Here is a 66,051-nt window from a genome sequence, read left to right as displayed (position 1 = left end):
TGTCGACCCCCGTGCACGTTCGGCAAGTCGGGAAATGGTCGAGCCGGCGCTCACTACCAGCCATGAGCGCCGGCCATTCCGGAAACCTGCTATTCATCGCGGACCAAGCGTCGGGGGTGGCGTTTTCTCTGCGACACCGGCGCTCAGCTGAGTGTCATTCCCGCTTCGGCAGAGGACAGGCGGGCCGCCATTTGCGGCCCCTCCTTAATCGCGGCCAACGGCTCCGCCATCCGCACCTTCGGCCCACGCACCGTCGCCCTCCGCTTCAGCAGCCAGCTCTTTCGCTGGGAGTTCGTGACGGCGGACGTCCCCATGGCTTTGCTCGGGGCTGATTTCCTTTGCGCCCATGGGCTGCTGGTCGACGTTAAACGTCGGCGTCTTGCCAACGCCGAAACTTTCAGCTCGCTGGCGTGTGCCTTGAGCCGTTCCGCGCCCACCGAGCTTTCCTGCGTCCTCCCGTTGGCAGACGACTTCGCGCATCTCCTCGCGGTGTTCCCGGCCCTCACAGCGACCGACGTTTTCGGCCGTTGCGGTGCGTCACGGCATCGAGCATCACATTCCCACTACGGGCCCGCCGGTGTACGCCCGAGCTCGCCGTCTCGACCCAGCCAAACTCGCCGTCGCCAAGGCCGAGTTCGCCGCGCTGGAGCGCCTCGGCATCGTGCGGCGCTCCGACAGTGCCTGGGCCTCGCCGCTGCACATCGTCCCGTAGCCGGGGGCGGATGGCGGCCATGCGGCGACTACCGCCGCCTCAACGACGCCACTACCCCCGACAGGTACACCGTCCCGCACATCCAGGATTTTTCCGTCCAGTTGGCGGGGCGGACCATTTTTTCAAAAGTGGACCTGATTCGGGGGTACCACCAGGTGCCCGTCCGCCCGGCCGACTTCCCGAAGACGGCCGTTATTACACCTTTCGGCCTCTTCGAATTCCTCCGGATGCCCTTCGGCCTCAAAAACGCGGCACAGGCGTTCCAGCGCCTGATGGACGGCGTGCTGCGCGACTTGCCGTTCCTCTTTACCTACCTGGACGACATCCTCATCGCCAGCACGTCCAGAGCCGAGCACCTCCTCCACCTACGGACGCTGTTCGGCCGCCTCAGCGAGCACGGCTTGATCGTCAACCGGCCAAATGTCACTTTGGTGCAGCGACGATCGACTTTTTGGGCCACCACATCACCTGGAACGGCGCCGTACCGCTACCGGCCAAAGTCGAGGCCATCGCCGCTTTCCCCGCGCCCCCGCTCCGTCAAGGCGCTGCAGGAGTTCCTCGGGATGGTGAACTTTTACCACCGCTTCGTGCCCCGAGCTGCGCAACTCATGCGGCCCTTGTACACCGCCCTCCGCGGCCAGCCGGCGAAGCGCGATGTTGTCTGGTCCACGGACATGGACGCTGCTTTCACCGGCACGAAGCTGGCCCTCGCCAACGCCACGCTGCTGGCCCACCCGGTACCCCATTCTCCCATCGCCCTCACCACGGACGCCTCCGACTACGCCATGGGCGCGGTTCATGAGCAATGGGTAAACGGGGCCTGGCAGCCGCTCGCGTTCTTCAGCCGGCAACTCCTGCCCAACGAGTTGAAGTACAGCACTTTCGACCACGAGCTCCTCGGGCTGTACCTGGCCGTCCGCCATTTTCGCCACCTCCTGGACGGCCGCCCCGTTCACGGCCTTTGTCGACCACAAGCCATTGATTTTCGCCATGGCCAAGGTCACGGAGCCGTGGTCGGCCCGCCAGCAGCGCCACCTCTCCGCCGTGTAGGAATACACCACGGACATCCGGCACGTCGCCGGAAAGGACAACGCCGTGGCCGACTGCCTTTCTCGAGCCGGCGCCAACGCCGTCCACCTCGGCGTCGATTTCGCCCTGATGGCGATGGACCAGGCCACCGACGGCACGGTGCAGGTGCTCCGGGTGGCGGACACGGGCCTCCGCTTGGCTGACGTCCCCTTCGCGGACACGGTCCTGCTTTGTTACGTCTCCCAAGGCCGACCTCGCCCCGTTGTGCCGGTCACCTGGCGGCGTCGCATTTTTGCTTCGCTCCACGGCCTCTCACACACCCGGGCCGGAAGGCGTCCCAGAGGCTGGTGTCGGCACGTTTCGTCTGGCACGGGTTTGCGACGGGACATCCGTGACTGGGCCAACGCCTGCACACCCTGCCCAGCGGGCCAAGGTCCACCGTCACACCCAGGCTCCGCTGGCTCCTTTCACCGTGCCCGAGCGACGTTTCGACCACGTCCACGTGGACCTGGTGGGTCCCCTGCCCCCCATCGCAGGGGTTCACCCACCTGCTTACCATGGTGGACAGGACCACCAGGTGGCCGGAGGCCGTGCCCCTCGCCTCCACCACCACCGCCGACGTGGCCCAGGCGTTCATCGCCACCTGGGTCGCGCGTTTCGGCGCACCGGCGGACATCTCGTCGGACCGTGGCCCACAGTTCACATCCGAACTGTGGGGCGCGGTCGCCCCGCACGTTGGGCGTTACCCTGCACCGCACCACGGCCTACCACCCCCCAGGCCAATGGGTTGTGCGAGCGGTTCCACCACTCCATGAAGGCCGCACTCATGGCCGGCCTCCAGGACGACGGCTGGGCCGACCGGCTCCCGTGGGTCCTTTTGGGCCTCCGCACGGCTCCAAAGGAGGACCTCCAGGCGTCCACTGCCGAGCTGGTGTACGGCCAGGCCCTCCGCGTCCCGGGCGAGTTCGTGCCCGACGCCACCAGCCCCTGGTCCGCCGCGCGCCAGCGCATGGACTTCCAGGAGGCCGCCCAACGTTTCGCCCCGGTGCCCACGTCCCGCCACGGCGACCCTCAATCCTACGTCCCCCCCAGCACTCCGCATGGCGGAGTATGTCTTTGTGTGCCACGACGCGCACCGGGGGCCGCTCCGGCCACCATACGACGGACCCTTCCGGGTCCTACGACGGGACAACAAGTCCTTCGTCGTCAGCATCGGCGGCCGGGCGGACCGGATTTCGGTGGACCGCCTCAAGCTGGCCCACATGGGCGTCGGCCAGCCGCCACCCGCTGGCTCTCCCACCGTGGCGCGGCCGCCCCCCGTCCACTGCACCCCCCGTCCGGCCACCCGCCACCACACCGGACCCCCCCCCCCCCAGCGACCAGCCAGGGGTCGTTTCGGTCGGGTCATCCGGACCCCCCTCAGGTTGACCTTCCTGCACCAAGTCGATTCTGGGGGGGGGGGGGCATGTGTAGCGACCCATGGGTCCCCCAAAGCTCGAGACCAGCAACAGAATCTCCTGGCCCAAGCCGGTGACGTAACCGGCGGCCAAACCGCGGCGCCGAGGTTATAATCCTTTGCACCTGTCGGTCACATGACCACCAAAGCGTGCCTCGCCTGAGAGGCGTGGCTTTGGTTAGGATGTATGCTTTTTGGCTTGGATATATATATGCGAACCCGATAAACGGGCTTGCAGAGTTCCCGAGATGATTATACAATAAACATCTTCTCGGACGAGTTTGTGTCTTGTCCGTCACTTCGTCCGTCTCAAGCAGGAGCGCTGCTCCTTCACTAGCATATTAAACACACATTCGCACATAAAGCACAGCAAACTTAAACAGACACATAAAACATGATAAAGGGAGGGGGAGACAAGATGGGGAGAGAGAGGGAAGCACACAAGCACAACAGAAGAGAACAGCGACATCGCGAGATCTGTGGCAGGGAGAGGGCTGGGGAGTGGGGGGGGCGGGGGGGGGGGGGGAGGAAGGTAAGCGGTACATGGTATAAAACAAATTGACACAACGAGGAATTTCAGGAATGAAGTCGGAGATTGAAAGAGGTGAATTTGGGGTGTATTAACAGGGGTAGAAAAGATCAAGGTTTTGGATAGGGGAAGATAAGAGATGGTGGTGAACAGATGTTTTAAAGACCTGGAGGGAGGAGTGGGATTGACGAGAGTGAGGGAGTTTGTTCCAGAAGCTTTTTTTCTGTTCTTTTTTTTTTCCTGATTTTGGGCCTTGTGCTTTTTCTGGTCTTCATCAATGATCTCTCCGACCCTGGAAAATCCTCTCTGTCTCTCTGCTGATGACTCCACTCTCTGCCGCTCCATTCCTCATCCCTCAGATCGGCAGTCTGCAGCCTCCTCACTCTCTGCAGACCTGGACAAAATCACAGACTGGGCAAACAAGTGGAACATGTCTTTCAATCCTGACAAATCTTACACTCTTACTATGTCTCTCCGAAAAGATCGACTGGACAACCCTCCCATCTACTTTCTCAACAATCCTCTCCAATAAGTTCTGCTACACAAGCTTTTGCGTCTCACTATGTGTCATGATCTTTCCTGGGAAAACCATATTTCCAATCTGGCCTCCAAAGCCAGTCACCGACTGGGCATCCTCCGTCGTGCGAAGTCCTTCCTTGGCACACCTGAGCTCCTCACCACATACAAGGCTTTCATCCACAGCTCAATGGAATACTGCTCTCCCCTATGGGCCGGTGCTCCTGCCTCACACCTAGCTCGTCTTCACGCTGTTGAAACCAAAGCTTTCAGAATCATCGGAATCTCCCGCGATGAAGCTAACTCTGAGGGCCTTTCACTCACTCACCGCAGGCAGGTTGGTGGTCTTTCTGTCTTAGACAGTCTCCCCCCCCCCCCTCTCTCTCTCTCTCTCTTTCTTTCTTTCTCTCTCTCTCTCTCTCTCTCTCTCTCTCTCTCTCCCTCTCTCTCTCCCTCTTTCTCTCTCTCCCCCCCTCTCTCTCCCTCTCTCCCTCCCTCTCTCCCTCTCTCCCTCCCTCTCTCCCTCTCTCTCTCCCTCTTTCTCTCTATCTCTCTCTCTCCCTCTCTCTCTCTCTCTCTCCCTGCAACACAGTGCCCTGCAAAGGTATTCACCCCCCACTAATAATGGCACGTTTACATGAATTACAAATTATGTAGAAACAATTTTTCCAAATGAACTTTTTATTCATAACTGGTTGAAGAGATCAGACTATATACTGTTATAAATGAAGGTGGTTATACAGTATATCAGGAATACCCCCAAAAAAACATGTACAATTCAAATTTCACTATTACTTGGTGGAAGCACCTTTTGCAGCAATGACTGCTGAGTCTTTTTGGGTCGGTCTCTACCAGCTTTGCAGTGAGATGGTGAAATCTTTGTGCATTCTTCAGGTGAAAATTGCTCTAGTTCTGCCAAGTTTGACGGGGATCGTCGATGGACTGAAATCTTCAAGTGTCGCCTTAGTAAAGGCGGGAGTAAAGAGGAATGAAGGAGTGAACGTGAGCAGAGAGTCTTGATTTTGGCGGTTTAACCATAAGAGGGTTGCAGGCAGATCTTGTGCGACCTGTGGGAATATTTGGGGGACAGAGCCCAGAGAGAGCAGGGGAAGCAAGGCCGGAGAGGAGTCGGTAGAAGAGAGAAAGACCACCAACCTGCCTGCCGTGAGTAAGTGGCAGGCCCTCGGAGATAGCGTCATCGCGGGAGATTCCAATGATTCTGCAAGGTGTGAGGCAGGAGCACCAGCCCAGAGGGGAGAGTGGTATTCCATCAAGCTGCGGATCAAAGACTTGTATGTGGTGAGGAGCTCAGGTGTGCCGAGGAAGGACTTCGCACGACGGAGGATGCCCAGTCGGTGACTGGCTTTGGAGCTCAGCTTGGAAATGTGGTTTTCCCAGGAAAGATCATGGCAGATAGTGAGACCCAAAAGTTTGAGCGACAGAACTTCTTTGAGAGGATTGTTCAGAAAGTAGATGGGAGGGTTTTCCAGACAGTCTTTTCGGAGACATAGTGAGAGTGTGCGATTTGTCTGCATTGAAAGACATGCTCCACTTGTCTGTGATTTTGTCCAGGTCTGCAGAGAGTGAAGAGGCTGCTGCCCGCCAATCTGAGGGTTGAGATATGGATGTGTTGTGTTGTGGCGTGGATGTAGTTTGTCGTTTGGTGGTGGTTAAACTGTGGTTGAGGTGCTGTTGTGGTGGTAGTAATAGTTTTGTCTGATGCGCGGATTAGAATGAGGTTTTGGCACACATATGCAAATGAAGGCACTGCACACAAAGTCCATAGATTATCAAGAGAGAAGGAAAGCACCTCCACAAAATGCAGATATAATATGAGGAAAATAAAGGGAAGAGACGGGGAAGAACTTAACTAATGCCTCACAATGCATATTCCCTTTGAAACCCACCAGACACAAGGGAGGACTATGTGGAACTTTGAATAAATAACTAACTAACTGGGGAGCCTTATGTTGTCTGCCATTGCAGGGGGTGTCGGTTCACAGAACCATAACACTATACACACACGCACACATACATGAATTGTGATGATTGCACACAGGAGAGGGGGGAGAAGGGAGACAGTGGTGAGAGAGTGACACTTCTACCTTGACTTGAGAGAAGGGAGGGTGGAGAACCTATCTTGACTGACTTACTTCTGTTGTTCATTTTTAAACTTGAAAGCATCAAATACACTTCACTTAACAAATTAATAATTGATTAAAACCACACGCTATTTTAAATAAATATTGCATTCCACAGTTCGTCCACATGTACACATACAAGGTTTTTTGAAGTATTGTTTAATTACACAACTGGAAAAGAATTATATAAACTTTTCGAGACCAAGTAATGCTCTATAAAAGTTCGTATAAAGGAGTAAATAAAATATATTTACTTCTTCAGGCAGGTGTATGAATAAAATTGGCGTCAGTTTACATGAACTTTTCTAGAGCATTACTTGGTTTCTCCTAAGAACACAAGGGTAGTCCAGCATGCACACGAGAATATTTTGAATGTCCCTTCTTTTCTATAGTTTGCCACATGGCACATGCAATATAAAGGGGCCTTTTCTCTGCCCCTGGCATTTTCCCAAAGAATTACTACCAGGGTCGAAATTTTCTATGTCCAACTTCTTGGGGATCGTCCCTATATGAGCCAAGCAAAAATAGGACCACAGGTCCTGAAGCTCACCAGGATCAGGTGCAACAGTCACTTACCCCCCCCCTCCCCCCCTACAGACCCTCTCAAACCCAGATATTTTAATACTGTGAACAAACTTTGGTACATCACGGGTGATGAAGATTGTGTGTGTAGTTTCGGAAAGGAGAGCAAATACCTATTTTGGGGGGTCAACCTCCCCTCCCCCGTAAACCCCTTCAATGTGCTCAGAGTTTGATGCGGTCAATACACCTTCGTTAGGCATCAGATATGAAGCATTTGGCCAAGTTTCATCAAAAGTGTGTGTAGTTTCGGAAAAGAGATCAAATACCTGTTTTGGGGGGTCAAACCATCACCCTCCCCCATTCAACCCTCAGTAATGAGCGCAGATTTTGAATTTGTTTTGAAAGCCATTAATTAGACCTGTTGGCCGATGTATATTCCAAGTTCCAGCTAGTTTCAATGTGTAGTCTTTGAGATATGAGCACCAACACATTTTGGGCGGACGGACGGAGGGACGGACAGACACCAACGTGATTTCGAGGGTTTTCTAAATATAACTCACGAATGCATAAACGGGCGTTGCTGAAATTTGGAACATATTACCTCAACGTACAAAGTTTTTACTTCTGAAACTTGCAGCCGATTTCGACCAGTAGAAGCCGAGAAACGAATTTTCAGTCGCCATGTTAAAGCTGCATGCAGAGAAAGGATCCCACCTAAAGGGATGTATGGGGTGTATGGGGTGCTTTGGTGTGTGGGTCTAGTATGGGGTGTATGGGGAGCTTTGCGACCTCCCTTCATTGGTATGTGTGCGAATCGCTTGGAGTTTGGAATCTCGTTCGTGAAATGGTGACGTATTGACGAATGAGTATTCGTCATTAACATCTGCAACCTAAATGAGGCCACATAGGTGCCTGTATATTTACTGGTTATATTATAGGCAACTTATTATTGCCCTCATTCATCTAACACGTGCAAACTCGATTGTTTATTGAGACTTTGGCCTATTCGCTGCCACCTCGTCACACGTCTGTCGTGACGTGTTACATGTATGACTTATGACCTTAGGTTCAAATCCCACACATATATTGCCTACTCTTTGTGTTTCTCCTTTGTTTTAAAAAATGGCCTTACAATTAGTCGCTGCATATTGTATTTGGATGTTTCCTAATCAGCGGAGATTATATTGGGCGGTGTATAGGTCCAATCTCTTGTCGTTGTCCTCGCGTTTTGACTGTGATGATCAGTGCTTCTTGAGAAATTAATAATTTTGCAGCTGTGCATTACTTACACTATATTTCAGCGTATGAGAGAAAGATTTCGAAGATACAGTATTATTGACAGTAATAAAATCCTTCAAGGTCCGTTTTAATGATTAAATATCGTAAAACTCTGCGAACAAATAATAGACAATTCCATTTTGGTTTTTAAATTCATCTTGACAAAAAACACCAAATAACCAACGATAACCGCAGCGCAGGGTGACGCTACCTCCTCTGAATACGTTACACCCTTCTCGGGTTCTCATTGGTTCGTTCCGTAACCACGTGCTCCTGCAGGAAGGCGCCATTTTAAGGCATCCTTAAGATTTCTAAAGGAGACTCCTGGAGTTTGATTCTTCATCTCGGCTTCATCAGGAAAAAGTTCCGACTCCAACCTTCGCTTTGTCTCTGTGCTTGTGAGGTCCTTTTGTTGAGTTTTTATTCCTTTGTATCTTTTCCTATTTTTCCTCATCGTGTCTGGGCGCTGGTTGCGTCGTTATTATTGAACCACGACTACCTTATTTTATTCCCATGTTTTGTGTAATTGTTTGCAATGATAACCTTGTGCACCACATTGTCATCGCTGCTACCTATCTCGTTAGTGATATGCAGGTTGTACATATTTTAGGCTTTATTATTTTGAGTCTTGTAATGGATGCAAAGTCTGGTTGCTCCGCGATACGTCATCCTTGGGAGGATCAAGGAGGTTGTCTTGATGGTGATGCTTGAAATGGACATGCAGGTTGTCTTGGTGCTGATGCTTGACATGGACATGCAGGTTGTCTTGATGCTCTGGTTGAGATGGACAGGCAGGTTGTCTTGGTGCTGATGCTTGACATGGACATGTAGGTTTTCTTGGTGCTTATGCTTGAAATGGACATGCAGGTTGTCTTGGTGCTGATGCTTGACATGGACATGCAGGTTGTCTTGATGCTCTGGTTGAGATGGACAGGCAGGTTGTCTTGGTGCTGATGCTTGACATGGACATGTAGGTTTTCTTGGTGCTGATGCTTGAAATGGACATGCAGGTTGTCTTGATGCTCTGGTTGAGATGGACAGGCAGGTTGTCTTGGTGCTGATGCTTGACATGGACATGTAGGTTTTCTTGGTGCTTATGCTTGAAATGGACATGCAGTTGTCTTGGTGCTTATGCTTGACATGGACATGTAGGTTTTCTTGGTGCTGATGCTTGACATGGACATGCAGGTTGTCTTTATGCTCTGGTTGAGATGGACAGGCAGGTTGTCTTGGTGCTGATGCTTGACATGGACATGTAGGTTTTCTTGGTGCTTATGCTTGAAATGGACATGCAGGTTGTCTTGGTGCTGATGCTTGACATGGACATGCAGGTTGTCTTGATGCTCTGGTTGAGATGGACAGGCAGGTTGTCTTGGTGCTGATGCTTGACATGGACAGGCAAGTTTTATTGGTCTCGATGCTTGAGATGGACAGGCAGGTTGGTCTCAGTGCTGATGTTTGAGATGGATAGGTGGGTTGTCTTGGTGCTCTGGTTGAGATGGACATGCCTTTTCTTCTATTGATGTTGAGAGCTCTGATGGACAGGCTGTTTGATGCCGATACCTGGGATTATGGACAGGCAGGTTGTCCAGGTGATCAATGCTGGTGCCCTTGATATAAAGGCTGGTGGTCCTGCTGGTTGGTGCTGTTACCTCGGATGGATGGTCGCTGGTCGGGTTATCCTTACTTTGAATTTGAGATGTTTAATACTGTCATTCCTTCATTTTGTTCCAATATACAATGAAATAAATAATTTGTGTTCAATTTTATCAACCTTTCCAGGTTGATGAATGGAGTTGAAGTTTTACTTTGTGGCTCACATCATACCTGCATCTTGGAATTTGGCGAACCTTTTTTTTGGGTTGCATCCCTCGTGGTGTACGATTTATAGCTCCTGGAGCCCAGTATGATGCAAGATGAATGGTCAAGGTAGTATTATGTGCCCTCAAAATGTTGATGTTTAGGAAACTGATAAATCTCACTGGTCGTGAGGAAAGAGGACTCCTTGATACGTCTATCTTTGTTGCTTGGGTCTAGCTTGGGGCGTGGTTCACCGCTGCTCGTGCCATTTCTCCTCATAATGACATTCCACAGCATCTTGTGTATGAGAAGGTGCAAACTTTGCAAACTCCCATTTCAATATCTGCATATTCTAAATTTTCTGGACATCTCTGGTATGTTAATGAGGAGCTCATTGGATTAGGCTGATTCAGCTGTGTTCAGAGTCGAAACGAGCAATGGAAAATGAGCATGTGGATAAAGCTCCAAAGTCTAAACGGCGAAATATCAGGAAGTCTGAGGAGTGAGGGGCGGGGGGGATGTTAGAGATTACCTTAGAAGAGGTAGAATTGTATAGAATAGTATGGACCGTGTACAAGTACGAAGCAAATCTTGATGTAAGGATGTAGCAGCCTGTTTGCTTAAGGATTGTGTCTGAATGTGCACTATATGGAGGGTCGTGTTTGTGATAAGTTGGAGAGGGTTTAAAGCTGAACGTTTGTAAAATCTCTTGTAAACAACCAATGGGCCTGCCGGGTTACATCTCTGAAGAACAGATTTCGCACCGGCCCAGAGGAACGAAGCAAGAAAGCCATGGGATTCTGCCAGGCCAGGAGAGAGGTGGGCGGAGCTATGATCATAAGCGAGAAGGGGGCGGAAGCCCAATGCCTGGAGGGCCAGAAGAGGGAGGAGCCTGGAGGAGTGGGAAGAGAGTGCTAAGGAGGAGAATTGACAGTGCTTTGAGGAGCTCGCATGTTATTGCATGTTATTTCGTTAGTCTTGATTGATTGATAAATTTTTGGGTAAATATACATTTTTAATAACTTTGTCTTTCCCACCATTTTCAGTACACCTGTGGTGTGTAGTAGAATCTATGGATTGTGTCAGAGGTGTTGATGTGGAGAGGATTTTTGCTTCCTGATATCCCTGATCTGCATCGCACTGTTTTCCTTACCTCGTGTTACAGGCTGGGGTGTTGTGAGAAGACCTGCTGACGATGTCTGTGCATCGATATTTTGATCCTGAAGACCACGAACTGGACAAGAGCTTCCGGCTGACCAAATTCTCCGATCTGAAAGGATGAGGGTGTAAGGTCCCCCAGGAGTCTCTGCTCAAGCTCCTGGAGGGACTGGAGCAGGACAGTCCGTTCCAAGATGAACACCAACAATTCATGGGAGCGGTTATGCCTCGTCTCGGTAAGAACTGTTGTGGTGTGCGAGTGTTCTCACGATCGTGTGATTTGCAAATCGGAATATGTTTTGTATCCCAGTGCTTGAGAGTTGCACCTCTTTTGCTTTGAACTTTCAACAATGTTACTTGGCCCGTGACTCCACTCTGGCCCCACATTGATCCACACTCTGCCTGGGCCCCATATTGATCCACACCCTCCCTGGACCCCACACTGATCCACACCCTCCCTGGGCCCCACACTGATCCACACTCTCACTGGACCCCACATTGATCCACACTCTCCCTGGACTCCACATTGATCCACACTCTCCCTGGACCCCACATTGATCCACACTCTCCCTGGACCCCACATTGATCCACACTCTCCCTGGACCCCACATTGATCCACACTCTCCCTGGACCCCACATTGATCCACACTCTCCCTGGACCCCACATTGATCCACACTCTCCCTGGACCCCACATTGATCCACACAATCCCTGGACCCCACATTGATCCACACAATCTCTGGACCCCACACTGATCCACACAATCTCTGGACCCCACACTGATCCACACTCTCCCTGGACCCCACATTGAGCCACACAATCTCTGGACCCCACATTGATCCACACTCTCCCTGGACCCCACATTGATCCACACAATCTCTGGACCCCACATTGATCCACACAATCTCTGGACCCCACATTGATGCACACAATCTCTGGACCCCACATTGATCCACACTCTCCCTGGACCCCACATTGATCCACACAATCTCTGGACCCCACATTGATCCACACAATCTCTGGACCCCACATTGATGCACACAATCTCTGGACCCCACATTGATCCACACTCTCCCTGGACTCCACATTGATCCACACAATCTCTGGACCCCACATTGATCCACACAATCCCTGGACCCCACATTGATCCACACAATCTCTGGACCCCACATTGATCCACACAATCTCTGGACCCCACATTGATCCACACAATCTCTGGACCCCACATTGATCCACACAATCTCTGGACCCCACATTGATCCACACAATCTCTGGACCCCACATTGATCCACACAATCTCTGGACCCCACATTGATCCACACTCTCCCTGGACCCCACATTGATCCACACAATCTCTGGACCCCACATTGATCCACACTCTCCCTGGACTCCACATTGATCCACACAATCTCTGGACCCCACATTGATCCACACTCTCCCTGGACTCCACATTGATCCACACTCTCCCTGGACCCCACATTGATCCACACTCTCCCTGGACCCCACATTGAACCACACAATCTCTGGACCCCACATTGAACCACACTCTCCCTGGACCCCACATTGATCCACACTCTCCCTGGACCCCACATTGATCCACACAATCTCTGGACCCCACATTGATCCACACAATCCCTGGACCCCACATTGATCCACACAATCCCTGGACCCCACATTGATCCACACAATCTCTGGACCCCACATTTATCCACACTCTCCCTGGACTCCACATTGATCCACACTCTCCCTGGACCCCACATTGATCCACACTCTCCCTGGACCCCACATTGATCCACACTCTCCCTGGACCCCACATTGATCCACACAATCTCTGGACCCCACATTGATCCACACTCTCCCTGGACCCCACATTGATCCACACTCTCCCTGGACCCCACATTGATCCACACTCTCCCTGGACCCCACATTGATCCACACTCTCCCTGGACTCCACATTGATCCACACTCTCCCTGGACCCCACATTGATCCACACTCTCCCTGGACTCCACATTGATCCACACAATCTCTGGACCCCACATTGATCCACACAATCTCTGGACCCCACATTGATCCACACTCCCTGGACCCCACATTGATCCACACAATCTCTGGACCCCACATTGATCCACACTCCCTGGACCCCACATTGATCCACACTCTCCCTGGACCCCACATTGATCCACACTCTCCCTGGACCCCACATTGATCCACACTCTCCCTGGACCCCACATTGATCCACACTCTCCCTGGACTCCACATTGATCCACACTCTCCCTGGACCCCACATTGATCCACACTCTCCCTGGACTCCACATTGATCCACACTCTCCCTGGACCCCACATTGATCCACACAATCTCTGGACTCCACATTGATCCACACAATCTCTGGACCCCACATTGATCCACACAATCTCTGGACCCCACATTGATCCACACTCTCCCTGGACCCCACATTGATCCACACAATCTCTGGACCCCACATTGATCCACACAATCCCTGGCCTCCACATTGATCCACACAATCTCTGGACTCCACATTGATCCACACAATCTCTGGACCCCACATTGATCCACACAATCTCTGGACCCCACATTGATCCACACAATCTCTGGACTCCACATTGATCCACACAATCTCTGGACCCCACATTGATCCACACAATCTCTGGACCCCACATTGATCCACACAATCTCTGGACCCCACATTGATCCACACAATCTCTGGACCCCACATTGATCCACACTCTCCCTGGACCCCACATTGATCCACACTCTCCCTGGACCCCACATTGATCCACACTCTCCCTGGACACCACATTGACCCACACTCTCCCTGGACCCCACATTGATCCACACTCTCCCTGGACCCCACATTGATCCACACTCTCCCTGGACCCCACATTGATCCACACTCTCCCTGGACCCCACATTGATCCACACAATCTCTGGACCCCACATTGATCCACACAATCACTGGACCCCACACTGATCCACACAATCTCTGGACCCCACACTGATCCACACTCTCCCTGGACCCCACATTGATCCACACAATCTCTGGACCCCACATTGATCCACACTCTCCCTGGACCCCACATTGATCCACACAATCTCTGGACCCCACATTGATCCACACAATCCCTGGACCCCACATTGATCCACACAATCTCTGGACCCCACATTGATCCACACAATCTCTGGACCCCACATTGATCCACACAATCTCTGGACACCACATTGATCCACACTCTCCCTGGACCCCACATTGATCCACACAATCTCTGGACCCCACATTGATCCACACAATCTCTGGACCCCACATTGATCCACACTCTCCCTGGACCCCACATTGATCCACACTTTCCCTGGACCCCACATTGATCCACACTCTCCCTGGACCCCACATTGATCCACACTCTCCCTGGACCCCACATTGATCCACACAATCTCTGGACCCCACATTGATCCACACAATCTCTGGACCCCACATTGATCCACACAATCTCTGGACCCCACATTGATCCACACAATCTCTGGACACCACATTGATCCACACTCTCCCTGGACCCCACATTGATCCACACTCTCCCTGGACTCCACATTGATCCACACAATCTCTGGACCCCACATTGATCCACACAATCTCTGGACACCACATTGATCCACACTCTCCCTGGACCCCACATTGATCCACACTCTCCCTGGACTCCACATTGATCCACACTCTCCCTGGACTCCACTGAGCCACACTCTCCCTGGACCCCACATTGATCCACACAATCTCTGGACCCCACATTGATCCACACTCCTTGGACCCCACATTGATCCACACAATCTCTGGACCCCACATTGATCCACACTCTACCTGGACCCCACATTGATCCACACTCTCCCTGGACCCCACATTGATCCACACTCTCCCTGGACCCCACATTGATCCACACTCTCCCTGGACCCCACATTGATCCACACAATCTCTGGACCCCACATTGATCCACACTCTCCCTGGACCCCACATTGATCCACACTCTCCCTGGACCCCACATTGATCCACACTCTCCCTGGACCCCACATTGATCCACACTCTCCCTGGACCCCACATTGATCCACACTCTCCCTGGACCCCACATTGATCCACACTCCCTGGACCCCACATTGATCCACACTCTCCCTGGACCCCACATTGAGCCACACTCTCCCTGGACCCCACATTGATCCACACTCTCCCTGGACCCCACATTGATCCACACTCTCCCTGGACCCCACATTGATCCACACAATCTCTGGACCCCACATTGATCCACACAATCTCTGGACCCCACATTGATCCACACTCCCTGGACCCCACATTGATCCACACAATCTCTGGACCCCACATTGATCCACACAATCCCTGGACTCCACATTGATCCACACAATCCCTGGACCCCACATTGATCCACACAATCTCTGGACTCCACATTGATCCACACAATCTCTGGACTCCACATTGATCCACACTCTCCCTGGACCCCACATTGATCCACACAATCTCTGGACCCCACATTGATCCACACTCTCCCTGGACCCCACATTGATCCACACTCTCCCTGGACCCCACATTGATCCACACAATCTCTGGACCCCACATTGATCCACACAATCTCTGGACTCCACATTGATCCACACTCTCCCTGGACCCCACATTGATCCACACTCTCCCTGGACCCCACATTGATCCACACAATCTCTGGACCCCACATTGATCCACACTCTCCCTGGACCCCACATTGATCCACACTCTCCCTGGACCCCACATTGATCCACACTCTCCCTGGACCCCACATTGATCCACACTCTCCCTTGACCCCACATTGATCCACACAATCTCTGGACTGCACATTGATCCACACAATCTCGACCCCACATTGATCCACACTCTCCCTGGACCCCACATTGATCCACACAATCTCTGGACTGCACATTGATCCACACAATCTCGACCCCACATTGATCCACACTCTCCCTGGACCCCACATTGATCCACACTCTCCCTGGACCCCACATTGGTCCACACAATCTCTGGACCCCACACTGATCCACACAATCTCTGGACCCCACATTGATCCACACTCTCCCTGGACCTCACATTGATCCACACTCTCCCTGGACCCCACATTGATCCACACAATCTCTGGACCCCACTGATCCACACAATCTCTGGACCCCACACTGATCCACACAATCTCTGGACCCCACACTGAGCCACACTCTCCCTGGACCCCACATTGATCCACACAATCTCTGGACCCCACACTGATCCACACTCTCCCTGGACCCCACATTGATCCACACAATCTCTGGACCCCACATTGATCCACACTCTCCCTGGACCCCGCATTGATCCACACTCTCCCTCGACCCCACATTGATCCACACTCTCCCTGGACCCCACATTGATCCACACTCTCCCTGGACCCCACATTGATCTACACTCTCCCTGGACCCCACATTGATCCACACTCTCCCTGGACCCCACATTGATCCACACTCTCCCTGGACCCCACATTGATCCACACTCTCCCTGGACCCCACATTGATCCACACTCTCCCTGGACCCCACATTGATCCACACTCTCCCTGGACTCCACATTGATCCACACTCTCCCTGGACCCCACATTGATCCACACTCTCCCTGGACCCCACATTGATCCACACTCTCCCTGGACCCCACATTGATCCACACTCTCCCTTGACACCACATTGATCCACACTCTCCCTGGACTCCACATTGATCCACACTCTACCTGGACTCCACATTGATCCACACAATCTCTGGACCCCACATTGATCCACTCTCCCTGGACCCCACATTGATCCACACTCTCCCTGGACCCCACATTGATCCACACTCTCCCTGGACCCCACATTGATCCACACAATCTCTGGACCCCACATTGATCCACACTCTCCCTGGACTCCACATTGATCCACACAATCTCTGGACCCCACATTGATCCACACTCTCCCTGGACTCCACATTGATCCACACAATCTCTGGACCCCACATTGATCCACACTCTCCCTGGACCCCACATTGATCCACACTCTCCCTGGACCCCACATAGATCCACACAATCTCTGGACTCCACATTGATCCACACAATCTCTGGATACACATTGATCCACACAATCTCTGGACACCACATTGATCCACACAATCTCTGGACCCCACATTGATCCACACTCTCCCTGGACCCCACATTGATCCACACAATCTCTGGACTCCACATTGATCCACACAATCTCTGGACCCCACATTGATCCACACTCTCCCTGGACACCGCATTGATCCACACAATCTCTGGACCCCACATTGATCCACACTCTCCCTGGACCCCACATTGAACCACACAATCTCGACCCCACATTGATCCACACTCTCCCTGGACTCCACATTGATCCACACTCTTCCTGGATGCCACATTGATCCACACTCTCCCTGGACCCCACATTGATCCACACAATCTCTGGACCCCACATTGATCCACACAATCTCTGGACCCCACGTTGATCCACACTCTCCCTGGACCCCACATTGATCCACACAATCTCTGGACTCCACATTGATCCACACTCTCCCTGGACACCACATTGATCCACACTCTCCCTGGACACCACATTGATCCACACTCTCCCTGGACCCCACATTGATCCACACAATCTCTGGACTCCACATTGATCCCCACTCTCCCTGGACCCCACATTGATCCACACTCTCCCTGGACCCCACATTGATCCACACTCTCCCTGGACCCCACATTGATCCACACAATCTCTGGACCCCACATTGATCCACACTCTCCCTGGACCCCACATTGATCCACACTCTCCCTGGACTCCACATTGATCCACACTCTCCCTGGACCCCACATTGATCCACACAATCTCTGGACTCCACATTGATCCACACTCTCCCTGGACCCCACATTGATCCACACTCTCCCTGGACCCCACATTGATCCACACTCTCCCTGGACCCCACATTGATCCACACTCTCCCTGGACCCCACATTGATCCACACTCTCCCTGGACCCCACATTGATCCACACAATCTCTGGACCCCACATTGATCCACACAATCTCTGGACCCCACATTGATCCACACTCTCCCTGGACCCCACATTGATCCACACAATCTCTGGACCCCACATTGATCTACACAATCCCTGGACCCCACATTGATCCACACAATCCCTGGACTCCACATTGATCCACACAATCTCTGGACCCCACATTGATCCACACAATCTCTGGACCCCACATTGATCCACACAATCTCTGGACCCCACATTGATCCACACAATCTCTGGACCCCACATTGATCCACACTCTCCCTGGACTCCACATTGATCCACACAATCTCTGGATCCCACATTGATCCACACTCTCCCTGGACCCCACATTGATCCACACTCTCCCTGGACCCACATTGATCCACACAATCTCTGGACCCCACATTGATCCACACAATCTCTGGACCCCACATTGATCCACACTCTCCCTGGACCCCACATTGATCCACACTCTCCCTGGACCCCACATTGATCCACACAATCTCTGGACCCCACATTGATCCACACTCCCTGGACCCCACATTGATCCACACTCTCCCTGGACCCCACATTGATCCACACTCTCCCTGGACCCCACATTGATCCACACTCTCCCTGGACCCCACATTGATCCACACTCTCCCTGGACCCCACATTGATCCACACTCTCCCTGGACCCCACATTGATCCACACAATCTCTGGACCCCACATTGATCCACACAATCTCTGGACCCCACATTGATCCACACAATCTCTGGACCCCACATTGATCCACACTCTCCCTGGACCCCACATTGATCCACAATATCCCTGGACCCCACATTGATCCACACTCTCCCTGGACCCCACATTGATCCACACTCTCCCTGGACCCCACATTGATCCACACAATCTCTGGACTCCACATTGATCCACACTCTCCCTGGACCCCACATTGATCCACACAATCTCTGGACCCCACATTGATCCACACAATCTCTGGACCCCACATTGATGCACACAATCTCTGGACCCCACACTGATCCACACAATCTCTGGACCCCACACTGATCCACACAATCTCTGGACCCCACACTGATCCACACAATCTCTGGACCCCACACTGATCCACACAATCTCTGGACCCCACACTGATCCACACAATCTCTGGACTCCACATTGATCCACACAATCTCTGGACCCCACACTGATCCACACAATCTCTGGACCCCACACTGATCCACACAATCTCTGGACCCCACACTGATCCACACTCTCCCTGGACCCCACATTGATCCACACAATCTCTGGACTCCACATTGATCCACACAATCTCTGGACCCCACATTGATCCACACTCTCCCTGGACCCCACATTGATCCACACTCTCCCTGGACCCCACATTGATCCACACTCTCCCTGGACCCCACATTGATCCACACTCTCCCTGGACCCCACATTGATCCACACTCTCCCTGGACCCCACATTGATCCACACTCTCCCTGGACCCCACATTGATCCACACTCTCCCTGGACCCCACATTGATCCACACTCTCCCTGGACCCCACATTGATCCACACTCTCCCTGGACCCCACATTGATCCACACTCTCCCTGGACCCCACATTGATCCACACTCTCCCTGGACCCCACATTGATCCACACTCTCCCTGGACCCCACATTGAGCCACACTCTCCCTGGACCCCACATTGATCCACACTCTCCCTGGACCCCACATTGATCCACACTCTCCCTGGACCCCACATTGATCCACACTCTCCCTGGACCCCACATTGATCCACACTCTCCCTGGACCCCACATTGATCCACACTCTCCCTGGACCCCACATTGATCCACACTCTCCCTGGACCCCACATTGATCCACACTCTCCCTGGACCCCACATTGATCCACACTCTCCCTGGACTTCACATTGATCCACACTCTCCCTGGACCCCACATTGATCCACACTCTCCCTGGACTCCACATTGATCCACACAATCTCTGGACCCCACATTGATCCACACTCTCCCTGGACCCCACATTGATCCACACTCTCCCTGGACCCCACATTGATCCACACAATCTCTGGACCCCACATTGATCCACACTCTCCCTGGACCCCACATTGATCCACACAATCTCTGGACCCCACATAGATCCACACTCTCCCTGGACCCCACATTGATCCACACAATCTCTGGACCCCACATTGATCCACACTCTCCCTGGACCCCACATTGATCCACACAATCTCTGGACCCCACATTGATCCACACAATCTCTGGACCCCACATTAATCCACACAATCTCTGGACCCCACATTGATCCACACAATCTCTGGACCCCACACTGATCCACACAATCTCTGGACCCCACATTGATCCACACTCTCCCTGGACCCCACATTGATCCACACAATCTCTGTACTCCACATTGATCCACACAATCTCTGGACCCCGCATTGATCCACTCTCCCTGGTCCCCGCATTGATCCACACAATCTCTGGACCCCACATTGATCCACACTCTCCCTGGACCCCCACATTGATCCACACAATCTCGACCCCACATTGATCCACACTCTCCCTGGACCCCACATTGATCCACACTCTCCCTGGACCCCACATTGATCCACACTCTCCCTGGACCCCACATTGATCCACACAATCTCTGGACCCCACATTGATCCACACTCTCCCTGGACCCCACATTGATCCACACAATCTCTGGACTCCACACTGATCCACACAATCTCTGGACCCCACACTGATCCACACAATCTCTGGACCCCACACTGATCCACACAATCTCTGGACCCCACACTGATCCACACTCTCCCTGGACCCCACATTGATCCACACAATCTCTGGACCCCACATTGATCCACACAATCTCTAGACCCCACATTGATCCACACTCTCCCTGGACTCCACATTGATCCACACTCTCCCTGGACCCCACATTGATCCACACTCTCGCTGGACCCCACATTGATCCACACTCTCCCTGGACCCCACATTGATCCACACTCTCCCTGGACCCCACATTGATCCACACTCTCCCTGGACCCCACATTGATCCACACTCTCCCTGGACCCCACATTGATCCACACTCTCCCTGGACCCCACATTGATCCACACTCTCCCTGGACCCCACATTGATCCACACTCTCCCTGGACCCCACATTGATCCACACAATCTCTGGACCCCACATTGATCCACACTCTCCCTGGGCCCCACATTGATCCACACTCTCCCTGGACCCCACATTGATCCACACAATCTCTGGACCCCACATTGATCCACACAATCTCTGGACCCCACATTGATCCACACAATCTCTGGACCCCACATTGATCCACACAATCTCTGGACCCCACATTGATCCACACAATCTCTGGACCCCACATTGATCCACACTCTCCCTGGACCCCACATTGATCCACACTCTCCCTGGACCCCACATTGATCCACACAATCTCTGGACTCCACATTGATCCACACAATCTCTGGACCCCACATTGATCCACACTCTCCCTGGACCCCACATTGATCCACACAATCTCTGGACCCACATTGATCCACACTCTCCCTGGACCCCACATTGATCCATACAATCTCTGGACCCCACATTGATCCACACTCTCCCTGGACTCCACATTGATCCACACAATCTCTGGACCCCACATTGATCCACACTCTCCCTGGACCCCACATTGATCCACACTCTCCCTGGACCCCACATTGATCCACACAATCTCTGGACCCCACATTGATCCACACTCTCCCTGGACCCCACATTGATCCACACAATCTCTGGACCCCACATTGATCCACACTCTCCCTGGACCCCACATTGATCCACACAATCTCTGGACCCCACATTGATCCACACTCTCCCTGGACCCCACATTGATCCACACAATCTCTGGACCCCACATTGATCCACACAATCTCTGGACCCCACATTGATCCACACTCTCCCTGGACCCCACATTGATCCACACTCTCCCTGGACCCCACATTGATCCACACAATCTCTGGACCCCACATTGATCCACACTCTCCCTGGACCCCACATTGATCCACACAATCTCTGGACCCCACATTGATCCACACTCTCCCTGGACCCCACATTGATCCACACTCTCCCTGGACCCCACATTGATCCACACAATCTCGACCCCACATTGATCCACACAATCTCGACCCCACATTGATCCACACAATCTCTGGACCCCACACTGATCCACACAATCTCTGGACCCCACACTGATCCACACAATCTCTGGACCCCACACTGATCCACACAATCTCTGGACCCCACACTGATCCACACAATCTCTGGACCCCACACTGATCCACACAATCTCTGGACCCCACACTGATCCACACAATCTCTGGACCCCACACTGATCCACACAATCTCTGGACCCCACACTGATCCACACAATCTCTGGACCCCACACTGATCCACACTCTCCCTGGACCCCACATTGATCCACACAATCTCTGGACCCCACATTGATCCACACTCTCCCTGGACCCCACATTGATCCACACAATCTCTGGACCCCACATTGATCCACACTCTCCCTGGACCCCACATTGATCCACACAATCTCTGGACCCCACATTGATCCACACTCTCCCTGGACCCCACATTGATCCACACAATCTCTGGACCCCACACTGATCCACACAATCTCTGGACCCCACACTGACCCACACAATCTCTGGACCCCACACTGATCCACACTCTGTCCCACACTGATCCACACTCTGTCCCACACTGATCCACACTCTGTCCCACACTGATCCGCACACTGTCCCACACTGATCCGCACACTGTCCCACACTGATCCGCACACTGTCCCACACTGATCCGCACACTGTCCCACACTGATATGCACACTGTCCCACACTGATCCGCACACTGTCCCACACTGATCCGCACACTGTCCCACACTGATCCGCACACTGTCCCACACTGATCCGCACACTGTCCCACACTGATCCGCACACTGTCCCACACTGATCCGCACACTGTCCCACACTGATCCGCACACTGTCCCACACTGATCCGCACACTGTCCCACACTGATCCGCACTCTGTCCCACACTGATCCGCACTCTGTCCCACACTGATCCACACTCTGTCCCACACTGATCCACACTCTGTCCCACACTGATCCACACTCTGTCCCACACTGATCCACACTCTGTCCCACACTGATCCACACTCTGTCCCACACTGATCCACACTCTGTCCCACACTGATCCACACTCTGTCCCACACTGATCCACACTCTGTTCCACTCTCTTGGTCTCATTGATGTCGCCAGTTTTCATCCGCATTCACTTTGAACCATGACCACCATCGTAGTGTATAACGTCATGCGATTCTTCTTGTGATCAAGATGAATTGACCACCACTGTTTTTCAGACCTGTTGAATCCCCGCTGTTTCTGATATTTTGTTTAAAAACTGATTTGCTGCACTTGTGCAAATGGAGGTTCTTCTCTTTAAATGGGCACCAATGCTTTGATATGGCAAGTTCTGAGTTATTATTGTGCTGGTTTTGAAAGAATGCGAAAAAAAAAAACATTGGGGTTTAAAAAAAACTGATATTCATTAATTGTTTTGATAACGATTGAATGATTTCAAACACGTTGCATGATTTTGGGATTTTTTCCCCCCTGTTTGCATCTGCTGTCTGGCTATTTTTATTTATTTATTTATTTTCCTTCAAGTGTGATTATTGGGACGATTCCCTGTGTTAATAATATCGTACAGCTTGCTCCAACAATTATATAAAGAAAAACTCAATTAAACACCACTGATTTGACAATGAAAGGCTTTATTTGCAGTTTTTATTTTTATTTTTTATAAACGTTTTTCTCTTTAGCTGTAGCATCGATACACTCGCCCCTCCATAATATGTGACTTTTACCCTTTAAAATCAATAAAACTGCATTGGAGCCTTTATGGTGTGCAACATCCTGGGTGTATTGGCATGACTGCACTACATGAATACCGTCGAATGACCCATTAAGGGAGTGCATGCTATGTAGCTTAATCTATCTATAATTCCAGTAATCTCTGTACGTCTGTACGTCTGTACGTTTGTCTGTGACCGCTGTTTCTCGACAACCACGGGTCCGATATACTTTTAACTTGCCAGGTATATTGCTGGGGACCCGAGGATGTGCCTTTTCAAGGTTTCATATTAATCGGACAATTACTTACCGAGCTATGTCCAAAAAACGATTCAACCAATCAGAGAGCAGCGAACGATCGCGGGTGCCGAACGTGGCGGACACACTCTGCCTCGGATGGCACATTTGAGAGCGTATTCATTTATTTCACGTTTGCAAACTATGTTGGCGCTATGTTGGCGTTAAACGATGTTTTAAAACTAATAAAAACGAATTTGCGATTCATTCGCTTTCCTGCGCGTTTGTGTACGCGATGGCGATTTCTTTACCAAACTCCGGAAGCCGTTCGCTTTGGACCGAACCATTTCATGTAAATAGAGGGGGGGGATTGTCACCACTCGCAAGCCGTTCGCTTTGGACCAAACCATTTCATGTAAATAGAGGGGGGGGATATAATTTTAGATATATATATATATAGTACGGGCATGCCCTAGTAATAATAATTATTATTATTTTTTGCTTCACGGCCAGATATTCCAATAACTGCAAACATCAAATGTGATATTTTGATTTTTCATATATGACGTATGTGCCGGAACTTGCTGCAGGAATTGGCATGGACTCATGCGTCATCCCCTTGCGACACGGTGGCCTGTCCCTTGTACAAACCACAGATTTTTTCTACCCTCTGGTTGATGACCCCTACATGATGGTGAGATATTTGATGATGTACCTTATATAGAATTTTTTTTTTTTGACCCTTTGCCTTTCCTCTTTTGGTCAATCTGTTTCTATGTAGTTTATGTTGCATTTATAAGCATCACTAGTCTTTGTGGCAAGCTCTTGAACTAATATAATTACGTTTATTTTAAAAATGCTGACTACTTCAGATTAAATGTACTGGCTGACCCCGGCATTCACGGGGGATACGTTCCTGAAAAGTTCCGTGAATTTTGGGGCATTGTTTCAATAGGAAAAGGGCGGATAGGTTCCCGGCAGTTCATGATTCACAAGGGAAAAATCAAACATCCCGTGAAAAACTGTAAATACGTAAAGTACAAGGCCGCAAATGTTGAAGCAGGTCAGAAAAACTGCGAATGTGCCCGCGAAAGGAATGTCAAATCGCGTGGTTGCACATGTACAGCGGCTTTGTGTGACGTGTGGAAGATGCTTTTAGAACTAATGTGCATAGCTTGTGGGAAATGGTTTATGTGTGCCTCGAAGTGGTTTGTTTTATTCATCGCTTGGAAGATATGCTTTTAAAAGTGTCGTGTGTACGGCTGGTGGGAGATTTTTATTTATTATATATACTAGGACGTGCCCGTACGTGGGTGCCCGTTCCGTGGCCAAAAAAAAAAAAAAAAAAAATTTCCAAATTTAAATCAAGTGTACCTCCCTGTCTTTGCTAGCCATGACATTCGATGCCATTGACCATTGCCACTCCTACGCCACGGTGAGGCGACAGGGTAGGATTTGTAGGAGACCTGAAAGTGCAGTGTCAGTATGTATTCCATGTTCGAATTGTTTTAGTTTTAAAATAGTTAAAAAAAAAAAAGGTTTGCAAAGCATATCACCAAATTGAAACAGAATTGAAACAGAGCAGAATTCGTTATTATTATTATATTACTACAAATTATTACAAATTATTACATTACAAATTTTATTCGTTAATGTTAATTCCCTGCCATCACCCACTGCCATCACCCTCTGCCATCACCCTCCCATCACCCTCCCATCACCCTGCCATCACCCTGCCCCATCACCCTGCCCCATCACCCTGCCCCATCACCCTGCCCCATCACCCTCCCATCTCCCCCCCATCACCCTCACATCACCCTCCCATCACCCTGCCATCTCCCTCCCACCACCCTCTGCCATCACCCTCTGCCATAACCCTCTGCCATCACCCTCCCATCACCCTGCCATCACCCTCTGCCATCACCCTCTGCCATCACCCTCTGCAATCACCCTCTGCCATCACCCTCTGCCATCACCCTTCCATCACCCTGCCATCACCCTCCCATCACCCTGCCATCACCCTGCCCCATCACCCTGCCCCATCACCCTCCCATCTCCCCCCCCATCACCCTCCCATCACCCTCCCATCACCCTCCCATCACCCTGCCATCACCCTGCCATCACCCTCTGCCATCACCCTGACATCACCCTGCCATCACCCTGCCATCACCCTGCCATCACCCTCTGCCATCACCCTGCCATCACCCTCTGCCATCACCCTCCCATCACCCTCTGCCATCACCCTGCCATCACCCTGCCATCACCCTCTGCCATCACCCTCTGCCATCACCCTCCCATCACCCTCTGCCATCACCCTTCCATCACCCTGCCATCACCCTGCCATCACCCTGCCCCATCACCCTGCCCCATCACCCTCCCATCTCCCCCCCATCACCCTCCCATCACCCTGCCATCTCCCTCCCACCACCCTCTGCCATCACCCTCTGCCATCACCCTGCCATCACCCTGCCATCACCCTGCCATCACCCTCTGCCATCACCCTCTGCCATCACCCTCTGCCATCACCCTCTGCCATCACCCTGCCATCACCCTCTGCCATCACCCTGCCATCACCCTCTGCCATCACCCTCTGCCATCACCCTCCCATCACCCTCTGCCATCACCCTCCCATCACCCTCTGCCATCACCCTCCCATCACCCTGCCATCACCCTCCCATCACCCTGCCCCATCACCCTGCCCCATCACCCTCCCATCTCCCTCCCAAACAAAGAATAATAAAAATTGTCTACATGTACATTGTACACACCTTTATGTCGTTAGCACCACTTCATAAACAACATTGCAGAGGAAACGGCGCTTCTTCTTTGTTTCCTCGTCCTGGGCAAGAATGCGGAGGCTGCTGGATCTGCCAACCCTACAGGTTGCCACGTAGAACTGGCAATGGCTGAAGAAGTCTCTTGGGCAGAAGATCCCAACATGGTGTAGCGACTGCCAAAAGAAGTTGTGCACTTATTTTGATGAAATCTTTTCGTAACAATTTTTCTTCAATCAATAAATAAATAATAAGAATTGTCCACATGTACACACCTGTATGTCGTTAGCACTCTATAGATAAGATAGAAAAGATAGATCTAACAATAAGACAGTGGGAAGATACAATCGAGACAGTAAGTCGGCACTTTCGTAAGGCCGGAAGTGACGTCTTCACTGTCCGGAAGTTCGCATATCGCATATCTATCTATCTATCTATTAATGCCCAATTATTCAATTTTCGCCAACGTATTTTGGCTTTTTGCAATTTAATCGCAAGGAAAAGGAGAAAGAGAAGAGGGAAAAAAATGAAAAGGAAAAACATTCCAAACCGCGAGGGAAAACAACACGGCACGTCGACACAACAACGTGTCCTGTGATTGGCCGTACGTGGCTGCCAGTAGCTGCCCCCAAAAAAAAGCTTTCACCGTCCGGCGACTGAATTTTAGGGGAAAAATAAAACGCTCTTCGCTTAAAACAACGCCCTTCGCTCTGACTGAATTGGGACAATGTTTTTATGTTTTTAATTGAATTACTATCCGTAATGGCGCACGCTCTCACGGGAGCTCCGGAAGGTCGTATATCGCAGTTACGATGAATCGCAAATTAGTTTTTATTAGTTTTAAAACATAGTTTAACGCCAACATAGCGCCAACATAGTTTGCCGACGGGAAATAAATGAATACGCTCTCAAATGTGCCATCCGAGGCAGAGTCTGTTCGCCACGTTCGGCACACGTGATAGCTCGCTGCTCTCTGATTGGTTGAATCGTTTTTTGGACATAGCTCGGTAACTGCTTCTCCGATTAATATGAAACCTTGAAAAGGCACATCCTCGGGTCCCCAGCAATATACCTGGCAAGTTAAAAGTATATCGGACCCGTGGTTGTCGAGAAACAGCGGTCACAGACAAACAGACACACAGACACACACACACACACACAGAGATTGCTGGAATTATAGATAGATATATATACATATATATATATATATTTTTTTTTTTCACCCGCCAAAAACTGCAAATGCATTCGGCACAGGAACGTGAATGCAGATGCAGGTCACATTTTATCAACCGTGAATAAGCAGGGTCCGTGAATGTTGGGACTGTGAATGTCGAGGTCCGACAGTATTTAATGGTGGGATGAAGTTTAACCCCAGAGAAGAAGCGGGAGCTTTTACCTGTCGGTCCCGGGTGCAGTCTTCAACCCTGCAAATGGATAAATCAAACCGAATAAAAGAACCGCTCCGTGTCTGTGCGTGCTGCGGCTTATCGCTGTCTGCAGTGTGTCAGGGATCGTCAGGCTCTGAGCGCAGTCGTCCGACGCGGCTCTGGTTGGTGGGGAGTAGGCCTCGACGCGCCCTTGTTCACTAGGCCTCGATAAGGCCTCCCGCGCGAAGCGAGCAAGCGGGCGTGCAACCCGCCTCCTCAGCCGTGCAATGTCCTCCCGGATTCGGCACGGAACTGCGATGCACCCAATGTTCGGATCACAAAGGATGTAGGGCCGCGGGTGAAGGAAGGCGTGAGGGCAAGAAGTCGGAGCAGAGGAAATGTGAGGGCAAGAGCGAATGAGGTCCAGGCACCACTGTCGATTGCAACGAGCAGGGACGAGAGAGAGAACATGTCTCTCTCCCGAGAGACGAGAGAGATCTGGTCACATGACTTTATCAACCCCTCTTGACGTCGTCTCTCTCTGCCAATCCCTGCCAGCCAACATCACAGGCTCAATTCCCCACCAATGGCCGTGTCACTTCTCTCTCATCCCATCGGTCCGTGGCTAATCAGTGTCGCTTCTTTTCACCTTCCTTCCACCAATCTCAGGGAAGCTTCTTGCCCCGCCCCTGGCCAATCACAAGTCCTTCCCTACTCTGCCAATCGGCGGCCTTTGTCCTGCCTTTGCGTCTTTCTTCCACCCATCAGTGGCCAGCTTCTTGCCCCTCCCCCAACCAATCGCAAGTCATTCTGGGCGTGGCTCTTGCCTGGCTTGCTCGATGTGTGTTGTTGGGCCAGCTGTTGATGTGGCTGGCTGTGGCTCCATCGGCAGTCCCCTGAACTGGCTTCCGGTGAGTTTTATTGTTATTGTGGTGGAGAGGAATTTAAGTAGTGTGTGTGTGGTGTAACTAATGAGCCTAACTAATGTCTATGGTGCGTTGCCATACGGGACAAAGGAATGATCACCAGGTCTGACACACTGGGGAATTAGCGTAATCCCTATTCTACTTATAAAGCCATCCTTGTATGACCACAAATATACACTTAATCCGACATCCGGGCTACAAAACTTATTACATCGAGATTCCCTATCATGACAACCGGAGCATGATACCGACACAGATCTACCTGGATCGATATATATCACTACCCCATCGACATAACATTATGTATGTACGTCCCCTCAAACGTATACCAATCAGAGCTGAGGATCTGGTCACATGACAGGGTGATGTGATTACGACTGATGTCATTACGGCAGTATGGCGGCTGACTTTCCACACACTGACATTTTGCTTCAAATTTCGTTCAGGCCGAACGTATTGTTGCGGATCTCAAACGTCGGCCTTCCCCTTACCAAGGGGGGATTAATCCCCTTGTCTGTTATCTAGCCAACGCGATCCGGGGCTATGACGTTCCTTCCTGACGACGTTAGGTAGGGTCGTAAGCCGAATTCTTATTACCTAATTACTAACGCCGGCCATGAAGCAAGGAAATAAACCTGCCCGAACCACGGTTTTAGTGGACACGCCGAGCGATAGCGAGCCTCGATTCGGGCCGTTAACAGGTACTAAACCCGATTTGAGCGGTTGTGATCGTGCCATGCTTACCCAATTGAGAAATCGCTAAAACGGTCAAATTAAGAGGAAACAAGAATAACAAGGAATTTATTACACTTTGTACAATGAAGAGGAAGAAGCAATGTACAGTGAAGAAGAAGAAGCAGATACACAGGGCAGCCTTACACGGTCTTAACTTATCCCTGGACACGGGCCCGTTCACACAGACTCACACGGGGTTTGTAGATGGTCAGGCGATGGTCCAAAGGATTGCGTCCACAGCTCGCTCCGGTCCCCGACTCGTACCACGAAGAAGATGGTAGACGGCAGGCAAGCTCTCCGCGTGTCGTTGGCGTGGATCGGACAATTATATGGGGGGGATCGGTGAGCTGGGCTAGCGGTTACTTCGTGGCTCACGGCCGCGTACGTAACAGAAATATCGGCGCTTTATATGCGCTCCCCGCAAGCCCACAGCCAAATCCTCGATGAGTCCTTGCAATCAATCAGGATAACAGCACCTCTGTCATAATAATAACAATAATAATTCATTTATTTTGTATAGCGCTTTTCCAGAAGCCCAAAGGCGCTTTGACAGAGTGGCAAACATAATGCATAACAATACATGAAAACAACAATTGCAAAAAGACAAGAATCAATAGGGAAATATTTAAAGCAAAAGGAGGGAGAAGGAGAAGAGATAGTCAGGGGTTAAATGCTGTGGGTTGAATGTTGAATGCAGTGTTGAACAGGTGGGTCTTTAGTGATGTTTTGAATGTGGTGAGTGAGGAGGAGTCTCTGATGGTGTGAGGTAGTGAGTTCCAGAGGGTGGGAGCAGCGATGGAGAAGGCCCTGTCCCCCCAGGATCTGAATTTGGTCCGGATGGAGGGGGTCAGGAGGTTGGTACCAGCAGAGCGGAGGTTGCGGGTGGGAGTGTGTCTGGAGAGGAGGTCAGCCAGGTAGGATGGGGCCAGGTTATGGAGGGCTTTGTATGTCAAGAGGAGGATTTTGTACTGGATTCTCTGGGGGATGGGGAGCCAGTGAAGCTTGTAAAGGACGGGGGTGATGTGGTCACGGGTCCGGGAATGGGTGAGTAGACGGGCAGCGGAGTTCTGAATGTATTGGAGTTTATTGGTGATTTTTGAGGGTGAACCATAGAGGAGGCTATTGCAGTAGTCCAGACGGGAGGTGATGAAGGCGTGGATGAGGGTTTCTGCAGCCGTGGAGGAGAGGGATGGAAGGAGACGGGCAATGTTTTTCAGGTGAAAGAGGGCTGACTTTGTGATCTGTTTAGTGTATTTGTCGAAGGAAAGGGTTTGGTCAAAGATGACGCCAAGATTCCGGATGTGAGGGGAGGTGGATACTGGGATACCGTCGATGTTGAGGGCAAAGTTATGGGTGGATTTTGTGAGCGTTTTTGGGCCAATGATGATTATTTCAGATTTATCACAGTTAAGCTTGAGGAAGTTGATTTGAAGCCAGGATTTTATTTCAGTGATGCAGTTTGTCAGGATAGAGTGGGTGTCGGTGGAGACGGACTCGGTGGAGATGAAAAGCTGGATGTCATCGGCGAAGCAGTGGAATTGGAGACCATGACGGCGGATTAAGTGACCGAGGGGGGACAGGTAAAGGATGAAGAGGAGGGGGCCAAGAACTGAACCTTGGGGGACACCTTGGGGGAGGGGAGCAGTGGGGGATTTGCAGTTATTGATGGAGATGAACTGGCATCTGTCAGAGAGGTATGATTTAATCCAAGAGAGGGCAGTGCCGGTAACGTTAAAGGTGGATTCAAGTCGGGTGAGGAGGATAGTGTGATCGATGGTGTCAAAGGCAGCGCTGAGGTCGAGGAGGACGAGAATGTTGAGGTTGCCAGCGTCAGAGGAGAGGAGAAGGTCGTTGGTGATTTTGAGGAGAGCAGTTTCAGTACTGTGGTTGGAGCGGAATCCGGATTGGAATGTTTCATACAGGTTATTGGCAGAGAGATGATGTTTGAGTTGAGTGGCTACAGCGCGTTCCAAAACTTTTGACAGAAAGGGTAGGTTGGAGATGGGTCTGAAGTTGTTTAGGGTGTCAGGGTTTAGACCAGGTTTTTTTAGAATGGGGGTAACAGCAGCAATTTTGAGGGAAGGTGGGACGATGCCTGTAGACAGGGAGGAGTTTATTGTTGCAATGATAAGTGGAGAGAGAGCAGGGAGGGAGGCTTTGACAAAGCTGGAGGGGATGGGGTCAAGAGTGCAGGTGGCAGTTTTCATTCCTATGAGGAGTTCAGAGAGGTCAGTAGGGGAGATTGGGGAGAACCGAGACAGGGGATGGCAGGACAAGGGGGGGGCAGGTGGTTGGAGGGGGAGCAGGTGCAGCGGTGGTCAAGCTGTTGTAGATGTTGTCAATTTTGCGTTGGAAGAAAGAGAGGAAGGAGATGCAGTTGTCTACTGTGAATGACTGGGTGGTGGTGTTCAGGGGGCGGAGGAGTTTGTTTATTGTCGAGAAGAGTGCTTTTGGGTTTCCGGAGCCAGAGTGGATAATTTGAGAGTAGTAGGCAGAGCGGGTGCGGGAGAGGGCATCTTTGTAGTGTTGTAGGTGGTCCTTGTAGGCTTGGGAGTGAACTGTGAGACCCGTTTTATTGCGGAGTCTTTCAAGTTGGCGAGCACGAGTTTTCATCAGGCGGAGTTCAGGGGTAAACCAGGGAGCAGAATGGGTGAAAGAAACTGTTTTGGTTTTTACAGGTGCAAGCTGGTCAAGGCAGGAGGAGAGAGTGTGGTTGTAGTAGTCAGTGAGGTCGGAAGGGGTGTGGAGGTCAATGAAGGGAGAAGTGGACATTTTTTCAGAGAGGGTGGATGAGAATGAGGTAGGTGAAAGAGCGTTTAGCTTACGGAAGTTGATTGTGCGATAATGCCTTGGTGTTGGGGCGGGGATGTTGATGGTCAGAGTGATGGCTAAGTGGTCAGAGAGGGTGAGGTCGGAGCCAGAGAGATGGTGCAAATTTAATCCAGTGGAGCAGACAAGGTCCAAAATGTGACCACGGATATGGGTAGGAAAGTCGACATGTTGAGTGAGGTTAAAGCAGGTGAGTAAATCAGTGAAGTCAGTGGTTATTGTGGAGTCAGTGGAGTCAATGTGGATATTGAAATCAGCAAGGAGGAGGATTGAGGGGGAGAGGGAACATAGCTGGGTCAGAAAGTAGGAGAAGTCAGACAGGAATGATGGGTGTGGTTTGGGAGGGCGGTAGACGACAGCCATGACTGACTGCGTGCGACCAGAGAGTTTAAAAGCCAGGTGTTCAAATGATGGAGCAGATGAGATGGAGATGAGGTTGGTCTTGATGTCTTGACGGTGGATAACGGCAATTCCACCACCTCGGCCCTCCGAGCGTGGTTTATTGACGTAGGAATATCCATTGGGTGTGGTGAGGTTGAGCGTGTCGTAGTCCAGAGGTTGTTGCCAGGTTTCGGTGAGACAGAGAAAGTCCAGTTTGTTATCCAGGATGTATTCGTTCAGGATGAGGCATTTGTTGTTGAGGGACCGGGTGTTGAACAGGGTGAGCTTGATGTTGTTTTGAACAGCAGGGATGAATTCAGGTGATTTAGCCAGGGTTCGTAGGCAGGACGTGCGATCGTGTGCGTTGCTGTGACCAGGTGCGCTGGGACGAAGAGTGAGAGTGCGCTGAGCCGACCAGAGGACGGGGATGGAGTGACCTGATTGCAAATAAACAAACTTACGACCGGAGCCACGGTGAATGTACCTGGGTTGTCGGAGGAGTCCATTTGATTTGATGGCAGAGATGCATGATGGGGTGGAGCGGGTATTGAGCAGAAGAAGCCTTGCGGCGGAGTACTGCAGAGCCATGCCAGGCAGGAGCGAAGGGACGAGTACGAGGCCAAGGTCGAGGAGGCAAAGCGGCAAACGCAGCGGCAAACGACTGCAGCCGCTAATCAAGACCACAGCGGCAAACAGCCACCGCCGCAAACAACGGCCACAAACAACGGGAGCGGGCCTGAGGAAACAGTGGAGGAGCCGGGCAGGCGAAGCCAGGAGCAGAGCCGGGAATGAGCAGAGGGCAGACCCAACGGTCAAAAATCCGCCACGACCACCAGAAAAGCAAACTATGTACAATGGCCCAGTCGGAGAAGCGGCGAACAAGTAACGCCAGCGTCCTCTCCAGACCGGTCATGCGCCAATCTTACGAGTCCTCCCCGCTATGCAATGCGCTCCCAACAAGTCCTTGTACAATTCGTAACGCCAGCCAGTCCTTTACAGCAAAAGCGCCTCTCCCAATAGTCCTTCACAGTCCTTATCACGCGAGTCCTGATAAACCGCATAAGTCCTTTCACAAAGCTCCTCGCTCATCAGTCCCGTTCATGCGAGCTCGCTCAGTCCTCTGAAGGGCTTTGCGTGCACGATTATATAGTGCCGCCCAGCGAACCCTCTCGAATGTCCCAGCCGCGCTCTGACCACGCCCCTTATGCCATGCCCACGGAGCCCTGGTTGGTTGTTGGGGTCTTACCGGTGTTACGGGGTCCTCACCGATCTCCTGGTCTCGGTAAACCTCCGAACCCCGCGAGGAGCCCCGGCAGAAAAAAAATGTTATCCTGTGTCAAAAACAAATCAATAGTGGAACCACACCCAAAGATTATAAATGAACAGATTGTATCAAAAGCACACAGGAAACCATACAACAATGAAAGCAATCAGTCATACAATTAATCTCAAGATGGTACCACCTTATGAAGTAACGTAAACTCACAGATCCCAGTCCCAGCTCAGCAGCAGCTCGGCAGTGATCCGCGCTCCCAGTGAATGGAGCCCAACCCTTCAATGTCTCTATAACTCAACGGAGATGAGGCGAAGACGCGAAGAGGCGAGTATGGCGGTGTAGGTAAGGCATGGACCGTCACGTGGTCTAATCCAACAGCAACCTGACCGTGGACAGGGAATCCCAAATAAGCAATCCGGATGTGCACCTTCCCCATTCAGTCAATGAACCGCAGGGCAATCTTCCGACGCCGCTTTAGTGCACACACCTATTTCGGTAAATCACTGGATGGCGGGACCCGCGGATGCGGCTAACCAAGGTTCCGCAAACGACGCGCGAGGTCCTGGTAATGGCGGCTGGCTCGTCCTCGAGCCGTCGCTGCTAGGCGAAGATTCTCCGGAATCACACCTGCACCTGGCTTCGCAGGCTTTTCCACAATTCCAGAATCGCTCAAGATTCCCTTCCCGGACTCAAAGTTCTCTCGCCATGTAAGCTCGCCCACGCCAGGTGCGGAGCTTCGTCAGAACACCTCCTTTTGCCTTTTTCTCCCGTCCTCTTCCCTCGTCCTCTTCCGGCCCACTATGCCATTTCCGGTATTATTTTATCATGAGCGCTTTTAAACCTTTTAACTATAATAACCCTTTCCCTTCAACCACAATCACCAGAATATTAGAACCAACAACAATATAATCATAACAACAATCATTAGGGCCGAATCCGTAACACCGGCTCCGCCCTTGACGTCTGCTTGACGTGGCCAATGGCCACACCCCCGACCTCGTGCTCCGCCCCTTTTCCAGGCCTTACTTCGTGGCACTTGGGTTGGTTAGAGCATCCTAATGCGAGGGGCAATGGGGCGCAGACTGGATGGTGCGCAATGGGGAATGGGGTGCAGACTGGATGGTGCCCAACGAGGTCGATTGGAGGGCGGGCCACAAAATGAATAGGACCTACTCTTATTTATTTTACACAACGCAGGTATCACTATTGGAAATGGCCTTATCTCACATATACTAAGAAATAACTAACGTTCTAAGGTGACCTACGTGTTGCATGTGGACTAACTATGGGGGCAAAACCTTTAACCTTTATTAATCAAATATTTACACTTCGCAGAACCGCAACAGTATCGTCGAACCTGTCATATATCACAATCGCCATGCTTTACCTTTATGTTTTTCATTGTGTGAAACACAAACAAACCGATTGTTATAATGACCATCAAATGTCGAAAGCATCGGCGTTACGGGTTTTGCAACAAAACGATACGTATAGGCCTTAGGATTTATGCCTACCCTTTGGACCGCTTTGGACAAATTAAGCCCAGGTTTCTTAATACAGTAGTGCAGCGTTTCAGTAGTATCATTTTCGTAATAGTAATAATAACAAGCGTTACGCCTTGGTCCCCCGTCGGTGAAGTGATGCGAGTTGACAAAGTGGAAGATGCAAGGCGGCCATCTTGGATTTTGACGTGCCGACCCAATTTTCAATAGCGTTCTTCCTTATGCCTAGATACACCCACACACCAGATTAGAAGTTAGTACTTCACTTATTTTTCAAGATATTTCGCTCACAAGGTTCAGACATATATATGGTGGTGGCCATCTTGGATTTTGACATGGCGACCCAATTTTCAATAGCGTTCTTCCTTATGCCTAGATATACCCACACACCAGATTAGAAGTGAGTAGTTCATTTATTTTTCAAGATATTCCGCTCACAAGGTTCAGACATACATGGCGGTGGCCATCTTGGATTTTGACGTGGCGACCTAATTTTCAATAGAGTTCTTGCATATGCCTAGTTGCACCCACACACCAAATTAGAATTCGGTCCTTCACTTACGCACGCACGCACTCACCGACGCACACAGGGACGGACGCGAACACGGACGGACGGACGCACACACGGACGGAGGGGAAAACCGTAGTCCCCCTTTCGCTCCGCGGTGTGACGGGGGACGATAATGTAGTAAATATGACCATAACACTGGAATCACGGTCGTGAATACAAAGTTGATGGATTGAAGCGGTGTATGGTTCATGGATGGATGACAAGCGGTGTACGGACTAATAGCCACGGAAGTAAGGAAGTCGCCTTGGTTTTTTGATACCATGTTATTAACCCAACCCTTGTGAAGTATATAGATTACTGTAGATCTTCCCTCAGTTCTGTAAGTAAAACTTACCTTACGGATGTCCTCCAAATTTATTTGTTAAATGTTATAAACAGCATTAGCGACTGTTTAAACAAAGCTAACCATATGTTTTTGTGGTTTATAATATATTACAAGTGCTGCTACGCTGCTGTTAGACTTTTGTTGTTGTTTTTATAATGGAGCATTTGGTGTGTGAGTGGTGGTGGAGATTACAGTGATAAGTTTGTGCAGAAGAATATAATTACAACAACAGCGGCATTTGATAGAGATCATACCTCCGCCAGGCTGACCAGTTTATGTTTTTAAGCCCACTGATAGGTTGGATCTGCAGCCAGAACTGAACCAAAATCGAATCGGCGGCTTCTTGTCACCTACTCAATCAAACGGAAAACCAAATACTGCGTTGGGGTCATCAGAAGGACCCGTAGAGGTTAAGAGCAAATATGGAGTCATCAGGAGGAATCTGAATAGGGTTTGAGTTTCAGCCGCTACTCCAACTCTTCCAGAAAGATTTGGCATAACTAGTCAACAACATTTTGAGATATCTTGCTGTCTATTACTTTTAGCCATATCTCTCAATGGTGAAGAATCGCTTTAAAAAAAAAAAAATCTTGTTTCCCAATCTGAATCTTCACCAAAATCGGATCGATTCTTCCTTATCAAACACACCCAACCTGTCCACCAGGTTTTGTCCAAATCCGTCCACAACTTTTTGAGATATCCTCGTCACAGACAGACGAAACCTTGATCACCTTTGGTGGTGGAGGTAATGCGTTCTCTCTTTTATTGCTACTGCCGTTACTAACTTTTGCTGTGTATGTATCTGAGGTTGGATTGTTGCTTGTTTAAAAAAAAAAAAAAAAAAAAACTTCCCTTTTTTTTTTTTTTTTTTTTGAGTGTGGAGGTGTTGGAGGGGCTGGGGCATGGCCTAAGTTTTGACTCATTAATCTACTGATTGTTTCTGGCAGGGTAAAATAGCATGTGCCAATGTGCTGAGTGACCTGTACGCCATGGGAGTTACGGACTGTGATAATATGCTCATGCTGCTTGGAATTAGCCAGAAGCTCAGTGAAAAGGTGAGTTATTTGAGTCTAAAAATTGTTGGAGGGGTCAGGGTGTCGGTTTTTATCTTATCTTATTTTTTTAATTATTTTTTTAAAACAATTAAATAATTCAAACTGCAGGTGTCCATGTCATGGATGTGATTGTTTCTGCCTTTCCTGCCAGGAAAGAGACAAGGTGGTTCCATTGATGGTGCGTGGGTTCAAAGATGCTGCGGAGGAAGCCGGCACTACTGTGACCGGGGGGCAGACCGTGATGAACCCGTGGATCATTATCGGTGGGGTCGCCTCCACTGTGTGTCAGCCCAACGAGTTCATCATGTCAGTGCTACATTGCCAAGTTGGCTCTTTGCACGTCTATCTTTAATCATCGTGGAGATGTTTCTCTGTGGAAAACATTCTACTTTTAAAACCTGTTCAAGTTGTCACTGCCTAAACATGTCACTCACTATATAGGCCACTATCCTTTATGTTCTATTTTTGGATTTAAAATATTAATTCCACGTAACCCTCGGTGGTGGCATTCTGTTTCATGTATGTGTGCACGCCAGGCCTGATAATGCTGTTCCAGGCGATGTTTTGGTTCTCACGAAGCCCCTTGGGACACAGGTGGCTGTAAACGCCCATCAATGGCTTGACATCGTGAGTTATTGGATACGAGATAAAGTTCATTTAAATATATATATATTGCTTATACGGTACTTATTTGTTGATTGAGATTGGCATTGGCAGTGAAATTGGAAATGGGTTTATGGTTGAATATCTTTATTGGCTTAGCCTGATAATATGAATGGCGATTCCTCTTTGGCCTGTTTGTTGGACCAAATGCTCTGTTGATCCACAGCCAGAGAAGTGGAACAAAATAAAGTTGGTGGTCACGCAGGAGGATGTGGAGTTGGCTTACCAGGAAGCAATGTTCAATATGGCACGTCTCAACCGCACAGGTACCGACCGGATCGCTACCACAGACGTCCTATGGTAGCTTTGCCCGAGTGCGTGTCTCAAGTCTGTATGGCCTTTTGTACTTGATCCGCCATCTGACTGTAGTGACTGCATGGTCGGCCCCATGCTCGGAATATTGGTTTAGTGTACACTAGCGGTCAAAAGTTTGAGAACACCTCAATTTTTCCAGTTTTTATTGAAATTTGAGCAATTCAAGTCCAGTGAATAACCTGAAATGGCACAAAGGTAAGCAGTAAACTGCTCGAGGTAAAAAAAAAAAGTTTAGGTTCGCAAAAACGGGAAAATAATGTAAATTGCACAGTTATATTGTAAAAAAAAAAAAAAAAAGGCCTTCTTCAGGGAACAAGTAATGGGTTAACAACTTACAGCTGTTCTGCAGCAATGCAAGTAAATTAAGCCTTGAAAGTTGATGCAAACAATTCCTACAAGTGTCCCAACCTCTGCTGATTACTTGATTACAAACCCCCTGTCTGTATAAAAGCGGTATTGGAATACTGTTATTATACCCTCTGAAGCATTATTTGGACAATATTGCACTGCAGGAAGTAGTATATTGGAAACTGACAGGAAGAGGTCTGGCAGACCCAAAGCCACAACAGAATCAGAAGACAAGTTTCTGAAAGTCAACAGCTTGCATGATAGGTGGCTCACAAGACAACAGCTTCAAGCACAGCTTAACACTGGTTAAAGTAAGCAAGTCTCACTTTCAACTGTGATGAGAAGACTTCGAGCTGCAGGTTTAACAGGTCGAGTGGCAGTAAGAAAGGCATTGCTGAGATGGCAAAATAAGAAAAAGAGGCTTGCCTGGTCCATGAAGCACCGCCAGTGGACTACTGAAGACTGGAAGAAGGTCTTATGGACCGATGAATCAAAATTTGAAATCTTTGGTTCATCATGCAGGGTTTTTGTACGCCATCGAGTAGGCAAAAGGATGGTTCCTCAGTGTGTGACACTGTTACGGTTTGTGACCTTTTTGTTCTTCCTTCCCCCCACACCCCCCTGTGAATTAGACCAAGTGGTTTGGTCCATGTGTATAAAGCCTATGATTGGCTATGGGGCAGGGGAGTGGCCAGGAAGGTGATTCAGAGAAGTGAGTGGCCATTTTGGAGGAGGGCTTATGGCAGAGTGCTTTTTCGGGGGTTGTGCAGTGTCCAGCTGCAATCTCTCTACCTGAAGGGTGACGTTGATCGAACTCTTGCTGCCTACCACTGGGGCCTGCCTTGGGGCCTACTCGTGGACTTGCCTACTCCTACCCTCTCGTGCTGGGCCTGCACTGGGACCTACCACTGGGCCTGCCCTGGGGTCTACTTTTGGGCCTGCCATGGGGCCCTACTACAGGGGCCTGCCCTGGGACCTATTGTTGGGCCTACCTTGGGGCCTACTGTTGGGCCTGCCGTGGGGCCTACTACGGGGCCTGCCCTGGGACCTATTGTTGGACCGGCCTACTCTTGTACCGGCCTACTCTTGGACCGGCCTACTCTTGGACCGGCCTACTCTTGGACCGGCCTACTCTTGGACCGGCCTACTCTTGGACCGGCCTACTCTTGGACCGGCCTACTCTTGGACCGGCCTACTCTTGGACCTGCCTACTCTTGGACCTGCCTACTCTTGGACCTGCCTACTCTTGGACCTGCCTACTCTTGGACCTGCCTACTCTTGGACCTGCCTACTCTTGGACCTGCCTACTCTTGGACCTGCCTACTCTTGGACCTGCCTACTCTTGGACCTGCCTACTCTTGGACCTGCCTACTCTTGGACCTGCCTACTCTTGGACCTGCATACTCTTGGACCTGCATACTCTTGGACCTGCATACTCTTGGACCTGCATACTCTTGGACCTGCATACTCTTGGACCTGCATACTCTTGGACCTGCATACTCTTGGACCTGCATACTCTTGGACCTGCATACTCTTGGACCTGCATACTCTTGGACCTGCATACTCTTGGACCTGCATACTCTTGGACCTGCATACTCTTGGACCTGCATACTCTTGGACCTGCATACTCTTGGACCTGCATACTCTTGGACCGGCCTACTCTTGGACCTGCATACTCTTGGACCGGCCTACTCTTGGACTGGCCTATTCGGGTTTTTCCCTCTTTTCTCCCTTCCTGGTTTTATGTGTGGGAAGAGATTTTCGTGTGATAATCCATAAATAAAGGCAGTGTGATTGAAGGCTTGGCTTGGTGTGCTTCAGGCCGTAACAAATTGGGGGCTTGTCCGGGAACTGGATTCCATGATACCTGTCTTGGATTTTTGTTTTTTTTGGCAGTAGTAAGTTTCCTCATTGGCAGATAAATTGACTTTTGTTTACGGTGCTGATACTTCTATATTTACTGCAGTCGTACACCATGGCTGAGGAGATGGATTTTGAAGTGAAGGAATTTGTGGAGAAGAAGGGGCTATCAGTGCAAGATGTAGAACTATTACGTAAAGTAGAGTTACGAGCTGTAGCTGATCATCTTGGGGTTAGTGGGACATCTCGTATGAAAAAGGCGGAGATTGTTTCGGCTATTGTCGGTCACATGGGTTTAGAACCAGGGGTAAGATTGAGGAGTGAAGCCTTGGAATTGGCCCGGATCGAATCAAAAGAAAGACAGCTCAGACTAGTAGTTAGAAGACAAGGAACGGCAATGAGTTTGAAAGAGAAAAGGAAGAAATGGAAAGAGTTTGAAAGAGAAAAAGAAGAACGACAACGAGAGTTTGAGTTAAGAAAATTAGAAATTCAGGTGGGACAGGCCCAACCGGTTTCCATCGATTCAGGTGGGGGTCAAAATGATCTCCCCCGTTCCTTTGATGTGGCTCGGAACATTAGGCTTGTTCCCAAGTTTAACGAGGAGGAGGTGGAAACGTTTTTTCTGTCTTTTGAAAAGATAGCAAAACATCTTCAGTGGCCCGTACAATACTAGACCCTGCTACAACAAAGTGGGTTCTTAGGGAGAGCCCAGGAAGTGTATTCATCTCTGTCGGAGGATCAGTCAGAGAATTATGAGGTGGTTAAAAAGGCTGTGTTGTCAGCCTATGAGCAAGTTCCGGAAGCATACCGGCAGAAGTTCCGAACCTTAAAAAGACAGGCTGGGCAGACATTTGTTGAATTTGCGAGGGAGAAGGAAATGAGGTTTGATCGGTGGTATCGTTCTCTACAAGTGGATAGGACCTATGGTAATCTAAGGGAGGTTATCTTGATGGAAGAGTTCAGGAACAGTATCCCCTTGGACATTAGGACACACCTTACGGATCATAAGGTTGGTGGGTTGAAAAAAGCTGCTGTTGGTGCAGATGATTATGAACTCACCCATAAGAGAGGCCTTGGTTTTCCTCATTACGGTACTACCTGGGATAACAAGAAGGGGGTTAGTGAGGACCGGTCAGAGCGGAAGTGGACAGACCATAGGGGTCCATTGGTGCGGCCGTCTCTGGGTAGAGAGTTTGAGTGGTCGAGTCAGGCATCTCGCCGGGGACCGGCCCCCACGTGTTATTACTGTAAACAGAGGGGACATCTGAAGTCGAATTGTTGGAAATTGCAAAGGGAGGAGAAGCAGGGAGACTCCGTTAGACCTATTGCATTGGTTCGAACCAAAGTGGACAGCCACAGGGATCATGCCCTTACAGTTAAGGCTGAGTATACTGCGGTCCTTCCGAGCCCTGTACAGGACCATTATAAACCCTTTGTGTCAAAGGGCCAAGTGTCTTGGGACGGGAAAGTCAAGTCCGTAGTTATTCTGAGGGATACTGGGGCTGCCCAGTCGTTGATGTTGTCTACCGTTTTACCATTGACTTTGAGTAGTTCGGGGAAAGCGAGTGCCTTAATCCAGGGCATTGCAGGTCGTTATGTCCCAGTCCCCTTACATAGGGTGAACCTGAAGTCTGATTTGGTCATAGGACCCGTGATGGTAGGAATAGTCCCCACTCTCCCCATAGAGGGTATTAGTTTCGTATTGGGAAATTATTTGGCTAGCAATAGGGTTTGTGTTTCCCCAGTAGTGAAAGAGAGATTCCTCGAAGAGACGGAGAACCCTAACCTTCGGGACTATGTAGGTACTTTCTGGGAAAGACTTACCACCGCCTGCAATGTTGCCAAGGAACATTTGAATACCTCAGCGAGTAATGAAGGCCCGTTTTGACCTGAATACGACAGCTCGTAATTTTAGGCCTGGAGACAAAGTGCTAGTTTCACTACGTCTGCCTGGGGAGCCACGATTGGTGAAGTTTAGCGGTCCCTACTGGTTCGGAAAAAAAAAACAGTGAGGTGAACTACGTGGTGCGAACCCATGACAGATGGAAACCCCGCCGGGTGTGCCACGTTACTATGCTTAAAAGGTATTATGAGCTATGATACCTGTAAATGTCACAAGGAGAGATGGCTGTTTGTTTATTGCACTGTTTATGCTGGGTTAAGTTTATGCTTACACTGTTTATCCTGCCTTTGTAAAAGAAAACTTTTCTTGGGGTAAAGTTTTCTTCTTTAAGGGGGGGGGAGGTGTTACGGTTTGTGACCTTTTTCTTCTTCCTTCCCCCCCACACCCCCCTGTGAGTTAGACCAAGTGGTTTGGTCCATGTGTATAAAGCCTATGATTGGCTATGGGGCAGGGGAGTGGCCAGGAAGGTGATTCAGAGGAGTGAGTGACCATTTTAGAGGACGGCTTATGGCAGAGTGCTTTTTCGGGGGTTGTGCAGTGTCCAGCTGCAATCTCTCTACCTGAAGGGTGACGTTGATCGAACTCTTGCTGCCTACCACTGGGGCCTGCCTTGGGGCCTACTCGTGGACTTGCCTACTCCTACCCTCTCGTGCTGGGCCTGCACTAGGGCCTACCACTGGGCCTGCCCTGGGGTCTACTTTTGGGCCTGCCGTGTGGCCTACTACGGGGGCCTGCCCTGGGGCCTATTGTTGGGCCTTCTTTGGGGCCTACTGTTGGGCCTGCCATGGGGACTACTACGGGGCCTGCCCTGGGGCTTATTGTTGGACCTGACTACTCTTGGACCCGGCCTACTCTTGGACCGGCCTACTCTTGGACCGGCCTACTCTTGGACCTGCCTACTCTTGGACCGGCCTACTCTTGGACCGGCCTACTCTTGGACCGGCCTACTCTTGGACCGGCCTACTCTTGGACCGGCCTACTCTTGGACCGGCCTACTCTTGGACCGGCCTACTCTTGGACCGGCCTACTCTTGGACCGGCCTACTCTTGGACCGGCCTACTCTTGGACCGGCCTATTTGGGGTTTTCCCTCTTTTCTCACTTGGTTTTATGTGTGGGAAGAGATTTTCGTGTGATAATCCATAAATAAAGACAGTGTGATTGAAGGCTTGGCTTGGTGTGCTTCAGGCCATAACAGACACCTACTGTCAAACATGGAGGAGGAAGCGTGATGGGCTGGGGCTCTTTTGCTGGATCCAGAGGTAGCGACTTGCACAGAGTTACTGACACCCTGAACCAAAAGGGCGACCACAGCATTTTGCAGCACCATGCAATACCCTCTGGTATACGCCTAGTTGGTCAGGGGTTCATCATACAGCAAGATAATGACCCTAAACACACCTCCAGGCTATGTCAAAACTACCTTCGAGGAAAAGAACAAGACGGTAGGCTTCAAATCATGGAATGGCCAGCACCAGTGCCGTATATTAACAGAGTCTGGCCAGCCTTTGATCTGCTCAACTACCGCCGTGATTGGTCGAGCCCGCGTCACGTGGTTTACAGGTGCCATTTTGCATACCACCTCAGCCGAGCAGCTTTCCCGCTGCACCCATTCCGTGCCATTGCTTCATATCGTTGCATATTTCATTTGAGTAATATTTCAATAAAATCAACCAATATGGTGTGTTGTGCCGCTTGGGGATGTTCTGTTAGACCAGGACAAGGTCGTATAATGCACAGATTTCCTCGAGACAAGGAACGAAGTGCTATTTGGGCGGTTAAAATATGCCGGTTAGTGAGATTCTTCACTGTCCGTTTGTATATTTTTGCAAGAGGACGACAAGCATACAGCCGTAAAACGCAACGTAAAGCTACGACTGGAGAGCATGGCAGCAAAAGTATGGCAATGCGAGCGCTTGTCAAGAAATTGAAATAGGATATATGTATATACTCGTACACATTTGATATATATATATATATATATATATATATATATATATATATATATATATATATATATATTTTTTTTTTAGCTAAATACATCAACAAGGTTATAATGTTTAATGGCGGATTTCTTCAAGAATAACAAATAAACAATGTACCTCTGAGTCTGTTTACTTTTTTATTGCTGATTATGGTGCGAGTCAAGTTATAACAACATTTGTGAACCCAAGCTAATGAATAAAATAATAGACATTGTACTTTCGTAGCATTATGGGAATATTGTATGTTACGTTTCCAGATAATAGATGAAAACTAGTATACAAGCTCCATTTTACAAATTACAATTTCATACCAAGAGAAATCAAATTTATCAGTATGCTGTATGCAGCTGACGCCGCGACAGGCAAACAATTTTTTGTGAATAAATGACGCCGCTTGCAGATTTTATTATTCCAATAACAAACAATACGTCACTTTAACTTGAATTAGTTGTTCCTCATTAAATCTGCGACCAAACAGTAATAACATCGATTCCCTCGTCACAGAACTACAGGATTGCCACAGCTGACATACATCTCGCAGTGCCAGCGCGCGAAGTTAGGTATGCAACATGGCACCAGTATTTCAGTTGGCCAGACTCTCAATATACACGGCACTGTCCAGCACGGTCTCCAGACTTTCTCCATAATTGTTGATTGTTCAACATCTCCCTCCTTCCCTATCGACAGCGGTATCCCTCAGGGTTCTTTCCTGTCTCCTACGCTATTCCTTCTTTTTATCAACTTGGACACCCGCTCACTGCAGGAGTGGCAGGAAGGGTCATTCATCTTTGGGGTATATAAGATTACAGTCTATCTATGGTCGGGTCTCTCGAACATTGGGTGTGTGTTCATTCACCAAGTTTCTTGTGGAGAGATCGCCATGTGGTTTCAGCCTTCGAGCAAGCACTCCATTCAAAACCGTTAAGGAACGGCTGGCTTGGCAAGCGCCAGCTAGCTGCTTGGTAAATGAGCACACCCTGGGGTTCCTCCCTTTAATTTTCATGTTAAACAGTAGGAAAAGTGGGTTTCATTGGTGGTTTTCAAAACAAAACTTTAATTGGTGGGTTGCAAAAGGCCGCTACAAAAAATGCCACTTTAGCGGCAGGAAGGGTCATGTTATTTACCCATCCCTTGTGGGGTATATAGATTACCGTAGATCTTTGCTCAGTTCTGTAACATAAAACTTACCTCACGGATGCCGGGATTCCTCCAAAGTTCTTTGTTTAGTGTTATAAACAGCATCAACGACTGTTTGAAAAGCTAATCATATATGTTTGTGGTTTATAATATTTTTCCTTCTGGTGGAGGCCGTTGCTCCCACAAAAATGCCATCGTAAGCTATTTATAAACGTTGACATGGCGTTTGTTCAAGGAGGAAAAACCCCTTGCCTTGGGGATGTGGGACATTATTAGTATTAATATTGTTTTGTAATAACATTAATATTATGCTATAATCATTCGTTTTGTTATTAGCAGCGGCCTTGGAAAAAGACTGCGATAAAGCTAATGTAACATGGATATACACCTCAACACGCACAGCAATTGGTGGCAATGGTGGGGAAAACCGGCTTGGGGGATAAAACTTCTTTGGGGAGGGGGTTTATCTTGGTCATTCTTAGTCATGTTATTTTCTTCGTCATCCTAGTCATTGTTACACTTGGTCATCTTGTCAAGTTTGGTTGAGATTGAATAAGTAACGACGGAATGTATCGTGGTCAAAAAAATCATCAGACAGACAGATGGACGGATGCCAAATTGCATACTTTAGTATGACCTTCTTTATTTTACAAATAACCAAATGCACTCGTATACTGATGACTCGACATTACATTCCTCCTTGTTTTTCCCATTGCCCCCTCTTTAAATTCGGATTTGGACAAGATTTCCCAGTGGGGTTAATGTAATCAGGTTAAATTTAATGCTTCCAAAACTCAATTTCTTCCCATCTCTCTCAAACTCTTTTCAACTCTCCAATCTCCTTTGAAAGCTCTACCATTACACCATGTGATTCAATAAACCTACAAGGTATTACCCTAACATCAAATTTATCCTGGAATCCACACATTACACAAATAGCTAAGTCTGCCTTGAAGAAACGAGGAGTCCTGTTCATATGTCGAAGATTCTTCTCCTCTCAACAGTTGTTTTAACTATATAAAGGATTGATTTGTCCTTGTTTTGAGTACTGCTCTCACATCTGGGGAGGTTCTAGCTCCACATACTTAATGGAAAGAATTGAATCCAAATAATCAGACTTATCAACTCTCCCAATCTGACCTCAAAACTCGACCCGTTTGAATTACACCGCAAAGTTAGCTCTTTCTCTTTTCTACAGATATTACTTCGGTTTCTGTTCCCAAGAACTTGCTGCTTGTATACCTCCACCATTAGCGATACTATGGCAAACTCGACAAGCCAATACATCTAATGATTATTTTGTGGCCATCGGAAACTCAAGGGTGGGCCGTTATGTTTTTCTTCCCCACCACTGCCAAGCTCTGGAACTCTTTGCCTTCCTATATATTTCCAAACACTTACGATCTTCCCCTTTTCAAAAAGCAAATTGTTTGCTTCCTCAAAAACTCTTACACTATTCTCTCTTTCTTCACTTTGCTATCAATGCATCTTTTATTTAAGGCCTGGCCTCGATGAGGACTATATAGTCCGTGACTGGAGCCTTCAACATAAAAAAAGACTTCAGGACATCCTTTTAGCACTTTCTTTGTCCACCAAGTGAGCGTTTACCAAATTTAAGTTCTGTAGAACAGCGCTCTTGGGATTTAAAATGGGTGGTGAGCAGGTGATCAGGTGAACTGGTGCCAATGAAGGGGAAAACCTGCACAGAGAAGCAATTAAAGTGATTGAGGTGTGTGCTATTCCTCTCCCACTCTCTTCCTAGGAGCATCGTTGGCTGCAGGGGAAGTCTGATGCACATAGGTGCAGCAGACTGGCCAGGTCATCGGTTATGATTATGGCTATCCTTGATGTCCAAAGTGGACACAGCTGTATGCAGATGCTGTGCAGTGATGCCTAAATTTGTGCCATCACTGACTTTACACGCATACACATACTCGCTCACATCCTGTTTCGATGGCTTTCATTGAATATTCAAACTTTGTTTTCTCTAAAATGCTGGTCTCCCCTTCATGTTCTCTGAATGACCTTGAGTCAATTTTTGCAACTTCATTGAAAAGAATATTTAAAAAATAAAAAAAACCTAATAGCGATAAACATTATGAGGCTGTTGCCTCTTTTCTTGATTGGGTTTGGGGATGTTGGCAATTGAAGTGACTTTTTTTTAAATTGGAAGAAAATGCTGACTTGTGTTTGACTTTCCTTGTCGCACATCCTGCAGCTGCTGGCTTGATGCACACCTTCAACGCGCACGCAGCCACGGATATCACGGGCTTTGGGATTCTTGGACACGCGCAGAATCTGGCACGTCAGCAGCGTAATGAGGTTGCTTTCGTAATCCACAACCTTCCCGTTGTTGCCAAGATGGCAGCTATCAGCAAAGCCTGTGGGAACCTGTTTGGCCTCCTCCAAGGAACTTCTGCTGAGACGTCTGGTTTGTTCACATGCAAACCCATCCTTATTTATTATCCCCTCACTTGTGCCCCCCGCCAACCCCCAAATGATTTTCTTTACCTCATTTGTTTTAATAATTTCGTTTGGACTTTTTGGGGATTTTTTTCTTTTATTCTCATTGACCTGAACAATGTCTATCTCTTTTCTAGGTGGCCTCCTTATCTGCCTACCCCGTGAACAAGCCGCTCGCTTCTGTGCGGAAATTAAGTCCCCCAAGTATGGAGAAGGTCATCAGGCGTGGATCATCGGCATCGTGGAGAAAGGTGCACGCACTGCACGCATCATCGACAAGCCACGAATCATTGAGGTTGCACCTCGTGGAGCTGGCCCACCACCAACCGTGACCACTCCCACGACCCCAACTGCACCACTGTCATAACCTCTTTCTGGAACATTGAAGGGTTTTGTCTTATTTTTATTTTGATCAAGAAATGCTACTTCTTTGATTAATGCACATCACAGCAGGTGTGCTCCCCCCTCCCGAATCTTCTTGATTCACTCTGAATTTATTTCTACTTTCTTGGTTTAATGCATTTGTTCCTCTTTTCCCACCTTTATCTTCATCCCCACACCAGTCTCGTCCTTTGGAAAACCTTTTCATCTCCAGTTTCAGAGTTTGATGTCATATAAATTTCATTCTAACTCTAAATCATGTTTTTGCCCTGCAAATCGGTCTTGAGTGGTTTTCTGCCCCCTTATTCTCCAGCTTTTCCCCATTCACAAAAAGTTCTTCATGTTTGGGTGTTGCCGAGGGATGTGAAAAGGTCACCCCAACCCTTGATGCATGAACCCCTCATCCTGACCTCGAGCACGGTTTGAGCAGCTTGTGTAGAGGTCAGAGTACACAACTTGCAGGGGCTGGGGGTTGCGGTGATTGAATTGGCCGGTTAATCGCACAGTCACTCCGATTATATGAAACTCCTTTCCATAAGGCTCGGTAGAGCCCGGGAAGATGTGGAATCCCATGCGGTTTAATTGTGTGGTTAATCTGTCCAGTGGGCTGTTTTCTCGGTCATATCTTTGGGTTGAATCAAGTGGTACAATAAATGGGCCTGTGGCGCTTTCATACTCTATTTTTTTTTTTTGTCTTTATTCTCACAACTCCCACTCCCTCCCTCTTAAACATGATTAATATTAGGTATCCACATTGTAAGTATTGATTTTAAACTTGCCCTGTGCTTTCACAAGCCCCAGATATGACCTTCCCATCACAGTTAAGCCCCCAAACCAGATGATGAATGTCTCCCTCAAGAGTCCACCTGATTCATCCTACTGTATAAGCATTCATACCTCATAGCTGGTACAAGCTTTGTCAAATAGTTTATAGCCATTGCTTTGCTATTAATGATGCATGGCATCATCTTTCCAATTGCAGACATCCATGAAATAAATCACACAGACTGCGACGTTCACAGGGGGCACTCCCGCAATATTCTAAGTTCATTCCCTGGTCACAATCTGTCCAGGGTTTGGGTAGAGTGTGCCCATCCACAGTTTAGGCCATGCACCTGCCCAATCAGTTTTTGCAGTGAGAGGAGCTGCAAGATCTCAACTATTTGGGTGAGCTGAGAAAGTTCTCCAACTCCTTCGTTGTGCAGAGGCGCACCCATTTCTCTCAGGTACGTTTCCGAGTATTTTTGGCTGCTTTTAGCAAGCTTGTGAGCCATTTTGGGTAAAAATCCTTCAACATGGCCCGATCACCATTGCTACGAAGGGATTCTGTGCATGTACAATGAGCATTCTGGGGTCGATTATGTTATTAAAAATCCTGTATTGTTAAACAGAAGGACACCACAATGGTTCTTTGCTTCATACCCAGCAGATTTTGTCTTTGTATACCAAGTTGAGGCTCATATGAGCTAACACATATAACATGTAAAAAAAGGGAGTGTGGGCAAGAGAGGGAAACACAACAAAAGTAGGCAACAGGTAGGGAAGAGGGACAGCAGGAGATCTGTGGAAGAGAGAGAGCTGGGGCGGGGTACACGGGATAAACAAACACGATGAGGACTTTCAGGAAAGATAACAGGGAATTTGAAGGAGGTGTGTTTGGTGTGGATTATTGAGGGTAGAAAAGATCAAGGTTTTGGATGGGGAAAGATGTGAGATGGCAGTGAACAGCTGTTTAAAGACATGGAGGGAAGAGTGGGATTGAAGAGAGTGTGGGCGTTTGTTCCAGAGGCGAGGGAACAAAAGAAAAAAAAAAAAGGGAATGAACGAGTGAAGAGCAGAGAGTCTTGATTTTGGCAGTTTCACCAGAAGAGTGTTACTGGCAGATCTTGTGCGTCCTGCAGGAATATTTGAGGGACAGAGCAGAGGAAGCAAGGCCGGAGAGGAGTCTGTGGAAGACAGAAAGACCACCAACCTGCCTGTGGTGAGTGAGTGAAAGGCCCTCAGAATCGGCTTCATCGCGGGAGATTCCAATGATTCTGCAAGGTGTGAGGCAGGAGCACCAACCCAGAGGGGAGAGGAGTACTCCATAAAGCTGCGGATAATAATAATACATTTATTTTATATAGCGCTTTTCAAGAAGCCCAAAGGCGCTTTGACAGAGTACAAAAAACAAGTGCAAAAAGACAAAAATCAATCGGTAAATAATCAAAGCAAAAGGAAGGAGAAGGAGAAGAGATAGTCAGAGGTTAAATGCTGTGGGTTAAATGTTGAATGCAGTGTTGAACAGGTGGGTCTTGAGTGATGTTTTGAATGTGGTGAGTGAGGAGAAGTCTCTGATGGTGTGAGGTAGTGAGTTCCAGAGGGTGGGAGCAGTGATGGAGAAGGCCCTGTCCCCCCCAGGATCTGAATTTGGTCCGGATGGGGGGGGGGGGGGGTTGGGGGGTCAGGAGGTTGGTACCAGCAGAGTGGAGGTTGCAGGTGTGAGTGTGTCTGGAGAGGAGGTCAGTCAGGTAGGATTGGGGCCAGGTTATGGAGGTCAAGAGGAGGATTTTGTACTGGATTCTCTGGGGGATGGGGAGCCAGTGAAGCTTATAAAGGACGGGGGTGATGTGGTCACGGGTCCGGGAATGGGTGAGTAGACGGGCAGCGGAGTTCTGAATGTATTGGAGTTTATTGGTGATTATTGAGGGTGAACCATAGAGGAGGCTGTTGCAGTAGTCCAGACGGGAGGTGATGAAGGCGTGGATGAGGGTTTCTGCAGCCGTGGAGGAGAGGGATGGACGGAGACGGGCGATGTTTTTCAAGTGAAAGAAGGCTGGCTGTCTTTGTGATCTGTTTAGTGTATTTGTCGAAGGAGAGGGTTCGGTCAAAGATGATGCCAAGATTCCGGATGTGAGGGGAGGTGGATACTGGGAAACCGTCGATTTTGAGGGCAAAGTTATGGGTGGATTTTGTGAGCGTTTTTGGGCCAATGATGATTATTTCAGATTTATCATAGTTAAGTTTGAGGAAGTTGATTTGAAGCCAGGATTTTATTTCAGTGATGCAGTTTGTCAGGATAGAGTGGGTGGCGGTGGAGATGGACTTGGTGGAGATGAAAAGGTGGATGTCATCGGCGAAGCAATGGAATTGGAGACCATGACGGCGGATTAAGTGACCAAGGGGGGACAGGTACAGGATCAAGAGGAGGGGCCAAGAACTGAACCTTGGGGGACACCTTGGGGGAGGGGAGCAGTGGGGGATTTGCAGTTATTGATGGAGATGAACTGGCGTCCGTCAGAGAGGTATGATTTGATCCAAGAGAGGGCAGTGCCGGTAATGTTAAAGGTGGTTTCAAGTCGGGAGAGGAGGATGGTGTGATTGATGGTGTCAAAGGCGGCGCTGAGTTCGAGGAGGATGAGAATGTTGAGGTTGCCGGCGTCGGAGGAGAGGAGAATGTCGTTGGTGATTTTGAGGAGAGCAGTTTCAGTACTGTGGTTGGAGCGGAATCTGGATTGGAATGTTTCATACAGGTTATTGGCAGAGAGGTGATGTTTGAGTTGAGTGGCTACAGCGCGTTCCAAAACTTTTGACAGAAAGGGTAGATTGGAGATGGGTCTGAAGTTGTTTAGGGTGTCAGGGTTTAGTCCAGGTTTTTTCAGAATGGGGGTAACAGCAGCAATTTTGAGGGATGGTGGGACGATGCCTGTAGACAGGGAGGAGTTTATTGTTGCAGTGATAAGTGGAGAGCAGGAAGGGAGGCCTTGACAAAGCTGGAGGGGATGGAGTCAAGAGTGCAGGTGGCAGTTTTCATTCCTATGAGGAGTTCAGAGAGGTCAGTAGGGGAGACTGGGGAGAACTGAGACAGGGGTTGGCAGGATAAGGGGGGGCAGTTGGTTTGAGGGGGAGCGGGTGTGGTGGTGGTTAAGCTGTTGTAGATGTTGTAAATTTTGCTTTGGAAGAATGAAAGGAAGGAGATGCAGTTTTCTACTGTGAATGACTGGGTGGTGGTGTTCAGGGGGCTGAGGAGTTTGTTTATTGTAGAGAAGAGTGCCTTTTGGGTTTCCAGAGCCAGAGTGGATAATTTGAGAGTAGTAGGCAGAGCGGGCGTGGGAGAGGGCATCTTTGTCGTGCTGTAGGTGGGCCTTGTAGGCTTGGGAGTGAATTGCGAGACATGTTTTATTGCGGAGTCTTTCAAGTTGGCGAGCACGAGTTTTCATCAGGCGGAGTTCAGGGGTAAACCAGGGAGCAGAATGGGTGAAAGAAACTGATTTGGTTTTTATAGGCGCAAGCTGGTCAAGGCAGGAGGAGAGAGTGTGGTTGTAGTCGTCAGTGAGCTCAGAAGGGGTGTGGAGGTCAACAAAGGGAGAAGTGGACATTTTTTCAGAGAGGGTGGATGAGAATGAGGTTGGTGAAAGAGCGTTTAGCTTACGGAAGTTGATAGTGCGATAATGCCTTGGTGCTGGGGTTGGGATGTTGATGGTCATAGTGATGGTCATAGTGATGGCTAAGTGGTCAGAGAGGGTGAGGTCGGAGCCAGAGAGATGGTGCAAAATTAATCCAGTAGAGCAGACAAGGTCCAGAATGTGCCCACGGTTATGGGTAGGAAAGTTGACATGTTGAGTCAGGTTAAAGCAGGGGAGTAAATCAGTGAAGTCAGTGGTTATTGTGGAGTCAGTGGAGTCCATGTGGATATTGAAATCATCGAGGAGGAGGATTGAGGGGGAGAGGGAACAGAGCTTGGTCAGAAAGTAGGAGAAGTCAGACAGGAATGATGGGTGTGGTTTGGGAGGGCGGTAGACGACAGCCATGACTGACTGCGTGTGACCAGAGAGTTTAAAATCCAGGTGTTCAAATGATGGAGCAGATGAGATGGAGATGAGGCTGGTCTTGTTGTCCTGTCGGTGTATTACGGCAATTCCACCACCTCGGCCCTCCGAGCGTGGTTTATTGATGTATGAATATCCATTGCGTGTAGTGAGGTTGAGTGAGAAGTAGTACAGAGGTTGTTGCCAGGTTTCAGTGAGACAGAGAAAGTCCAGTTTATTATCCAGAATGTAGTCGTTCAGGATGAGGCTTTTGTTGTTGAGGGACCGGGTATTGAACAGGGTGAGCTTCATGTTTGTTTGTACGGTGGGGATGAACTCAGGTGATTTAGCCAGGGTTTGCAGACAGGAGGTGCGATTGTGTGCGTTGCTGTGACCAGGTGCGCTGGGACGATGAGTGGGAGTGCGCTGAGCCGACCAGAGTACGGGAATGAAGTGACCTGTTTGTAAGTAAACAAACTTATGACCAGAGCCTCTATGAATATATCTGGGTCGTCGCAGGAGTCAGTGATATTTGATTGCAGTGATGCATGATGGGGTGGAGTAAGTGTTGAGCAGAAGTAGCCTTGCAGCGGAGTACCTTAGAGCCATGTCAGGCAGGAGCAAAGGGGACGAGGACAAGTCGGCCTTGCCAGTGGAAGCGGCGAGCAAGACAGTAAAGGCCGAAGCGGCAGACGAGGTGCAGGACAGTTCGGGAGCGGGCCTGAGGCAACGGTGGAAGAGCCGGGCAGGCGAAGCAAGGAGCAGAGCCGGGACCGAGCAGAGAGCAGACCAACGGCCAAAAAGCCGCCACAACCACCAGAAAAGCAGACTATGTACAATGACCCAGTCGGAGAGGCGGCGAGCAAGACAGTAAAGGCCGGAGCGGCAGACGAGGCGCAGGACAGTTCGGGAGCGGGCCTGAGGCAACGGTGGAAGAGCCGGGCAGGTGAAGCCAGGAGCAGAGCCGGGACCGAGCAGAGAGCAGATCCAACGGCCAAAAAGCCGCCACAACCACCAGAAAAGCAGACTATGTACAATGACCCAGTCGGAGAAGCGGCGAACAAGTAACGCCAGCGTCCTCTCCAGACCGGACCGGAAGCGCAATCGGATGCGGATTTTTGGCAACTTTTTTTTTTTGGCTTGAACAAGATTTCAAAAGGATGAAAGCTTTGTAAGTGTTTCGGATCTTAGTTGTGCTAAGGATGGACTTTGCACGATGGAGGATGCTCAGTTGGCGACTGGCTTTGGAGGCCAGCTTGGAAATGTAGTTTTCCCACGAGAGATCATGGCAGATAGTGAGATCCAAAAGCTTGAGTGGCAGAACTTATTTGAAAAGGGTTGTTGAGAAAGTAGATGGGAGGATTTTCCAGACAGTCTTTTTCAGAGAAACTTGGTGAGAGTGTGAGATTTGTCAGGATTGAAAGACATTTTCCAAGTGTGTGACCTTCTTGTGAATTATTTTCCAGGTCTGCGGAGAGTGAAGAGGCTGCTGCCTGCCAATCTGAGGGATGAGAGATGGAGCAGCAGAGGGTGGAGTCATCAGCAAAAAGATGGAGTATTTTCCAGAGAGTCGGAGAGATCATTAATGAAGAATGGAAAAAGTACAGGGCCCAGTTCCCTGCCTTGAGGAACTCTAACCTGGACAGGAAGAAATATGCAAGAATTCCATTTAGAGCCACACGTTGACCATCTCCATCCCATTCCTTCATTAATGCAAGAGCTACTGGGAGTTCCAGTTTTCCTTGGCCATAAGGTTTTGAGGTATATTTTGTGGAAAGTTTGAGGTATATTTTGAATTTCCAATAAAAGTGTGTAGAATAAGAAATAGTTCATAGTTGCACTGGCCTCGCCTTTTGCAGAATGTGCCTTAATGGTGGGCCGGGATATTTTTGTCATACAATAAATTTATACATGTGAAGTTGAAGGTTAAATTTCTATCAAAATTAATCATACCCTGCACGCATGGAGCTCAGCAGGGTGAAGCAATTTGTCTGCTGAAGCTGTCTATACGTCGTCACTCGAGAATCTAGATGATCGAGGAACTACTTAATTTCAATTGTATTATATATATATATATATATATATATATATATATATATATATATATATATATATATATATATATATATATATATATATATATATATATATATTGTTACGGATCGCGGATTAGATGTTATTTACCGAGCGGTGGTATTGCCGCGACCTAACAGTTCCCCCGATTCTTCCCCAACTCACCCGATTCCACCCGACGTTGACCAAATCGCGCTATGCTAAATCAATGATTGGAAAGGACACAACGACTGGGATAGATGAAACGACGCAAGGGGTACAGTTCTCAAGACCTCCGGAGGAGGATATAATTAGTGGTGGAGAAAAGGGGTAGATTACAAGGTAATGAGGTAAAGACACAGAAAAGATGGGCACTTAGTTACAGTCTTATCTTATCCCCGACAGACCACAGACAAACGGAACAAGACTGACTTACACAGGGATTGATGGCAGGGAAGGACAGTTCGGTTGATAGCACAAGGTGCACCTTGGCTCAGGGACAGGATAAAGCACGGTCCAAAAGATGCAGGGAGGTGTCACAGCGCTCGGAGGTGGCGTCCTTCTCTCTCCAAGCTCAGCGCGCATCTGACGTCACCTCCCTCTTCCTGCGCATGCTCAGCGGGGAGTGACACGCCCTCGGCTCGTTGGCTCCGCCCCAGATAGGATCGGTCCGCCGCTTCTATTGGGTGCGGGGGTTACCGGGCTCCGCCCTTGACGAGGAGCTGACAGCGAGCCCCTACTTGGTAACCCCGTCGAGCACATGCTCGATGGCGGCTCGTTGGAAAGGCATGGTGCCCTCCCAACACCCCCTACCAACCAAGCCGGAGTGAGGACGCGCACTCCCCGCGCCGCCGCCGTTGTTGTTGTTGTTGTTGTTGAACCGTGAGGAAGAGCTGCGGGGAGGTATTGGGAGGTCCTAAACTTCCTAACGGTGCCATACAATCACATTCTGGTGCAACGAAGAGTCAGAATCAATGGAAACGAGTCCTTAACTGACATAGACTAAGAATAACTAGCAAGATGTCCTATAGTTGTCTACGTGAGATGCGGTGGACCTGGATGCGACATTTAATGGGGGAAATAGGGGAAGGTCGGGTCTACAGAGTGTTGTTTACAGAAAATGGGACTAGGGAATGGGGGATTGGGGATAGTTGGGAAGTATGGAGGAAATAGGGGAATAATTACAAGCGGATATGGATGGATGCCAATCCCATATCCGCAACATTGCACCCTTCTCTACCTCGGGGCGTCCCGACCCGATAAATTTTTACCTACGTTAGTGTGGCACTCAGATGTAGTTCCCTCTACTATTAACTCAACCCTGAGTGCGACAGTTTTACAGATGTTCACAAATGAGTAAATATGTCCCCCTGCGACGTTGCACCCTTCTCCTAACAGAACCACACCCACAGGATAACCGAATCGCGGAAAGAATCCTCAAACTAAACATACAGCCGGTAGGGAGCATTATTTACACAAGACTGATATTTACACTACGATCCAGGACCTGTTCTTTGAGGAACACATGCAGATGTTATGCATAGAGAGAGAGCACGCATGCCAGCATCGATACACCAACCCACGAGTGCCCTGTGGCCCTACGGCCTTTAATAATGTGCAGAGCACCCCATCCAAGCACCAAAAGCACCACCCCATACACACAGTCAGCACCATCCGGTGCACCAATAAAGTGTTCATAAAAATGCACAATTAAGTGTCCATGGTCACCGGTGGTGTCGCAGCCGGCCGATGTTCTGCCGCTGGTCTTGTCTTCATGGAGTGCACTTGGCCTTCTGGCTTCTTTAAAAATAAAGAAAGGCGCCAACCGCGTCCATTTCTAAATTGTGGCCGTCAGGGGGGCCAACTAAAAGTGGTTCACCTGTATGGCATAGGTGCCACGTTGACCCATAGGTCCATCAACGGGTGGTGCTTGCCCGCAAAAGAACTGCGGTCCATGGTGGGCGGCCACAAAAATTGCGGTCCATATGGTGTATCGATCCAGGCAGCAAGCAGCGGAAGTACAGGCCCACAACTGCAGAGCCAGCACCTCTCTCTCCTCTCCTCTCTGCCCCAAAGCCAGATCCTCGGAGGTGGGAGACAAAAGAAAACAAGTGAGTAAGGTGGTAAGGGCGCAAAAGTGCACGCAATACAAGGTAATGCACACTGGGGGCACATGGGAACCAGGTGAGACAGGTACGTTCCTACCGTACGCCCCCCCCCCCCCACCAGGTAACCTACATTGCCCCTCCCTTACCCCTTACTGTATCCACAAAACACAACACTACCCATAAACATCTACTTTACACATCAACAAACGTCCCTACTGTCTTCCCCGTTCCTCCCATAAACCAAATTCGTCTTCTCTCCCTCCTAACCAATCAAATTTGCCATTTCCAACTCAACATCAAAATTTGCCATCACCAATTCATCATCAGTCCCTCCTAAGGAGGGAGAGATGGAATCACCCCAATGTCTCATCCACGTCATGATGCGTCTCACAAATCCACACAGCAATTCTCCTTTCCTGCAACACAGAACAAAGGAACACAGGTGTGGAGTCATTATCATCACCTCAGGTAAGTGGCTGCGTATGGTGCGACAGGTTCATCAATCCTAACTATTTCCTAAATGACTTTAACAACTTTACATTACCCGGGGTCTTTCCCTTCCAATCCATTGGCCAACTTACACTATGGGTTCTAAAAACCAATTCCCATTGACCAAACTGTGGTGCTTCTCAAGTTGGGGTCTCACTCCCCCGATTCATCACTCGGTGCTCCCGCACAATTTCGGTGGCTGGGTCGTGTGACGCTCCCAGCTGGTCCGCCCACCTGCACACCTCCACCACTGTTGTTGCCTACCGAGCTCACCTGCTCCTCACCCTAACCTAACTAACTGGGGAAGGCCCTCTCGCACTCTCACCCCCTCAGTGCCCTCTCTGGCACGGGCTGCCCGATCCACACCCGGGATCCTCAGGCACCCACTGACACTAACGGCTCCCAGAGCCCACCTGCGGCCTCACCTGGCCGACATCTAACAGTGGCGGAGTGCCCAACCATTCACACTCATACTAACAGGCCACACGACCAGCCAATTTCACCACACCAATGCACCCATCCACCATACCATTCTGCAACCGCACCACAAATGCCAATCTCCAACCACAATTTACCTATACCTTCTAACTATTCTTTAAACTACCCTCCCCGGGTACTCGTGAAAAGGGGTCCACTCTTCCCCCATCCACACCTTCGCACCATGCACACCACTCCGTACCACTTACTCCAACTCTCTCCACACCACTCATTCCAATACTCCATGTATTCCACACACCTATACTTGCACACCTGTGCTCTCATACTTGGTGCCGCCTGCACCCTTCTCTCCCCCAAGCGCATTCGCGCTGATCCACAACACTCACTACTCATACACTGCTCCACACACCTGTCCAGTTCTCACACAGCATCATCTCATCTAACTACTCCTCTCTGAAACTTGCGCTTCCCAGTCGTCCCTTTAAACTATTGCGCTCCCTCGTCATTATCAAACACTAAGCTACTACGTCCCCACTACAGGTATCAGTCACTATCTAAACCTTAACGTTACCTAATGTCATCTTCTAGGGCCCTACACACAATATCCTAACCCACCCGGGCTAGTTTTCACTGCCATACACCCCATAATCTATGCGCATTTGCCCCCATGTTTGTGAGGTATGACAGAGTTGCCATCCCACCACATCGGGCATCTCCCACTACCAATTTTGCACATCAAATTTCAACAAATTAAAAATTTGCCAATCATCAAATTTTGTTTTTCTAATTTCGGGGCCAAAACACTATCCTCGTCATTACAGTCTACTTACTAATGCCTCTCGGTGCGCCAATTTACTTCTAAAGCTCGGCTTCGTACAGCCAAGCCATGAACGCGGGTTGTTTTGTGCCAGCGGCTGGATACGTCCCGCATTCGGGGCAGGGACGGGGGCTTACCCGGCCCGAGACCCCACGCACCACCTTGGCGTGGAGCCATCCAATGTCCCGATCTCGACCTGCCGGCACGTCTCAACAAAAAGTGGTCGCCATGACGACCCTTCCTATCGGGCTGCCCGCTCCGCCTGGTGGAGCACGGACGCGGTCGTTCCAAGCGAGGCCCAGCGTGGATCGCGTACGGCGGTCCTTTCGAACCCGCCGTGGCTCGGATCCCCGCTGGTTCTCGCGGCACGCGAAGCCCGGCACGCACCGAGGGCCCGATTCGGTCAAAAGTCGCTCTAACCGCTAACCCGGTTACCGTCGATGCCTCACCTGCATGCTTACATGCATACGCTACCCCTTTCTTGCTCATACATCCAGCCGTTTCCATGCTCCTCGTCGTACCTTCTCTTACACACCCAGGTACACTCATTCCACTCCCAGCCTTGGTCACACACCTGACCACCGAACACTTTGGCACACATTCGTTGGTCGCACACCTCACCAACACACCTCTTCGCGCCCCTTCCTCGGTCACCTCCTCTGTGACAATCACAGGTGTGCTTTCACTCGCACACCCAACCACGTGCCTCACTACCAATTCCAGCGTGCATTCCCACACACGCTCTACCATTCTAGGTGTGCTTACTTTCTCACCTGTCACAACCAACTCACGCTCCGTGTCACTCTTACTACTCTCACCTCCACTCTTGACAACGCACTCACCCTTACTCTCGACAGCGCACTCTTTCCTCATGCACCCGTCCGTTACACACCTTTCTCGCGCACACTCTCCCGTTACACCCTCTGTAACACTCACCACAGGTGTACACTCTTCCTTACTTTTGACAGCGCACTCTTTCCCCATGCACCTGTCCGTCACACATCTTTCTCGCACACCCTCTCCCGTTACATCCTCTGTAACACTCACCACAGGCGTGCATTCTCCCTTTACACCCTCCGTAACACTCCTCACTACGCGCTTCCATGTGCTCCCTCGCACACGCGCTACGACCGACTCACTCTCGACAGCACCCTCACTCCTTGGCACGGACTTTTTCCTCACACACTCCAGAGTCGGACTTTCTCGCACACCTCTTTTTTCGCACACCAGACCTGTCGCACACTTCACCAACGGCCTCTCACGAACACCCGGGTCCATCTCGACCCCCAAGCTTATTAAATCACCTGGCGCATCATACGCATGACCATATTGGTCACCACTTACACCGGGTCCTCTTTCTCTTCGCTTCTCCTCCATCACCTGCGAATCCTTCATCCGGTTAATGAGCACATCATCACGATCCGAACACAGACTTTGGACCAATTCTTTTACTTCCTCCTTTATCTCTTTCTTATCCTCTCTCCGTCGCTTCTTAATTTCGCTCACCCCTTCTTCCACTTCTTCTAATTTCTGCTTCACCTCCTTTATCTCCTCGTGCGCCCCCTTAAGTTCTTCCTCTAACTCCACCTTATTTTTTTCTATGTGCTCCCGCACCTCCCGCTCTTTAACCTCCATCACCTCTACCACCTTGTTCATTTTCCTCGTCAGGTCCTCATGTACCGTCTGACACTCTTTTTTAATTACCCCTACGTCCTTTTTCATCTCCTTCTGTGTCGATTTTAAACCCTCTATTACCGCTGTGTTCTTCTTTACCTGGTCCCCCAACTCCTTTTGTCCCACTGTCAGTTGTTCTACTCCCAGCGTCAACTTCTCTATACCACCTTGCAATTTTACAGTCCCCTTTCTCACCTCCTTCTCCATGCGCTCCTTACAGTGCCTCACCTCCTCGCGCACTCCTCCGACCTCCTCACTCACACCTCTTCTGATCTCCTCTCCCATCACTTGCATCTCCTGCCCAGATGCCACCCTCATCTGCTCCATTTCCTCCCTGTGAGCATCCAATTTAGTTTCTACCCCCATTCTGACCCCCTCTATCTGCTGCCCCATTTTTTTAACTTCCCTTTCCGCTTGGTCCCTCATGTCCCTCAATTTGCCTTCCATACTGTTTTCTAACCCCTCTAACCCATTTTTCACTCCCTCTATCTGATTCTCCTGGGCAGCCATTCTATTTTCCACCCCCGTTAACCCCTCCTGTATTTCCCCTAATCTATTGTCTAATCCCTCTATTCTACTCCCTAACCCTCCGATCTGGGCCCCCATCCTTTGTTCTAACCGTTGGCTATTGGCCCCCATGTCCTCCCTCAATTTCTCGCTATTGGACCCCATGTCCTTCCTCAATTTCTCGTTATTGGACCCCATCCTTTGTTCTAACCGTTCGCTATTCTGGGCCATAAGGGCCTTCATTTGTATTTAAAAAAGGTTCAAATCCACCAGCGGCGCCGCTACGGTCGCGGGCGCGGTCGCCGTAGCCATCTGCGAGGCGCCATTTTGCGCGCCTGTAACCTCGTGCACGAGGACGCCATTTTGCGAACCTGCCGCCCTCACTGCTTCGCTCTCCTCTTGTCCCTCAATTTGGTCCTGGATCGACCCTGCCTCACTCTCCTCTACCGGAACCCAGCCGTCTTGATCTGCCATAGCGCGACTTTCAAAATTCGGGTTTTTATTTTAAAACAAAACAAATTTCACAGTTAATAATTTCGAGCGCGTGAAGCGCGCTTCGGGTCCAATCTCACTTCCCGACACCAATTGTTACGGATCGCGGATTAGATGTTATTTACCGAGCGGTGGTATTGCCGCGACCTAACAGTTCCCCCGATTCTTCCCCAACTCACCCGATTCCACCCGACGTTGACCAAATCGCGCTATGCTAAATCAATGATTGGAAAGGACACAACGACTGGGATAGATGAAACGACGCAAGGGGTACAGTTCTCAAGACCTCCAGAGGAGGATATAATTAGTGGTGGAGAAAAGGGGTAGATTACAAGGTAATGAGGTAAAGACACAGAAAAGATGGGCACTTAGTTACAGTCTTATCTTATTCCCGACAGACCACAGACAAACGGAACAAGACTGACTTACACAGGGATTGATGGCAGGGAAGGACAGGTCGGTTGATAGCACAAGGTGCACCTTGGCTCAGGGACAGGATAAAGCACGGTCCAAAAGATGCAGGGAGGTGTCACAGCGCTCGGAGGTGGCGTCCTTCTCTCTCCAAGCTCAGCGCGCATCTGACGTCACCTCCCTCTTACTGCGCATGCTCAGCGGGGAGTGACACGCCCTCGGCTCGTTGGCTCCGCCCCAGATGGGATCGGTCCGCCGCTTCTATTGGGTGCGGGGGTTACCGGGCTCCGCCCTTGACGAGGAGCTGACAGCGAGCCCCTACTTGGTAACCCCGGCGAGCACATGCTCGATGGCGGCTCGTTGGAAAGGCATGGTGCCCTCCCAACACCCCCTACCAACCAAGCCGGAGTGAGGACGCGCACTCCCCGCGCCGCCGCCGTTGTTGTTGTTGTTGTTGTTGAACCGTGAGGAAGAGCTGCGGGGAGGTATTGGGAGGTCCTAAACTTCCTAACGGTGCCATACAATCACATTCTGGTGCAACGAAGAGTCAGAATCAATGGAAACGAGTCCTTAACTGACATAGACTAAGAATAACTAGCAAGATGTCCTATGGTTGTCTTCGTGAGATGCGGTGGACCTGGATGCGACATTTAATGGGGGAAATAGGGGAAGGTCGGGTCTACAGAGTGTTGTTTACAGAAAATGGGACTAGGGAATGGGGGATTGGGGATAGTTGGGAAGTATGGAGGAAATAGGGGAATATTTACAAGCGGATATGGATGGATGCCAATCCCATATCCGCAACAATATATATATATACACAAAGAATTAAGTTAAGCACCCCTACACAACGAATTAAGGTAAGCACCCCCTAATATATATTCTTTGTGTATATGTATACATTGGCATATATTCTAAGGTATGTGAGATCAAATAATGATTGGTATGACATTAGCAATTATCCATTGATGAAATGCAGATGAGTGCACTCATCTGTGACGCCCATCGCTCGTGCAGCACGTGTTATCATCCACGTGGTCGTGATTTTCTGTAAATGCACTATCATCACGGGTTATTGCAAGTCACGCCTGAGCTCGTGTGGGGGTTACATGGTCATTTTCTCGTAATGGTGGCTCGTAGACGGTTGTCGGACGGAGAACGATGGCGGATAATAGGCATGATCGAGTCCGGAATGTCCAGAAAAGCTGTAGCTCGAACGTTTGGTTACCACCATTCGGTGATCAGTCGGTTGGTGCAGAAACACCAGGAAACAGATGTGGTGAAGGACCGCGCAAGATCTGGAAGACCTCGCGTGACAACAGTCCGCCAAGTTAGAGCGCTTTTGAGACTGGTGCGACGATATCCCTTCGCCTCGAGCCATTTCCTGAAGGACAACTGGCTGCCCAACAGAAGGCTATGTCACCGTACCGTGAGGAACCGCCTGAAATCGGCCGGTTTAAGGTCAAGACGAGTGATCAAGCGTCCAAGGCTACTCGAACGACATCAGAGGGAGCGTTTGGCATGGTGCCTAGCGCGACGTGGATGGAACATCCGGTCTTGGAGGCGAGTTCATTGGTCGGATGAAAGCCGGTTCTTGCTGTACGTGACAGATGGGCGTGTTCGGGTGTGGCGCCACAAAAACACCGCGTATGCACCTAAAAACATTCAACCAACGGTACCCTTTGGTGGTGGCTCGATTATGGTCTGGGGATGCTTCTCCCATGACTGTAAGTTGGACCTGATAACTGTGCGAGGTAACCTCAACGGAGAGCGATATGCCGAGGAAATCCTGAATACCACCGTAATCCCGCACTTCGATGACCACACCCTCGCCAGCAGACCCATCTTCATGGATGACAACGCCAGGCCTCACCATGCGAGACGCGTCCGAGCCTTGCTGGAGCAAGGTGCTGTGACAACCATCCCCTGGCCTGCGTACAGTCCTGACCTGAACCCCCTCGAGCACGTTTGGGACATGTTGGGACGACAAATTGCGAAGGTGGTCCCTCCAATAGCCAATCTGGATGAATTGGAACGTGCATTACATCGGGAATGGAACAACCTGCCACAGCAACGCATACGACGGCTTACAGGGTCTATGAGACGTAGGGTTGAGTCAGTGATCCGATCACGTGGGTCCTACACACGTTATTGACGCAAAGATCGCTAGAGGTCTTCTCAGAACAATGACTGTACGTTAGAAAACATAAACGTCATCCACACTGTCCGTGATGGACCTATAACTCCATACTTAAATTGAGGTGAAAATATGCCTAAAATTCCCAAAAATTTTCACCTTAAATTATTCAGAATAAAATATTGAAAACGGCATGATTGTTATGTTTTTATGTGACCATAATATCACTTCTCCAGAAAATATAGCAATATCATGGGTATATTACACTGTTTTGACGACAACAAACTTGTAATGTGCGAGGTTGTAAAAAAACGGGGGGGGGGGTGCTTAACTTAATTCTTTGTGTATATATATATATATATGTATATACAGACTTGGCATTTAATATGGAATATTTTTTTTTTTCTTGACTTGGGTTTACTTTCTTAACTCAGTATATCAATCTGGTGAGTTTCTTTTACACTTTGGTGATTTATTTGTTAAAAGAACCATTTCACTGATTGTCTGTCGCAGCAAGAAGTCAACAACAGGATTATATCACAGGTGGCATGGCAAAATGTTCGGACAGGTGCATTTGATGATTGGCTTCACAGTCGGGTATACAAGGGTTGTTGCGTTCTGTATTAGTGGAAAACAACTGCTGCACGTCTCCAAAAGTTATTGCCGCTTCCTCTGGAGATGGTCCGTCAACTCGACAATGCTGTTTCTCATGGAGTTGTGGCTTTACGAAATTATGGCATGAAACAGCGTGCTATTGCTCGGCAGTATGGCATCACTCAAGGTCAGGTGTCAAAGATCCTGAAACGAAATGCTCAGAGGGGTGTCCCTCCTCCAATACCGAGGCCAGGACGTCCCCACAGAACCACAAGGAGGGATGATCGCCAGCTGCACCGTTTAGCCCGCAATGGCCGTTCCAAGTCAGCTAATCGGCTTAGGGCTGAGTG

General features: G+C 49.7%; 1 protein-coding gene across 1 annotated transcript; it reads left to right on the top strand.

Moving 5' to 3' along the window:
• Positions 1-8,394: 8,394 nt before the first annotated feature.
• On the top strand, positions 8,395-49,875 carry LOC137417898 (selenide, water dikinase 1-like). Its single transcript, XM_068103837.2, has 9 exons — positions 8,395-8,581; positions 11,149-11,377; positions 24,992-25,095; positions 38,035-38,142; positions 38,294-38,448; positions 38,679-38,769; positions 38,972-39,071; positions 48,570-48,782; positions 48,952-49,875. Exons 2-9 carry the CDS (start codon positions 11,179-11,181, stop codon positions 49,179-49,181), a joined length of 1,200 nt encoding a protein of 399 aa, XP_067959938.1. The 5' UTR covers positions 8,395-8,581; positions 11,149-11,178; the 3' UTR covers positions 49,182-49,875.
• The last annotated feature ends 16,176 nt before the right edge of the window (positions 49,876-66,051 follow it).

Source organism: Myxine glutinosa, chromosome 4 (genome assembly GCF_964187855.1).
Source record: "Myxine glutinosa chromosome 4, kmMyxGlut1.1, whole genome shotgun sequence".
NCBI lineage: Eukaryota > Metazoa > Chordata > Myxini > Myxiniformes > Myxinidae > Myxine > Myxine glutinosa.
This window is presented reverse-complemented; position numbering and strand designations above follow the sequence as displayed.